At 34.7% G+C, this 72,089-nt stretch overlaps 3 protein-coding genes across 3 annotated transcripts; 2 read left to right on the top strand and 1 right to left on the bottom strand.

The window, feature by feature from the left end:
• Positions 1-3,187: 3,187 nt before the first annotated feature.
• On the top strand, positions 3,188-6,423 carry LOC120214105 (WD repeat-containing protein 44-like). The gene is made up of 7 exons (XM_039212084.1): positions 3,188-3,593; positions 3,662-4,764; positions 4,834-4,924; positions 5,003-5,160; positions 5,242-5,293; positions 5,380-5,550; positions 5,636-6,423. The coding sequence occupies exons 1-7, from the start codon at positions 3,188-3,190 to the stop codon at positions 6,367-6,369; spliced, it is 2,715 nt and encodes a 904-aa protein (XP_039068015.1). The 3' UTR covers positions 6,370-6,423.
• Positions 6,424-32,097: 25,674 nt separating this feature from the next.
• On the top strand, positions 32,098-34,701 carry LOC120214119. Its single transcript, XM_039212091.1, has 5 exons — positions 32,098-32,817; positions 32,915-32,972; positions 33,061-33,178; positions 33,273-33,390; positions 34,475-34,701. Exons 1-5 carry the CDS (start codon positions 32,251-32,253, stop codon positions 34,532-34,534), a joined length of 921 nt encoding a protein of 306 aa, XP_039068022.1. The 5' UTR covers positions 32,098-32,250; the 3' UTR covers positions 34,535-34,701.
• Positions 34,702-36,507: 1,806 nt separating this feature from the next.
• On the bottom strand, positions 36,508-37,000 carry LOC120214128 (protein AGENET DOMAIN (AGD)-CONTAINING P1-like). Its single transcript, XM_039212098.1, has one exon. It carries the CDS (start codon positions 36,975-36,977, stop codon positions 36,642-36,644), a length of 336 nt encoding a protein of 111 aa, XP_039068029.1. The 5' UTR covers positions 36,978-37,000; the 3' UTR covers positions 36,508-36,641.
• Positions 37,001-72,089: the final 35,089 nt, after the last annotated feature.

Raw genomic sequence — 72,089 nt, 5'->3', positions numbered from 1 at the left:
GTTTAACTGATCTAGAAGAGCTGGGTCGAGCTGTCGAACGATCCGGAGAGTCTCTTGTACTTTCAAACAATAATAATTTATCAGTCCCAAATCCTATTTAATTGTTCAAAGCTAAACTTCTTAAGTATATAAGCATTTTTCGGGTTTGACTATCAATTTGGGGTATTTTGAGTCTGAATTTGGCTAAACGGATTACGGAATTGGGATCCGGACGTCGAAAAACATAAAGTATGACTTTCCAAAAATTCAAATTCTTGGTCAAAGTCAAAGTCAACCACTTTGACCGTCGATTTGGAGGCCTTTGCGTTCGAATTTGACGAAACGGAATGGAAACGGATTCGGCACGTCGAAAACTATCAGGATAAGTATACTCGGAAAAGATTAACGATCGTTTAATACCCGGTCAAAGTTCTGGTCAAAGGAGGTCAACAAACTGTTGAATATTTTACACAAATAGCACCTTTTTTAAAATAATTACCAAAATAGCACCCATTTCCAATTAATTACCATAATAGCACCAAAACCGAATTATTTACCAGAATAGTACGGTCAACGGTCAACGATCGGGTCGGGTCAATGGGTCGGGTCGGGTCAACGGGTCGGGTCGTGACTGGTCAAACCCTTAAGAAAACCGGTTGAACCGGTCACTCACTCGCCCTACGGCGGCGCGTGTGGCGCGTGAGGTGTCCACCGGGGCTCTAAAAATTACGAAAAATTTCTAAAAATTATTTTGAGCGTTTTCGAGATACTTACAAAGCTCGGTTCAAATTTTTGAACGGTGGAGAGCTCGAATTCATCAAATCGGGAAGTTTGACCGGTTCACCTCCCCACGCGCCGCCGCTGGAGAAAAAGGAGAACACCGGTGGACTCGGAACGGTACAAGGAACACGATGGTGCGGGAGGTGTCGAAAACCGATCAACGATCGGAGATGAATTTAAGATTTTCTCGGCGGTAGTGCTAAATAAACGTCTAGACTTTGACTCGAAATTCACGTCGTTTGGCAGCGTTTCGCTATAATTGATTTACTGGGTTTTGTTCACGGGTCGAAGATGAACACGATGGTGGTTTCAATTTTACGATTGGAGGTCGAACGACTTCAGAATCGGACTTGGAAGTAAGGGTACGGGAGGAGAAAACTTAAGCAATTTAACATTTGTGGTTTCTGATTTGAAACCAAAAACATGCTTAAATCACCAAAGCTGTCGACACTTTTAGGATAAATTTAGGCTTGGTCCTGAATTTCTTTTAACTCTAAAACAAGCTCCAAGTTTTAAAATCTTTCAATTTAGTCCCCAAAAAATTACAATTTTCATAATTAACCTCTAATTTCAATTTAATATTATTCTAAATTTTTCCGGGTTGTTACAATTTAACCACGGAGATGTAAAAATAAGGGTAAAGTATACAAATGGTCACTGAACTTTTTAAATGTTAGCATTAGGACTCCTAACTTTTTAAACTTGCAATATAATCACCAAACATTTAGTTCGTTTGCAATATGGTCCCTGACGTAACGATCATTTCACTGCCGTTAGGGTAAGTTATATAAATGGTCACTGAACTTTTAAGGTTCTTGCATTTAGGTCCCTCAACTTTTAAAACTTACAACACAGTTATCAATTACATTCTAAACCCTAAATTCTAAAATGTTTCAATTATATTCTAAACCTCAAATTCCAAAATTCTTCAATTACATGGCCAACCCCAAATTCATAATCCATTCTCAAAACCTACCATAACAAATTAAACTTGAAGCGACAACCTTAAACCCTCAAAACATAACCCTAAATACTAAATTTCTCATCAATTAATCGATCATAATGAACAACATTTAGTTCATTTTGGGTGCATAACAATAAGTGATTATGTTGGGTTTAGGATTTAAAAGTTAGATTTAACCAACTATAAGTGAACATTACTCAATTCGATTAGAAAAAATTATTTTTCGACTTGAATTGATTCAAAATTTTGATACAAATTGACTTTGAGTTGTAATTTCATAAACTCAACTTAAAAAAATTTCAAGTTAAAATCAAGTTGTAGAATACAACTCGAATATCTCAAAATTTTAGTAATTAGTGGATTAATTTTTAAGTTTGAGTCAAGTCCCTTGACTGTGTATGATATATGTATACCACACATGGAAAAATATGAAGAAATATATGTATTGTATATGGTTAAAAAAACTATTTAAATTAGAATCAAATAATATTATAGTATTATAAATATTTATAATTAAATTTAAACAAAAACTCAAAAATTCAATTCAATTCGACTTGATTTAAATTTTATAAACTCAAATCGAAAAAATTTCAAGTCAACTATTTTATAAACTAAACTGAATTAGAATCAAATAATATTATAATATGATAAATATTTATAATTAAATTTAAACAGAAACTCGAAAATTCAATTCAATTCGACTTGATTTAAATTTTATAAACTCAAATCGAAAAAATTTAGAGTCAACTATTTTATAAACTGAATTTAGTATTTAGGTCCATATAACCCTAAAACATAAACTCAACATAATCACTTATTGTTCACTTATAGTTTGTTAATTTTTTTGAAATAAATATGTTTTGAGGGTTTAGGGTTGGTTCAAGTTTAGTTTGTTATGTCATATTTTGAGAATGGATTATGAATTTGGGGTTGGGTATATAATTGAATTATTTTGGAATTTGGGGTTTATATTGTAATTGATATATGTGTTGAAAGCACTTGAAAAGTTGGGGACCTAAATGCAAACACTTAAAAAGTTTAGTGACCATTTATATAATTTTTCTAACGAAAATGAAACGACCATTACGTCGGAGACCATATTGCAAATGAACTAAATGTTTAGTGCTATATTGCAAGTTTTAAAAGTTAAGAACCTAAATGCAAGCATTTGAAAAATTCAGTGACTATTTATATACTTTACCCTAACAATAATGGCCCCGATTTGACCGTTTCTCTTCCTTTTCCTTCACACGTTAAACAGTAATCCTCCCTTATTTTCCTCTCTTCCATCCTTCGTCTTCCTCTTTCCTTCGCAACCCCTCCCAAAGGATTTCAAAGCAAGCCAGACAGACCAAACCACAAACCTTTCTTTTTTTGTTTTCTTCTGTTCTGTTCTGTGTCGTGTTGGGTTGTGTTTAGTAAATTGTCAAAATGAATACTCGAAGAATGGATCGCAAAAAAACCATGACCATGAATTGGGACGGCTTACGAGATGATGACGATGAGTTCTTCGAACCTTCTCGTGACTTGATTTCCGAAAACTCCGATGACGGGAACGAAGAATTCGACGACAGTCACGTTTCATTCACTTCCACGGCACCGCCCGTTACGACGGAGCAACCAATCGTCGCCCCCAAGCCAACCCAGGCGGCTCCGGACTACAATATCTGGATGGCGTCTCCGGGTTCCATTAAGGCGCGGAGACAAAAGCTTTTTCAAGGCATGGGCTTAAATTCCAACAAACAACTTCTCAGTCTCAAACGCATCGTCTCCACCAAGCCCTCTATCAAATCAGTTCCGGTTCCAGCTCCGGCTCTGGCATCAGATCCTGCAGCTGTTAAGATTACTTCTCAGGCCCCTCCATCATCCGGTGCTCCGACGAGTGTTAAGACTACAGCTCAAGCGCCTGAAAAATCCAGACCCCCGGCGAGTGTTAAGACTACTACTCCACGTCGGAACCTGAAAAAACAAGCAATGAAGATTCTAATAAAACAACGAATGAAGATTCTTTGAAACAGGAGTTGCCTCACTCGCCGGTTTCTTTCCTGTTGGTACGATCCCGATCAGAAGGCGAGATCGAGTCACGTTCAGCCGAAAAGCAAAGGAAACATGAGATACTCGGCGCCGTATCGAAGCAACGTCTCACGAGAACATATTCATTAATATCAACCCCATCTGCAAAATCATACGTCCTGGGAAAACTCAAAGCTTCTTCCCCAAGAAAACCAGATAATAACCGTGGAGGACATAGACAAAGCGCTTCTTTAAACTCAATCGCCTCGAAACGTGCGTACGAATCGTTCTTCTTGATTAAGAATCTGGACACGGGGAAAGAGTTCATCGTCAACGAGTACGATCAGGACGGGATGTGGAACAAGCTGAGTGATCTTCAAACGGGGAAGAAGTTAACGATGGATGAATTTGATAAATGCGTGGGGTATTCACCTGTTGTAAAGGAGTTAATGCGTCGAGCAAATGATAATAAGCCGAATTATATCTCCAGGAGCTTGAAGACGAGCATGAGTAAAGGTGCTTCCATGTTGAAAAGCATAACCAATTCAATGGCATTGAGGGGCGACAAGGAAAGGGAAGTAGTGTTAGCCTTGGAACAAAGTCAAAAGAATAATAATGCTAAGATTGGAACTGGAACTGGAAACAATCAATGGGTGAAAGTTAGACAAGCAGGGAAATCATACAAGGAACTTAGCGCTTTACATTTATGTCAAGAGATTCAGGCTCACGATGGATCCATTTGGGCCATCAAGTTCAGCACCGATGCTCGGTATTTAGCCAGCGCCGGCGAGGACAGCGTAATCCATGTGTGGGAAGTTCAAGAATGTGAGGTGATGAACGAAGGCGGTCTAACACCAGGGAGTTCACCGATTCATCCATCGCAACCGAAACCGCCAGCAAATAAGAACAGTCAAATTCCTGATTATGTCCATAAGCCAGAAGTTGTGTTTTCACTCTCAGACAGACCAATCTGTTCTTTCTATGGTCATACCGAAGATGTTCTGGATTTGTCCTGGTCCAAATCTCAGGTTCGATTCTCAAGACCCTTGCCATTGATATTTCGATGAGATACAATCGTTGATTGATCGATTTTGCAGCAACTACTTTCATCTTCAATGGACAAAACTGTGAGGCTGTGGGACTTGGAAACCAAGAGTTGTATAAAGGTGTTTGCTCATAGTGACTATGGTAAGATTACCTTCATGTTGATCTATCAAACTATACAATCTTACTTATACCTTTCCGCTTCTGCATTTTCATTTGCAGTAACTTGCATACACTTCAACCCCGTCGACGACGATCATTTTATAAGCGGATCCCTCGATGCAAAAATTCGAATTTGGAATGTACCGGGTCGGAGAGTCGTCGATTGGACCGATGTCAATGAAATGGTCACTGCTGCCTGCTACACTCCTGATGGCCAGGTGTTGTGATTGATTGAAACCGTTCATTTATGTTAAGCGAATCCCCAACTCTTTTCTAAATTGTACTGATTGCTTTCATAGGGTGCTTTTATCGGTTCACATAAAGGCAATTGTCGACTGTACAGTACTGAAGGTACATATAGTTTACTCTTTTTGGTTCAAATTTTACTTACCATGAATTTTTATTTTGTAAAATTCTTGCTTTAATTGATGATCTAGAATGCAAATTAACTCAGAAAGAACTGATAAACGTTCAAACCAAGAAGGCAAATGCTAAAAAGATCACTGGTTTCCAGTTTTGTCCGACTAATCCAGGTCAAGTGCTTGTTACTTCAGCGGATTCTCGAATCCGAGTCCTGGAAGGTTCGGAAGTGATTTATCGGATCAGCGGTATGGCTCCGGAAAAGACTTAAATCTTCATATCCGTTTTCATTTTCGTTCGACACTTTCTGCATATATGTTCACGGTTTTGCAGGGTTCCGAAACACTAGTAGTCAAATTGCAGCTTCGTTTACTCCAGATGGGAAGTATGTGTTAACTGCAAGTGAAGATTCCCAGGTATTCTTTTGGAGATACGACGAGCCGAAGAGCACCGGCACCGGTAAAAGAACTGCGGTAAATGCTCGTGGAACTGAGCAGTTTCCGTGTAAAGCCGTTTCGGTAGCCATCCCGTGGACCGGTACTATAAAAGGCGAGCCTCCGTCGATGGGGGGATCACAGTCGAAGAGGAACTCAAGACGAACGCAGTCATGTGACATACCACCAATCAATGAAGATAGCATTCAACCAAACAAGAAAGGGTTGCCACCACTTCCCAACAAGAAGAACAATGATGGGGAGAAAACCAGTGCACCTTCGGAAGAAGAACCTGCCGAAGCATCTAATGCCGAACCGGGGATCAGCGAGGAGTCGTCTTCAAACTTAGGATCTTCGTCGATAAGAAAAGGCCATTCGCCATCGATGTCATGTTCATCGATACAAGCCGGCGATCCGGCTTCGAACTCGAGACCCGTCCCCGCGAAATTGGAGGAGTCAAATTCGCTGCCGGCTGTACCGTCTATTTGGTCTTGGTTCGACGTTGTAGGTGGCGGAGCCGCCGGTCCTACGGAAGCAACAGCATGGGGCGTAGTAATCGTTGCGGCCACACTTGATGGTGAAATCAAGGTGTACCAGAATCTCGGGTTGCCACGTAAAATTGCCTTGATCTAAACTGCAAATGCGGTTTTATTTCTTTTTCTTGCAAGACATTTTTTGTGTATTAATATCTATAGCTATCGAATCTAACAATTTTTTGTTGTTGTTGATAATTCATTCCATTGTATGATCCTAAGAAATCATCTTTGAAGAAGAAATTTCCAATCGCTTTTCAACATTTTCATTTTTTCTTTTTTAATAAATCAACAATTTTATGGAAATATTCGTTTAATAACTAATTATAAAAATTAACATTCAAATAACACTAAATATCCTCTCAACCGGAATTTTTTTATTCAACAAGATACAATGTGTCACTAAATTAAACAACGAATCGAGAAAATCGAAAAATTAATCTATATCAGACTATGCAATTTAGTTCGATTCAGGTTTTTTAATTTACCGTTCGATATAAAAAAATAAATATACATTTCGATCCGGTTTTCAATTTTTTCATATGCAAACAGTTGGAATCGAATCAAATCGAATTGAAAAAATAGAAGAAAATAAGTTTCCAAAACAAATTCATTTTGAATTTATTATAAAATAAATTTAAATAAATAAAAGTATTAAACTTAATAATATTTTTTATAAATTTAAATTTATATATTTGCACTCGATTTAAATTTTAAATTTGCTTTTATTGGAGGTTGAGTTTGAAAAAAATAGTGAACAATCAAAAATCAAAAACTGAATTGAATCAAACTGAAAACCATAATTTTTATTTCATTCGGTTGGTTTCGATTTTTAAAAACCTGAAAAGTACAATTCAGTTCTTATTTTAGTAAAAAACTAAACCGAACCGAATCGAATACATCCTTACACCCTTACGTATCAGACAAGGTATTTTTTATTGAGAAAATAACCTCAGTGACCAAAAATGCCTTATAATATACGATTTTAACCAACTTTTTTTGGATTTGCCAAAATGACCAACTAAATCGCAATGCGATCGATAATTCGCAACGCGATCTCCGGTATCGCAAATCAGTTTCCAGATTCGCAACGCGATTCTGACTATCGCATTGCGATTTCCCAAATTCGCGTTGCGATTTTCCTAAATCGCAATGCGAATTAGGAAATCGCAATGCGATTACGTATTCGCATTGCGATTTACGTAATCGCATTGCGATTTAGTAAATCGCAACGAGAATCTGACTATCGCAATACTGAATTTCAAATTCGCAACTCGATTTCTGAATTCGCAACAGGTTTTAATTTCGCAACACAAATGTTTTGGGTATATAACTACGCAGCAGCAACAACTCATAACCTAAATCCCTAAATCGCAACTCATTCCATCTCCATCTATCACTCTCTCTGGCGACATCCGTTCCTATATCCAACGACATCCTTCCCCATCCGGCAACAGGTTTTAGTTTCGCAGCTCATTTGTTTAGTAAATTAATTTACAATAATGAAATCATCTAATGTTGATCATGTTTGGATAGATTTGTGTTTTGGAGGGTCATGGGAGAATGTTCATGGTGTTTTACAATATATGCCTTTACTCATGAATCTTCAACTAAAACTGTCATTAAAAAAGTTAACTTATGAAACTCTAATGTTACGTGTTGCAAATAAATTGAATTTAGAGCCCCTAAGTGGATTTAGGCTATCTTATCAGAGAAATGGTAAAGTTTATTTGTTAACCGACAATGAAGATGTTGAACGATTCATTGCTTACATTAGTGTTTCAAGTGACGATGTTACATTGTATGTTGTTAAACCTAGAAGTAGTGAAGTTGGGTCAATAGCGGGTAGTAATCAACTAAGTTTTTCAACCCCAGTTTATGGTGCTCAAAATTTAATGGTTCCACCACAATTTCATCACCAAGCAAATATTGTTTCACCACATTTCCAATACCAAACACAATCTCAAAACCCACAACCTTTCCCTAATCCAAATCCCAATCAACTTTTAGCACCAAATTCTGGTTTTCGTATTGACCAGTTAGACGATGATGAGCCAACAAAAAAAATTGTGAGTACTAGTCAGTATTCGAAATTTGATCTTGGTCAATACCCGGACTTTGATCTTGGTCAATACTCGGATTTTGATGATTTTTCAGAAGAAGAAACAGACCTGCGTGTAATGATTTTGATATTGGTCAATACCCGAATTTTGATGATGAAACAGCCGTTGCCGAGGAAGATGTTGTTGATGATAATGAGGAGGAAGTTACGACTGTAAATGAACATGTTGAACATCCATTCTGTAATTCATATAACACTGAAGAAGAAAAATAAGAAGAAGAAATCCCCAAAGAAAAGTCCCCGAAGAAAATGCCACGGGAGTATAACTGAAATATGCCAGAATTACTTCAGATACCGGAAGAAGAGTTGATAAAGATAGCAGTTTATTGTTACACAAAAATTATTCGTATCAAGAAAGATGATTATTTTGATACAAAGGAAGACTTGAAGATAGCTTTGTATACGAAATGTGTGGAAGATGGCTATCAACTAAAAGTTAACAAATCAAGCAAAGATCGTTTCGAAACAAGGTGTATGATTGAAAAAACTGTATATGGCGTATGATTGCAAAGAGGATAAAAGATTGTGAAATGTTTCAAGTTAGGACTTTTATTGATAAACATACATGTTCAAGAACCCAAGTTTTTCCTCACCATAGACAGGCAAACAAAAAGGTGTTGGGTGGTTTTCTGGCTGAGTTAATGTTTTTGAATGGTAGGGTATATCGGGGACATGAAATTATGACTGACATGAATGCTTGGTTCAAGATTAGTATCTCATATTCTCAAGCTTGGAGAGCCAAATGTTATGCCTTGGAATTGTTGAGGGGGTCGCCAGAAGCATCGTTTGCCCAACTGCCGGCTTATTGTCACAATTTAAAGCTGAAAAATCCTGGGTCGGTAACTCATATCAAAACATATAGAGATGGACGCTTTGAGTTCTTATTTATCGCCATTGGTGTTGCGGTTAGTAAATCAATATAATTTTGTTGACTCATTTTTGTTAGTTACATGCATTTCACATTTAAATGATTATATTTCTTGTGTATATGATTTTGTAGATTCGTTCGTTTATTAATTGCATACGCCCAGTTATTATAGTTGACGGAGCACATTTAAAAGGTCGATACCTTAGAGTAAACTTATTAGCAGTAGCCATGGATGCTAACAATGGGATACTGCCAATAGCTTACGGGGTTGACAAATCTGAAACCTCTGATTCATGGACATGGTTTATGGGGCATCTTAGGGATTGCATAGGTCCTATTAGCAATCTGACAATCATATACGATAGGGCAAACTCAATTGACAACGCTGTTAGAAGGTGTTTCCCAGATGCTTTTCATGGACTTTGTGGTGTTCATTTGTATAGAAATCTAAAATCAATGTCTGCTGGTATAAAAAATCACAAATGGACATACTGGAAGGCTGTAAAAGCTTATCGGGAAGTGGATTTTAATAAGCATATAAACTGTTTAAGACGTGTTTTTCCTCAGTGTGCTCAAACACTAGAAGATGTCGGGTTTGAAAGATGGTCAAGAGTACATCAACTTGGAGCAAGATATGGTTTCATGACGTCTAATAGTGCAGAATCAATGAACGCTCTAAGTCGTCATTCCCGAAAATTACCCATTACTATGTTAATGGAGTTTTTTCGAGCCTTTATTCAACAGTGGTACTACAAGAAAAGAAACCATGCAGTATTATTTCTTTAAATTCGTAACTTATCATATATTTTACTAAGTATTATTTATTTAAATTTACAGGAACATTGGAACATCGTGTTACACCATGGATAGAAAAAAAGATAACGAAACGTGTTGTGAAGTCAACGTCATGGAGAGTTGAACCATGTTCAAACACTTTGTTTGAAGTACTGGATAATAACTTAAATGGGCTTGTCGATCTAAATGCAAAGACGTGTAGTTGTATGAAATGGCAAACATCTGGTTATCCGTGTGGCCATGTTATAAAAGTTTCTCTTCATCTAAACCAATATGATTCAAGCGCATACGCTATGGATTGCTACACTACAGAAGTATATCGACAGACTTATGGTGAGATTGTCTACCCTATTCCACATCTTTCTGAGTGGGACATACCAGATGACTTACAAACAGTTTTGCCACCAGCCATGGACAGAAGGCTACCTGGCCGACCAAAAAGTCACGATCGTATACCGTCTAAGGGTGAAGAGAAGAAAAGATCGACATGTAGTCGGTGCAAGGAAAGTGGTCATACAAGGTTGACATGTGGATCACCAGTGCCATCACAATCATCTTTTCCTCTACCAAAATATGGATCCTCATCAAAATCCAAAGCTCATATGGTGTCAAGCAAAAGGCAATCAAAATCGCAATCATCTTTAAAATCCCAATCACAACCGGCTTCACCTTTTGGGACTGTTAACTTAGGTGATTTTTAAATGCAAACGTTGTATTATATGGATTTTATGTGTGAACTTTTAACATTTTCAGTTAGGCATGTATTAGTAACTTGAGTTTGAAAATTACTATGATCTGTTCAGTTGTTATCACTTATTAGGCATTCATTTGACTATCGCAACACGGAAATGACGTTCGCAATCATCTTAATGTCTATCGCAACGCGGAAATGACTATCGCAATGCGAAATGAAAATCGCAATGAGATAATTGCAATGCGAAATGAAAATCGCAACGAGGGAATCGCAAAGCGAAATGAAAATCACAACGAGGGAATCGCAAAGCGAAATGAAAATCGCAACGTGAATTTAGTTTCGCGTTGCGATTTTTTCGTTGCGATTTTCATTTCGCATTGCGATTCTCTCGTTGCGATTTTCATTTCGCATTGCGATAGTCATTTTTGCCTTCAACATAATGCAGATTGAAATCAACAAAATCAACCATTACATTTCAATCAATTAAACAAGCACAAATAAGAATTATGTTCACATCAATTAAACAAATCAACTTTTACAAATCATCTTTTACAAATCAATTAAACAATCAAGTTTAGCTTGTCCATTGCCCAACGCAAATGATTCATCTCGTTGATTCTTCAAGTGAACGGCGTTAAAAGACATCGGCATAATTGTATATCGTGTATTTCTTTTATTTTCCTTAAGTTTCCTAATTATTAGAAGACGTGACACCCACGCATCGATATGATGTTTTACAAAAAAAGACATATATTAGTAAATTACATAAATTTAAAAAAAATAATCAAATTGAAATATAAGAAAAATATAAGACTTACCCCTCCATCGAAATAGCCATTATCTTCGACCCCTAATAATACGCCCCACCAAGACCGATCAAGCAACAAATAGATATCATCGTTGAGCTTGCATATGTCAGTGAAACACCCCTGGCTCCGCTCATGTAGATAAAAATCAACTGCGGTCTTAGCCCAAAGGGTGTTATCCAGAATTGTGTCCGGTAGTTGTCTCATCTCCACTTCAGATACCGGAATTGTACTGGCCGGTAACTCATACGAGAGCCAACTATCATCCATCATGTCCGGCACGTCAGAGGGTTTCTCAAGAATCTTACATATGACGCCATGTGAATCGGGCTCTTGAATGGTGGGAGGGACCTCTTCAACGATGACAGTGGCCTCTTGAACGGTGGGAAGGGACTCTCGAGGAATGATAGGGGCCTCTTCAACGATAGAGTGGACTCTTGAGGGATGACAGGAGAGTCGGGCTTCTTCTTGCGGTGTCTTCGCACTATTGGGGTGTACGGAGACTTAATAGCATGTGCACGCCGTCTGATGCGTGAACTCTGTCGTGCAAGAAAAACCCGACGTAAAGCATCCACCTTATCGGGCCACTAAATAATTAAATACAAAAATCAGTAAATAAACAAACATGATATTTAAACAGTGAAAACAAAGACAAATATGTTTCAAACTTGCATTGAATTCACCCAAGTCATTATTCTATCATAGTTCACAAAATACATCAGATAACAAAGACAAATATGTTTCAAACTTGCAACACTGTCAACTTAGTATTTGTCTTTGTCTATTGGTTGAAGTAATGCAATTCATTCAAGTTTCAATTTGCAGAAGAAGAATAGTTTCTGGAACTTAAAATCGCAACGTGAAAAATGACTATCGCAACGCGAAATGAAAATCGCAACGAGAGAATGACAATCGCAACGCGAAACAAAAATTGCAACGAGAGAATCGCAACGCAAAATGAAAATCGCAACGAGAGAATCGCAATGCGGAATGAAAATCGCAACGCGATTATAGTTTCGCGTTGCGATTTTTGGTTTCGCGTTGCGATTTTTGTTTCGCGTTGCGATTTTCGTTTCGCGTTGCGATTTTCATTCTCTCGTTGCGATTTTCATTTCAACCAAAAGACAAAACAGTGTTGCTAAAATATAGTTTCAAGAATAAACTATTTCTTCTTCTTCTGCAAATTAAACTTGAATGGATTGTATTACTTCAACCAAAAGACAAAACAAAGACAAATACTAACTTCAGAGTATTAAAGAATACATAGTTTAGCAGAATTGGCAGCAAACGAACAAATTTACTTTCAACCAAAGGACAAAACAAAGACAAATACTAACTTCACATTGTTAAAGAATACACAGTTTAGCAGAATTGGCAACAACCGAACAAATTTACTTTCAACCAAAAGACAAAACAAAGACAAATACTAACATCACAGTGTTAAGAATACACAGTTTAGCAAAATTGGCAGCAACCGAACAAATTTACTTTCAACAAAAAGACAAAACAAAGACAAATACTAACTTCACAGTGTTAAAGAATACACAGTTTAGCAGAATTGGCAGCAACCGAATAAATTTACTTCAACCAAAAGACAACAAAAGAAAATACTAACTTCACAGTGTTAATAAACAGTTTAGCAGTATTGGCAGCAACCGAATAAATTTACTAAGCAATCTAAGTGAAATGGTTAATCTAAGTGAAATTACGAGTAAATTTATCATCAAGTTAAATATGAAAAATCTTAAACTTACCTCGTTGCGTAGAGTATGAACCTCATTCTGCAACGATACTACCATCTCACGTAGAGCGACAACCTCACCACGTAAAGTAGTCACCTCCACACGCCATGCACCATCGTTATCGCGTAGAGTACCGATCTCCTCACGCAAGGCATTGACCTCATCACGTAACTCCCTTCACTCATCCCATGGAGGTGGAGGTGGGGAACAGGGAGATAGAAGTCGTGGCATCTTTGTCGGTCGCCTATCATGAGGTGATGGTGGAGAAGAGGCTCGATGATGTGACGGGATAGGTGATGGCTCTCGTTGTAGAGGTGTATAGTCGGGTCGATCAGGTGATGGCTCTGGGTGAGGTGATGGCTCTCGAAGTGGAGGAAGTGGAGACTGCTCATCATTCGTGCCATCAAGAAAACGCTGACTAGCTTGCCACCAATCAATGGCAAGCTCAGCCTCCTAGGGTGTCAGTCTCATTAATGGAGTGTTGGCCTCCTAAAAATATAAAAACTCAAACAAAGTTAAACGTCTACTATTAATAACTTGTTTATATATGATAGTATTTGTGTTAACTTACATTATTTATTGTCGCATATGGTATTAAGTCTTCCCAATCCAACAGACGTTTCCTCTTCCAGGAAATAGCCCTAGGAATATCATTTGAAGTTTTTAATGCATATGTCCGCATACTGGGGAAAGCCTCGAATATCCAAATCTACAAACAATATAATAACAAACATTAGTAATTGTTAAATAATTAATTATAATTTTGAAAACATTATATAGAAATTCTTACCTTAAAGGCCCAAACAAATCCTGACAAAGTGTATTTCGACCCATCACCACGCAAACTTTTGCGGTCATCAAAGGGAGACGACAACTTAGTCCAGGTAGCTTTCCATATATACGAACCCCACGAAATAGATTCCATGCATTTAGGTCCTCTACCAATAATATTAGCTCCTGAGGAATAGGTTGTCTGTCTCTCTGCCTAAAAAGCCGGCATACAAAAGTACTAGAAGGCATACTCGGACAACATCGACGTCATTCATCCGAGTAAAACCATCTTTCTTATTAAACAATTTCTTCAGGTCGTCGACGTGTAAGTTCGGCTTCTTTATTGACTCATCAGGAAAAACCCTGGATAACCATGATGGCGGGTGATATAACGAGTGTACCGACCTACATCATCGTGTCCGAATCGTAGACCAGTGATTAAGCAGAACTCCTTCCGCCCAAAACAGTATACGCCGGTGGAAAATGAAACCATATCTCTTCCTCACCACGTTGTATACTGTCGGGTAGATCGCTAGTCATGGTCTGAAGCCACAAATGGGTCAAATTAGCATCTCCACCCGGATGTTGTACTCTCAGCCATGGCCCGAAGCAGGTTTCCTCAAACAATTTTCTTTGTGCAGGTGAAAGCTTCGAAGCAATTGTAGTGGCTAGGCTAACTTTATTCCTTAATGTCAATGAAGCCGAAAAAAATTTCTACAAAAACAATAAACATACCAAGTTAGATATACCAAAAACTACACTGTGAAGATATACCAAAAACAATAAACATAAATAGTAGTTTATTCTTGAAATTAAATTTGCAACACTGTTTTGTCTTTTGGTTGAAATGAAAATCGTAAAGAGAGAATGAAAATCGCAACGCGGAAATGACTATCGCAACGAGAGAATCGCAACGCGAAATTAAAATCGCAACGAGAGAATCGCAACGCGAAATGAAAATCGCAATGCGATTTTGGTTTCGCGTTGCGATTATATCGTTGCGATTTTCATTTCTCTCGTTGCGATAGTCATTTTCGTGTTGCGATTTTCATTTTCATGTTGCGATTTTAAGTTTAGAAACTATTCTTCTTCTGCATTACTTCAACCAAAAGACAAAACAAAGACAAATACTAACTTCACAGGGTTAAAGACTAAACAGTTTAGCAGTATTAGCAGCAATCGAATGAATTTAATAAAAAATCTAAGTGAAATGGTTAATCTATTATTGAAATTACCAGTAAACTTATCATCAATTTCAATATAAAAAAACCTAAAATAATGCAAAAATTTCAAAAAAAATAAAAATAAAAAAACTAACCCTCGGAGGTTGATTTTCCATTTCTGAATGATTGTGAGGGATTTCTGACCGTGAATGGTTGTGAGGATTTTGCCGGAGATGGGGACGGAAATCTTTGGAGATGGGGACGGATTTCGCCGTAGAGAGTGAGAGATGGAGAAGTGACTGAGTTGTGATTTTAGGTTTTAGGTTATGAGTTGCGATTACGGGATATACTATGGACGGTTCAGTTTCCGATATATTAATATATTCGTGTTTGGAATTTGAAAAAAAAAATACACGTTAATACGAATGGCGCTATGTAAATCGCAATGCGATTACGTAAATCGCAATGCGAATACGTAATCGCAATGCGATTTACGTAATCGCATTGCGATTTCCTAATTCGCATTGCGATTTACGTAATCGCAATGCGATAGTCAAAATCGCGTTGCGAATCTGGAATCTGATTTGCGATGCCGGAGATCGCGTTGCGAATTATCGATCGCATTGCGATTTAGTTGGTCATTTTTGTAAATCCAAAAAAAGTTGGTTAAAATTGTATATTATAAAGCATTTTTGGTCACTGAGGTTATTTTTTTTTTATTGGACGATAGGGGGAGACAAATTACTATTTGCGACTCCATTGAAATATTTGAAATTTCATTATTTTATATTTTTTAATTAATGAAATTATTGAATAATTTACTTTTTTAATTCATAACCTTGATTCGTCTAAATACATTTTCTATATAATTCATGTTTTAAATAACTTATATATAAATAATTAATAATTAAATAATTGATAATAAATTAATTCGTTTTAATAAGTATTTAAACTTATAATTTGATAAATACATGAAACAATTATATTATTAAATAAAAATATAATTTTTATATTAAAATTATTGGGATTGATATTTACTATAAAAGTAAAAGATTTTTTTTCACGTATAATCTCTATGTGAATTAGTTTCACAATAAGGTATCGGTTATGCATTGGATTCTTTTGTATTAGAAGGTCTTTAATAAGATCATCATTATCATTCTTTTGTCCAACACTACCATGTATTAATGAGGTATATTGGTTCATTAACACGACTAATTCATATTGTGAAGGATGATAACTTATAAAGAATAATGATTGTGAAAACGAAATCAACAAAAATTTGAGGTTAACATTTGAAATGGACTATCCATGTGTGTACACAACATATGTCGAGTTTGATGGTATTAGTATATAAAACATTTGTATTGGACTAGACAAGGTTGAAACATATTATATCGATAGGTCCGACGATAAAAATCAAATAATAGATGTTACACTGATCGATTGAAATTTAATTAAAATTAAATACGATCTAAATCAAATTATAAGACATTAATTAAAATTGAATATGATGTAAACCAGAATATAAAACATTCAAACAAACTGAAATCTTCCATTCAATGATTAAATTATATAAACTCGCAATCTGTTAGGCTATAGCAAGGCTTACTGTGTACGTGCTTGCATTATAGTGTAACTAGCAATAGCTAGTTGTCATTGGGCGCCAAAACTTGTTAGTCTGTTAGCAGAGTTTGTTAGCTTAACAGATTAGCATTGTTTACTATAAAGGTGATGCACTAGTAAGTGTGAAATATGAATTCAATACATCATTTTTCAATATGGTATCTTTCGCCAAATGGTTTTGGGTTCCTTGACTAACAACTCTTGTTGCGCGATTCTTGCCTGATATCTCATGGAGTTGTCCATAAGTACGAGCTTCTCACACAAGAAAATCAGTGTTGTTCTTGACGAGATGAATTACCTTTTGTGGAAGCAGCAAATTCTGCTCACGGTAAGGAGTCACCGTCTTGAACGCCTATTGACAGGAGTTCTGCAATCACCGCCGGAGACGATTCTTGATGATACTGGTGCATTTCGTGTCAATGATGCGTTTGAGGACTTTGTCGCTCAAGATAGTGTGCTTGCTTCGTGGCTTATGTCAACCATTAGTCCTCATCTTCTTCCTCACTTTGTTGGTGCCGAATCAGCAGCTGCAATATGGAGTGTTGTGCAACAGCTCTTTGTGAGCAGATCCATGAAGGCTGCTATGAGTTTGCACTACAAGTTGCAGTCGTTTAGGAAGGGCAGTGATAGTATGCGAGTGTACCTCACTCATGTAAAAGAAGTATGTGACGCACTTTCCTCGTGTGGCAGTGCAGTATCACATGTTGGTCATATTGCCAGCATCTTGAAAGAACTGCCCAGGGAATATCAACCGTTTATGGCGGTTATCACTACGATGAAGGAAACACTATCATTGGATAGCTTTATACCGTTCTTCTAGATGCTGAACATAGTTAGCCGTGTTCAATGAACAGTTAAATTACGTTCCTATGGCAACCAATGTTACTGAGAGAGTAGAGGGTCATGATTCCTCTGTTAATGGACGACGTGATTCTAAATCTTTACGCTCGTCGTTTACAAAAAGGATTGGCGGCAGAGGTCGAGGGCGAACCCGGATTCAATGTCAACTCTATGGAAAACTCGGTCACTTGGTTGATCGATGCTGGCATCGTTATGATGAAGAATTTATGTATGTTACATCTGAGTCTCAAGCTCATAAAGGTCAGTCAAACAATGCACATTATTCTGCTACTGAGACTTCAAAACTGGTATGTGAGAGTTGCAAAGGCCATTCTCATGCAGCAGATAATTCACAAGCTAATACGGTTTCCAGATCTAGTGATCATTGGGTGGTGGATTATAGAGCTACGCACCATATTACTCCAGATGTTGCGAATGTTTCGAACCCTATTGAGTTTAGAGGTCCAGGTAAACTTATTATCGGCAATGGAGTTTCTGTTGATATTCATAACGTTGGTACTGCGATTGTTTCTTCTGCTTCTTCAAGAACTCTAATCTTGACTGAATTATTACATGTGCCTCACATAACCAAGAATTTACTTTCGGTCTAAGCTTGCTAGGATAATAAGGTTTACTTTGAAAATCATGCTGAGAAGTGCTTTGTTCGTGATGAATTCTCTAAGGCGATTCTTCTGCAAGGTGAAGAGAAAGGAGGACTTTATACATTTTCACTTAGTGATCTTAGTTTATAAGGTTGTGGTGCTGCAGTTCATCTTGTAACTATAGATGTGTCTCAGTCTGAGCTATGGAATTGACGTTTAGGACACCTAACTAGTTTTGCTTTAAGTAAAATTGCTGAAGAACTTGATGTAAAACTTGATATTGATGTTAATAAAACGTGCGTGGCTTGCTTTATGGGCAAAAGTCATAAGCTACCTTTTTCTTCATCCAATACTCAATACACTGCACCTTTTGAACTAGTGTTTTCAGACTTGTGGGGACTTCCTCACATTGCTTCCAATGGCTTTTGCTATTATGTAACTTTTATGGATGCTTTTACTCGATTTACTTGGATTTATCTACTAAAAGATAAAGCGCAAGCTGTTGATGCATTTTACTTGTTTCACAAACTGGTAGCAAACTAATTTGGCAGTTCAATCAAAGCTTTTCAGTCAGATTGGGATGGAGAGTATCGAGCGTTTTCTGCATTGCTTGCCAAGTCAGAGATAATACATCGGCTGACTTGCCCTCACACGTTTGTAGAACAGAGTTGTTGAGCGTAAGCATTGTTATGTTTTTGAATTAGGACTCGTTCTTCTGGCCCAAGCATCCATACCCATACAGTACTGGTTATATTCAATTGTGACTGTTGTTCATTTGATCAATCGTCTTCCTACGGTTGTGCTTGGAGGAATGACTCCATATGAGAAGCTGTTTTAGAAGAAACCTGAGTATGCCTTACTGAAGATCTTTGGATGTTAGTGTTTCCCCCACCTAATACCCTTTCAGAATCATAAATTGTGCTTTCGATCTCAGTCTTGTACATACCTTGGATTTAGTCCTCAGCACAAGGACTACCAGTGTCTGGCAAGTTATGGTAGAGTTTATATCTATAGACATGTTGTGTTTAATGAAAAGGTTTTTCCATTTGCAGATAAAGTTACAGCTTTCGCCCACATCATATACACTGCTCGTTCACGTGATATTCCAGTTGTTGCAGATGTGAGGAAGTGGATTAGTGATGCTGCTCCAACCGTTATTCAAGATAATGCGCATAATGAGGTAGGACATGAGAATGTGTCTAATGTGCATGACCATAGCCATGCTATTGTTGGGGTCGCACCTCTTGCCATGATACCTACTATCATGGACTGAACATTAGGTGTTACTTCAACGAGAAATTAAAGCAATGATAGTGTCGGGCCAGGTACAAATAATCAAAGCTATAATAATTGTAGGGCCATACCTTTTGTAGTAATGGATGCACGTGATAATGCTACAGGGGCCACACCGCATTCCATTTCACTGGGCTACCGTGATAATGCGCAAGGGTCCAATGCGCATAATGATAACTATGGGGCCACCCCATTTGGAGTAATACCCACCCGTAATAATGCGCATGGGGTCGTGCCTCTTGGCATGGTGCCCACCCATGTTGCTACTTCAACAGATGTGTATAGTCAAAGCATTTATAGAGTTGGGGCCACGCCGTTAGGAGTAATATCCATATTGCACTCCATTTCAACGGGTGACAATAATGCTAATATTGATGGGGCCGTACCGCTTGGCGTGATGGACGTTGCTAGGGCCTCACCACTTGACTCCATATTGCATCCATTGGAGAATAATGCTAGTCATAATGTTGTTGGGGCCGAACATCGTGGTGCAAATAATGCGAGTACTAATCAAGTGATTGAAGAATTGGAATTGTCCAATAATGCACCGATTACATCAACTACCCTACCAACTAGGGAGAATCATCACCTAATGATGAGACGTAAAAAATGTGGTATTTTCAAACCTAAAGAATACTCCACTCATTTCGACAATGACATACCTTGTTGAGTTAATCGATCGATGAAATTAGCCAAGAGGGGGTGAATTGGCAATAAAAATTTTGGTGGAAACTATGCAGAAAATTGAAAGTAATTGCGCAACGATTTAGAGTAGTTCGACTTTCTCAACCAAAGTCTACGTCCACTACCTTAGCTATCCACACTAAGGATTTTCCAACAAATTCACTAATTTGTTCCTTCTTTTGAGGACAAAGAGTAACCTTACAACTCCCTCAAGAATTATACCCCAATTCTTGAGCACACTCTTTTTCAAAGAGAAATACAAATTTGCAAACTTACAAGGAAATCCTCACAAGGTAGATTGTTTGCACAATTCTAGAGAAAAGAAAAGAACACTAAAAATGAATACAATTGAGTATAAGTAGTGTTCTTGAAAGCAAAATGAATATTGAATGAAAAATAGGCTTGAAAAGCTCAAACTTGAGGTTTGATGCTTTCTCTTTGATTCTCTCTTGATTCTTGTTGATTGTTGTTTCTTGTTGTTGATCAATGGCTTCTAAGCTTGTTTAAATACACCTTCAAAAGATTATGAACGTTGGGGATGATTACTGGAGTCAATATAGTCGTTTAAGTGTGAAAACAATTAATTAAAGCAGTTGGGAGCGTAAGTGCATCGATGCATACCCTAGGTGCTTCGGTGGATCGGTGCATCAGTGTAAAATTCAAATATTTTGATCGTTGGACTCTCAGTGCATCGATGCATAAAATGCATTCAATGTTTTGAAAAAGCCTGAGTGCATCGATGCATCAAATGCACTGAGTGCATCGATGCATGGTATGTGCATTGATGCATAAAATGCATTCGATGTTTGAAAAATTAATTGGTACATCGATGCATAGATTGGTGCATCGCTTTGAAAAATTGATTTTAGGCTTGATTTTGGTTCAAAATACTTTGTGAAAATTGTTTCAAAAATAGTTTAAGTATAAAACACAATTTTATACATTTAGTAAGGTTTGAATTTGAACTTGAAAGACTTTGAGTAATAATTTGATATTCGATTTAATTAAATCGAATATACTTAGAAAATCATTTGTAAAATCTTAAAATCCATTTAAACTTAATTTGTTATATCGAAACACAAAAATATTTTCAACAATCTCCCCATTTTTTATATAACAAAACATTTGTGTTATTTTAAGATTTTCTAAAAATTTGAAATCAATTTTGAAAAATTACTCCCCCTTACTATAACACCTTCTCCCTTTTAACACTTAATATTTCTCCCCCTTTTTCTTAAATCAAAAAGATTTAAAAACCGATTTAAACAAGGTTTTGAAAAACATAGCCAATTGAGTAAATATATATATATAGCTTAAGCTGCTAAGATCGCAATCAAAAGAGAGATTAGCCATTAGTTTCATAAACAATATTCATAATTAAATGTGAAATGGCATAATTGGTCAAAATGAACTAATATGATGCAAAAATTAATAATCATTAAGCTCACAATAATAAAGATAAAATCAAACCAAATATATATATCAAGTTTAAAAACCACAAAGCATCCAAATTATATCTTCAAACAAATTCAAACAATCCAAATAAAAACAATAATCCCCAAAGTATTCAAAATATTTTAACAATAAAAGTTCAAAGATGATCCAAAACAAAACAAGGTATACTCGTCCATAGAGGGATCGAGAGGCGGAGGAGGAAATCGGGCTTGCATCTCAAGAGAGAGAGCATCCATGCGTGCAAGCATCTCCCTTTAAAATTCCATCTGTCGAGCTTCCAAAGTGTCTAAGCGTTGATTTACTACTTCGTGAGTAGCAGTCAAGTGGGATTCGATGGAAGCATACCGTAGATCAAATGTCTCCAAAAACGAACAAAAATATGGAGGCATTTGATCCTCTTGTGGAGCTGGTTCCGGTGCAGGCTCATAGTCTGGAACGTGATCGTCGATATCTTGCATAAGTTGTTGAAACTCAGGATCATCGGCAGCAGTCGGTGCCGGAGGAGCACGAGAAGAGCTAGGAGCAGCTCGTGAAGAGCTAGCTCCCGGGGTTTGCTTACCGGGTCGAAATACCCAAAGATCGGTTTCCTCGTCTTGTTTCCAATCTGCTTTCTTCAAGGAAGTAAGATTGATTTGGTTTTGGAGTGGGATAGGATTGTCGAGAGAGACGTCTAGACCAAGTTTGATAAAGAGGTTACTAAGAAGACATCCATAAACTAATGTTTCGACATGTTTTGAAGGAACAATGTTTATGACATCAACTAGTTGACTGAAGATAATATGGGGTAGATTGATTTTGATTTTATTCTTGAGACAGTGCATCCACCACAAATCCCTAATACGAAGAGTGGAGTACCTACCTCCGAATGGTCTAAACCACCAAGAGATCATAAAATGAAGAAAATGATCGTAATGAGATCATAGAGTACTAACACTAGCGTTTGGAACATAGTGATAAAAGACAGTTTCATTCTCATTATATATCCCATCATCATCTAACCCAAAACGGAAAGCTATAGTCTCGGGGTCAATATTAATATATTGGCCTAAAAGATAAGATCTAATGGCTATAGTTCCACATTAAGTTTCGTTTTGAATACATACCGCATTTGAATAGAAAATGCGAACTAATTGTTGATAGACGATAGGTTTGAGCTGAAACAATTTATCAAACTTCCAAGCTTTAAGAATCGGAAGGTATTCAAAGTTAATATCTATCATAGCTTGAAGAGAAGGAATACGCTCTTCCCGGATTCTATAAGTTTCAAAAGAATTTATGTACCTAGAGTACAATTCGTCTCTACGACAGGCATGTTAAAACAAGATCCTAATAGAGATGAAGGTGAAGGAGGAACGGGATTAGGAGGTTGGTTTGAACGAGAATGACTCGACAAAGTCCTAGGGCGTTTGGGATTAGACATGGTTTAGGAATTGGAAAAATGAATAAAACCTGCAATTTGAAACACATGTATGCAATTTAATCAATCCCAAAACTCAATTGAGTCCTCAATAATTCAAGGTTCGCTAAATCAAATCCTAATGGGCAAGGTTTTGAAAACTATTTAAAAATAATCATAATATGTATAGTTTTCATGAAAACAACATAATTAAATAAAAAAATCATTTAAAAATTAAATTCAGATTTTCGATATAATAATTTTTTTTTTTTGAAAAATTTAAAAAAATCTTTGAAAATTTGTTAGTTTTTGATGAAATTAGTTGTAAAAACTAGTTTGTAATCATCAAACATTCAATGCCCGATATAATGTTCATCCTAGAACTAATTAAAACTAGTCCTAAGATCAAAAATCAATAAAATAGAAGTTTTTGAAATATTACCTTGAAAATTTCGGATTTGAGAGGAATGTGATGTTGTTTTGCACGATTTGATGATTAAAGAAGGATTAGAGTTGAAAATCTCGAAGATTCTGACAAAATTACGTTGATTTCGAGCAAAATGAGGATTTAGAGAGTGAGAGGGGCGTATGGCTGATGAGGATATAGTTTTAGGGTTTGAAACAAATGATAAAATAAGCCTTTTAAACCCAAAACCCAACGGATGCATCGATGCATGACCCCGTGCATCGATGCACATTCAAGGCGTGCATCGGTGCATCAACATGATGAATCGATGCACATTCAAAGGGATGCATCGATACACTGTTAAGTGTATCGATGCATGAAGCACAAAAATGTCAAATATCTGTTTCAAACACTTAAAATGCTAAATTAATTATCTCTAGTGGTATTGGCAACTCATATATTGAAAATTAATCATGTTCAATCAATCAAATTAATCCTTAAGCTTCATTTGAACATAAAATTAATTTTCTCTAAAGAACATAAACTCCCCCTAACTAATAGCAATGAATGCAATCAAAAATTATCATTATATGCATTTTTCATTTTATTTTTCTTTTTAAAAAATGCAAAAATCATTTTAAACACTTAAGTGAAGATAGGTCAGTTAAACCTAATTCTCTTATAAGTGTCCAAAATCTTTCTTTGTCTTAAGGTTTTGTAAAGATATCCGCTAATTGGTGCAAAGTATCAACAAATTCTAGAACTACATCTTCCTTAGCGACATGGTCTCTAATGAAGTGATGTCTAATTTCAATATGCTTAATTCTAGAGTGTTAGATAGGATTTTTAGTGAGACAAACAGCACTAGTATTGTCACACTTGATAGGAATGGTACCTACTTCAATTCCATAATCAAAAAGTTGTTGTTTCATCCATAAAACTTGTGCACAACAACTACCGACTGAAATATATTCCGCTTCAGTGGTAGATAATGTGACACAATTTTGTTTCTTTGAAAACCAAGAAATCAGCATATTTCCAAGGAATTGGCAAGTACCGGAGGTGCTTTTCCTATCTAATTTGCATCATCCATAATCTGCATCATAGAAGGCATGCAAGCTAAAGCTAGAGTCTCTAGGATACCAAAGTCCTAAATTATGAGTGTCCTTAAGGTATCTAAAGATCCTCTTAACAGCTAGTAAATGTGATTCCTTAGGGAATGATTGAAATCTAGCACATAAGCAAACACTAAACATAATGTCCGGTCTACTTACAGTTAGATAAAGAAAAGAACCAATCATTGACCTATATAATTTAACATCCACATATTTACCTCCTTCATATATGTCAAGCTTTGTCGATGAGCTCATTGGAGTGTTATGTGGCTTCCCATTTTCCAGTCCAAACTTCTTGAGCATATCTTTAACGTACTTAGCTTGATTGATGAAAATGTCATCTTTTCTTTGCTTGATTTGGAGTCCCAAGAAAAATGAGAGCTCCCTCATCATGCTCATCTCGAATTCAATTTGCATTAGCTTAGAAAATTCTTGGCAAAGAACATCATTAGTAGAACCAAATATTATATCATCAATATAAATTTGAACTACTAATAAATCTTTACCTTTATGCTTTAAAAATAATTTAGTGTCAACCTTGTTTTAAACCATAAAGTGCTTTTGTCAATTTAAGAACATGATTTTGTCAATTTAAGAACATAATTTGGAAATTTTAAATCTTCAAAACCTGGAGGTTGTTCCACATACACTTCTTCCTTTATAAAACCATTTAAAAATGCACTTTTAACATCCATTTGATATAATTTAAATTCATTAAAACATGCAAATGCTAATAACATTCTAATTGCTTCCATCCTAGCTACGGGAGCATATGTTTCATCATAATATATGCCCTCTTCTTGAGTATAGCCTTGAGAAACAAGTCTAGCCTTGTTTCTCACTATATTACCACTTTCATCAAGCTTATTCCTAAACACCCATCTAGTACCTACAGTAGATTTATTACTAGGCCTTTCAACTAATGTTCATACTTTACTTCTCTCAAATTGATTTAACTCTTCTTGCATAGCCATAATCCAATGTTCATCTTTTAATGCTTCTTTAATATTCTTAGGCTCTATGCATGAGATAAATGCAATATAATTACAAATATTTCTAAGAGAAGATCGAGTTGTTACCCCTTTTGATGGATCACCAATAATCTCACCATCCTTGACATAGTTGTACTCTCTTGGGTAAGATACTTCCCTTTCTTCAATGGTTGGATTCTCGAGAGGATCTTGAGTTTCCTCATCTTTCATTTCTTCCTTTGATGATGGTTCTCCAACGTCATGTTCACCGTCATTTATATTTATAATACTTACATCATCATTCAAACAAGAATCCTTCCTCGGAAGGGGATTATCATTGAAAACAACATGTATAGACTCTTCTACAACTAAAGTTCTTTTTATTAAATACTCGATAAGCTTTAGAATTTAAGGAATAACCCAGAAAAATTATTTCATCACTTTTAGCATCAAATTTGCCAAGATTGTCTTTACCGTTGTTTAAAACAAAACATTTACATCCAAAAGGATGAAAATAGCTAATGTTAGACTTTTTATTTTTGAAAATTTCATATGGAGTTTTCTTTAAGATTGGCATAATCATTACTCGATTTACAACAAAACAAGCGGTATTTGTTGCTTCCGCCCAAAAATATTTTGGCAAATTGTTTTCACAGAGCATGGTTCTAGCCATTTCTTCTAAAGTTCGATTTTTCCTCTCAACAACTCCATTTTGTTGAGGGGTTCTAGGTGCTGAAAAATTATGACTAATACCATTAGAATTACAAAAATCAGTAAATCCAAGATTTTCAAATTCAGTTCTATGATCACTCCTAACACTAGTTATAGAGTAACCTTTTTCGTTTTAGATTACTTTTGAAAACGTGATGAATTTTTCTAATGCTTCATCTTTAGTAATTAAGAATAGAACCCAAGTATATCTAGAATAGTCATCTACCAAGACAAATGCATATTGTTTTCCACCCAAGCTAGTAGTTCTAGTTGGCCCAAAAATATATATATGGATCAATTGTAATACTCTACTAGTTGATACATCATTAATGGATTTAAAAGAAATTCACTTTTGTTTTCCTTTAGCACAAGCATCACAGATTTTATCATTTTCAAATTTAAGCTTAGGCAACCCTCGAACTAAATTTCCTTGAATTAGCCGTTGCAAAACACTCATACTAGTATGTCCTAGTCTCCTATGCCATAACCAACTATCATGTTCATCCATAGCAACTAGGCATAAATTAGTCATATCAATAGAGTCTAAATGCACCATGTATATGTTTCCTATTCTATGACCAACAAGCATAATTCGATTAGATGCAATGTCAATAATTTTACAACCATTAGTTTCAAACATGACATTGAATCCTTTATCACATAATTGACTAATACTTAAGAGATTATGATTTAATCTATTCACATATAAAACATTTTTAATTTGTATGGAAGAGGTATTACCTATAGTACCTATACCTTCGATGTGACCTTTTGAATTATCACCAAAAGTCACTTCTCCTCCATTTTTGGCGTTAAGCTCTATGAACTGGCTTTTGTCCCCGGTCATGTGTCTTGAGTATCCACTATCAAGGTACCATGAATTTGAATTTGTTTCCCGTGCCTTGTAGCAATGCTCCTTTCCCTATAAACATAGATTAATTTCTAATTTTTGGTACCTAAATTCTTTTGGGTCCATATTCATTAGTTTCCAAAATCCTAGTCCCCTTAGGTATCCATTTGTGTAGGATATCCTTATCTTTAATAGTAATAAGCTCTTTAGGAACCCATATACTTCTAACGATTTTTCCATTAGAGGTTCTTCGGGGACCTCTTGATTGTAGTTTTTAAAACTTTTTCTAACAAAGTTGGATTTTGAATTTTCTCCATTTTCAAAACATTTTGTTCCCTCTTTATCAAAAGAAGTTTTAAGATCATCAATTTTCTTTTGATGATCATCATTGACTTTTGAAAGTAAATTTTTCAAATCCAAAATTTTCTTTTCAAACTCTTCTAGTTTGATTTGCAAATCTTTGATTTTACTTTCAAGATCGTTGTTGGTTTTGGAAATGAGTTTATTTTCATTTTTCAATTTTGAAACATCATTTTTATATTTTAAAAACAATTTCTCATAACCCGAAGCCAACCCATTATATTCTTATAATAGCTCATCATAAGATAAATCATCAAATTCAAATGAGTTAGAGGTTACCTTAAAATCTTCCCCGAATGCCATTAGGCACAAGTTTGCTACTTCTTGTTCCTCTTCATCGAAACCCTCTTCATCGCTCCATGTAGCCACATGAGCCTTGTGCTTATTTTTTGATTGACCATTTCTTTTCAATTATGGGCAATTATATTTGACATGCCCCGACTTTTTGCATTCATAGCAAATGATAGGGTCCTTCTCTTTTGGTTCATTTTTTAGGCCTTCATTTCGTTTGAATTTTCTTCCTCGGTAAGGTCTCATTATTTTTCTGAACCGTTTGGCAAACAATGCCATTTCCTCGTCATCGTCATCTTCATTCGAATCACTCTCATCTTTTATGGATTTGAGAGAAACTCTAATTTTTTCTTCTTCTCCTTCTCCTTTGGTGTCTCTTTAATCTTATCGAGGTTCACCTCATCTTCAAGCATCATTTCATGAGTGAGGAGGGAACTGATTAGCTCTTCAAGAGTTAAGGACTTTAGGTTCTTAGCCTCGATGATTGCAGTCTTCTTGGATTGCCATGATTTTGGAAGTGAGTAAACTAACTTCCTCACAAGTTTTTTGTTTGGAATGATCTCTCCATATGATTTGAGACCATTGACAATCGTTGAGAATCTATCCGTCATAGCTTTGATATCTTCATTTGGTTTCATCCTGAAATTTTCATAGCTATATGTTAGAAGACTAATTTTAGATTCTTTTACCTCGTCGGTGCCTTCATGAGTGACTTGTAGTTTATCCCATATTTCTTTGGCGGTTGTACAAGATGAAACTCTTCCATATTCATCTGGTCCAAGAGCACAAAATATGATATTGATTGCTTTGGAGTTGAGCTGGAACATTCTTGTCTCTCCTTCACTCCACAATCTTGGATGAGTGAGAGGCTTGATATATCCGTATTCTACAACATTCCATGCTCCCATGTCACTTGCTTGAATAAAATACATCATCTTATTCTTCTAATAGGCATAGTTAGCTCCATTGAAGAAGAGAGGCTTGTTGACGGGCATCGAATCGAGACCGGAGTCGACATTTGAAGTAGAGGCCATTGATGACTTAACAATCGATGTAACTCTTCCCGAATCGACTCAAGAGGCGATTAAACCTTCAAATGAGTGAGGCTTTGATACCAATTGTTGAGTTAATCGATCGATGAAATTAGCTAAGAGAGGTGAATTGGCAATTAAAAATTTCGGTGGAAGCTATGCAGAAAATTGAAAGTAATTGCGCAGCGATTTAGAGTGGTTCGACTTTCTCAACCAAAGTCTACGTCTACTACCTTAGCTATCCACACTAAAGATTTTCCAATAAATTCACTAATTTGTTCTTTCTTTTGAGGACAAAGAGTAACCTTACAACTCCCTCAAAAATTATACCCTAATTCTTGAGCACACTCTTTTTCAAAGAGAAATACAAATTTGCAAACTTACAAGGAAATCCTCACAAGGTAGATTGTTTGCACAATTATAGAGCAAAGAAAAGAACACTCAAAAATGAATACAATTGAGTACAAGTAGTGTTCTTGAAAGCAAAATGAATATTGAATGAAAAATAGGCTTGAAATGCTCAAACTTGAGGTTTGATGATTTCTCTTTGATTCTCTCTTGATTCTTGTTGATTGTTGTTTCTCGTTGTTGATCAATGGCTTCTAAGCTTGTTTAAATACACCTTCAAATGATTCTGAACGTTGGGGATGATTAGTGGAGACAATAGAGCCGTTTAAGTGTGAAAACAAATAATTAAAGCAGTTGGGAGCGTCAGTGCATCGATGCATACCCTAGGTGCATCGATGCATCAGTGTAAAATTCAAATATTTTGATCGTTGGACTCTCAGTGCATCGGTGCACTAAGAGTGCATCGATGCATAAAATGCATTCGATGTTTTGAAAAAGCATGAGTGCATCGATGCATGGTATGTGCATCGATGCATGGATTGGTGCATCGGTGCATCACTTTGAAAAATTGATTTCAGGCTTGATTTTGGTTCAAAATACTTTGTGAAAATTGTTTCAAAAATAGTTCAAGTATAAAACACAATTTTACACATTTAGTAAGGTTTGAATTTGAACTTGAAAGACTTTGAGTAATAATTTGATATTCGATTTAATTAAATCGAATATACTTAGAAAATCATTTGTAAAATCTTAAAATTCATTTAAACTTAATTTGTTATATCGAAACACAAAAATGTTTTCAACATACCTTCCACAGTTCAGGAGGCATTGCAATCGACTAATTGGAAGGAGGTAGTTCAAGCTGAGGTAGATGATCTTCAAAGAAACGACACGTGAAGGTTGGTGAAATTACCAGAAGGGCGTACTCCGATTGGGTGTAAGTGGTTGTTTAAACTGAAATGAAATCTAGATGGTTCCATACATCGTTATAAGGTGCGACTGGTTACAAAAGGCTACTCGCAAGTTCCAGGGTATGATTTCCTTGATACGTTCAACCCAGTTGTTAAGTTCTCTTCGATTAATGTTGTTTTGACACTAGCGGTATCAAATGACTGGTAGTTGAGGCATATTGACATTAATAATGCATTCTTCAATGGAGACCTCACTAAAGACGTGTTTATGCAACAGCCGCCAGGGTTTGTGCAAGTTGCTGAAGATGGATCTGTCCTCGTTTGCAAACTTAAAAAAACACTATATGAACTGCGCCAGACACCTAGGAACTGGCATGCTAAGCTCAGGGATAACCTTGTGCAGATTGGGTTTACAACATCTCGAGCAGATTCATCACTATTAGTCTGTAAACGAGGTGCTGGTGACATATATGTATTGGTCTATGTTGATGACATAGTCATCACTAGACACTCGTCTTGTGAGATTCAAGAAGTAGTGAGATTGCTTAGTGAAAGGTTTTCTCTCAAGGACCTTGGTGCACTACGTTTTTTTCTTAGGGATTGAAGTGCATTGCTCTCGTGGTTCTCTCTTTTTAAATCATAAAAAATTTGTGTTGGAATTGCTTGAGAAAACTAATATGACAGGTGCAGCTGCATGCTCCACACCAATGATACTGGCATCAAAATTGTCAAAAGATGTTGGGGAGCTGTTGTCAAACGCGAGTGAATATCACAGCATAGTTGGCTCCTTGCTCTATTTATGCCATACACGTCCTGATTTAGCATACAGTCTTGGAAAGGTGGCACAATTCATGCATGCACCACGAGAAACACATTGGCTTGCAATCAAGAGTATACTTCGATACTTAGTTAGAACTTTGAATTATGAGTTAATGTTTCGAGTGAATGAGGTAGAATTGTCTGTGTCAGCTTTTGCAGATGCAGATTGGGGAGCAAATATAGATGATTGACGGTCAATCTCTGGTTATGGTGTGTTCGTTGGAGAATGCCTTGTTGCGTGGAGTTCAAAGAAACGGAAAAGGGTGTCTCGATCCAAAATGGAGGTAGAATACAAGAGTCTTGCTGATGCAGGTGATGAAGTTACATGGACAAGTTCTTTGCTTGCGACCTAGGGATTCAACAACAGAGGGAGTCGGTGGTTTGGTCTGACAACACAAGAGCAGTGGCTATGAGTGCTAATCCCGTGTACCATGCACAGTCGAAGCATATAGATCTTGATATTCACTTCGTTCGAGAGAAGGTGGCTACTGGTCTGTTGAAAATTAACTACATACAAGCTATACATCAAATAGCATATGGTTTTACAAAGTCTCTCTCAAAATCTGCGTTTGAGGAGTTTCTTCACAGTATATGTGTGATGCCAGGGGTGTAGAGTTGCTTAAAAAAAGGGGAAAATGAGAAGAGTAGGGAGAATGTTAGGCTATAGCAAGGCTTACTGTGTACGTGCTTGCATTATAGTGTAACTAGCAATAGTTAGTTGTTATTGGGCGCCAAAACTTGTTTGTATGTTAGCAGAGTTTGTTAGCATAACAGATTAGCATTGTTTACTATAAAGGTGATGTACTAGTAAGTGTGAAATATGAATTCAATACATCCTTTTTCATACACAGTTTTTCAATACAATCCAAGCAAATTCAAAGAGAGAAAATTAAATTAATTGTGAATGAAGGTATTATATTATCGCTTATTTAACAATACCTATACAATGGTTAGAAACAGCTTATTTAACATTTAATAGAATAATAAAAAAATAAGTTAAAATTCGATGAACTTCAGGCTGAAGATTACACATTCTGATTCTAGGATATTTATTTATTTTATATTTTTTTGGTTTCTAAAAATTTAACCTTCAAAAACATTGTTGGCCGATACCCTAACCAAATCCAACCCATTTCTAGAACTACCGGTTCCTCACAAAGAAGCTGCTTCTCGGAGTTTTCAATACGGCACCGTTTAGTTTACTTTTGAGTCTTTAGATTTGAATTCAAAATCAGATCAAATTTCCCCCGCTGCTTAAGCCTGAAAGTTCAAGAACTGGGAATCCGGCTAGATCTTCTCTTTAAAGATAAGATGAACTCTATAACTTCCCCGGTAAGCTGTGCCATCGACGACAAAGATCTAGACGACGCCGCTTTATGGGCGGTAATCGACTCTGCCGCCGCCTCCCACTCCTCCTCCTCCAAGCACCGCAAACCCTTAACAATCAAATACCCCAATCATCAATCCCCGCCCACCCCCGTATCGGACCCTTCTCCTCACCGGAAACTCCCGCAAAAAACGACTCAGAGTCCTAGCAATCAAATTTGTTCCCCTCCTAACTCCAATCGCCGCCGCTTCGCTGACGCCGGGGAAGCCTATCACCGGCCTTACAAAATCAAGAGGTCTTGCGCTTCCGAAGTCAGCGAGACAAGCCCGATGGCTATAGTACAGAGGACACCTGTAACCTCATTGCGTGATCACCGGTCGTCGGAGATGTATTTGTCACCGGGTTTTGGAAGAGTTGACGTCGGTAATGGATCCGAGGTGTCGCCGAGGAGTTGTGGAAGGAGCGAGGAGAAGGAAGGGATGAGGCATAGCTTGTCCGGGGTGTTTCCTTCGGTTGAACTGTTTAAGGAGTATCAAAATGCAGCCATGGCGGTAATTAAATCTTCTTTTTATCAGAAACATAGCTTCGGCATTTTAAATACTTTTTAAAATTATACATAATAACAACAACGTCTCTTTACATGAACAGATTTTGGAGAAATCTGATTATACGATGATCTCTGGAAATCCTTTTATTAAAAAGTCAGGTAAATTAACTCTTGTTCTCTTCTTCACCTCTTTCATAATTGATATTTATGATGTGAAAAACTGTAGCCTGGCGTTCAAGTTTTGTAGGTTGGAGGAAAATATCGTTTTACTTCAATCTCTCATATGAAATCAAAGACAAGAACATTGAATTCGATGAAAATCGCAATGTTCAGCGAGCTGAATTCGTGGTTCGAGCTTATATGCAGTATGTTCCTTTAAACTCTTGAGAAATCGAAGTAATTCTTTAATGGTTACCGGTTACTGTGTTTGCTTACTAGTTAGTTTGATAATATTACCAGAGGTGGGAGATTCTCTGATGGATGGGGCTCGTGTGAGCGGAGGGAGAAGAGATTTATAAAACCAAACCATGATATCCCTAGTACAGCAGAGACGAGAGCTAAGAACAAAGCATGCCAGGTAGGTGTTTTTCTTCACAAATCTCACATTTGCAGTTTTGATTCTTAGATTTTAAGCTATGTAAGTGTCGCCCCAAAGTTGGAACAGTTGTTTGTTTGCCTGGAAATACTAGTTTTTTTCAAGATCATGCAAACTTCAAGTAATTAGGTAGTCTAAGTTTAACAATTTCAGGGTAATGATATCTGTTGATTGTTAATTGCAAACTTTTATATATTTTCATTTGTTATTATTCCGAATTAAAGAAGGGAAACAGTGGGGGGTTTTACATTTTAACGAATTGAAGAAGGGAAACAGTGGGGATTTTACATTTTAACCATAAGATAGTTTATTGCTCCAACAATCAATGATCAGGAAATATGGTGTCAATAAGGTTTCTAAGTAGGAGTAGAGTCAAGTTGTTCTGAAAGTTCAAGGTCAATTTAGAACTTGTTGTTTGGAGTTCGGTTGGAGCTCAACCAAATACAGTTTATCTAACCTTAAGCTTGCCTCCAAATAGAGTCAAACTATTGGAGGTTGCCTCCGTTAAACTTATTTACAAGGATTCATGTATGTAAACTCGAGTTTGAGTTTAAACTTGTTCCATATAATTTTTTAAGGTAAAATAATAATTTAATATAGAAACACGTTAGCTTCACGAGTTATTCAGATTAGGTATTAATATACTCAAATTTAGCTCATTCAATAACTAGAGTTGTTCTCAAACTCAGCTCAAGAATTACAACTTATTTTGAGATTTTTTTCCAGAGTTGAAGTGAACCTATAACTTATGAGTAGGAATGGCTCAAGGGAGACGAGTGGGAGCTATTTTCATTTTTGAAAATTTTAAATTTTCTTATAATTTAGATATTTTATTTAGATTTTCTTTTGATAATCTGTTTTCGTTAGTCCTTATGAGCATAGTTGACAACTGAATCTGCTGTTGCTATTTTTCAATCTCATGAAACCATAATCCACAAGTTTTGCTTTTCATTTCCTGCTGTCGATCAAAGATTCATTAGCGCAGCTACTCCCTTGTTATGATTGATTTGATCTTTCATTTTTCGCCTACTGTTTTCTACTTAAATTTGGTCGATACATTTTGCAGGATCTGCTAGGAATTGGGGAGTATCGTCCTGGTGCAAGCCAATGTCAGCGACAGATATAGCCATATTCAATGATCCCGTCATTCCATGGTCCAATTAAATTCTGGCAATCACAATTATCACATTTAGGGTTAAATGCTTACTATTTGAGGGTCAAGAACCACTGGCTGACCTATTGATAACTGTATAATTGCTGAAACGTCCATCAAAGTTTGTTGTTTAAAAGATAAGAACAGATTCTTGTTGATAACATAAATCTTAGGCAATTACTATTCAGTTACTTTGTATTTCCATAGAGATCTCATGTTATTTACAAATTTAGTTACGCATTGGAGAATCTGTGTCTGTCACGGTTGTTGGTTTGAAAGGGTTCCTTGGGTCTCACCCTCCCTCACCACGAAGGCCTTTTTCAGGACCCAATAAATATGCCTTTTTATCTAACTATACCAGAAAGATATTAAGTAAATAATGTCTAGGGTAAACTACAAAAATAATCATTGATGTTTGAATAAGTTTTTCTTCTCTCCACTAATGCTTCAAAAGTAATGATTTAATCACTGTTATTATCAATTTATAACAATTCGGTCACTCATTCTTAACAATTTTTACTGGGGAATACCGTGCCAATGTGGTGTTTGGTCAAGTAAAACAGTCATGTTCTGATCGTTCGACTTCTCTTTATTTTTAATTGGCATTTGTCGTGATTTCTTATAGAAAATCATTTAGGGGTTGTCTAGTTCACCAAATTGCTCGAAAAATCCATGCACTTGAGTTTGACCAATCCTGAGAGGGTTATCGGATGAGTCGAAAACCATTGCCGATGACTGATTCGAGCTTAATGTATCCATCGTTGATCCTATATCCACCATGGGTATGCAAGTGAGTTGGGATCGATCTCACTCAATGGTTTTTTTTTTAGGAATTGCGACTAAGTGTAGGCTGTTGTTGATTTTCATTTCATCCTTTGACATTGTTAATGTTTGAATTAGTCTTTGTAGGGGACTGAGAGCGAAGTGAAGTAGTGGTCCTTGCATTACACACGTAGTTGTAGCTTCTTTACCCGGGCCTTTCTTTTCTCTGGTCAAATATTCAATCTCTTTTCTCCCTCGGATATACATTCGAATAGACTATTATAAATGTAAACATTTGTCCTCATTTAAATGAAGATGCATGACGACGAGAACGAAAAACAAATTCTTTATAAAAATATTGACATGAAAAAACAAGTGATCTGAACTGAATGATGAACCACATTGGGTGGACACCATAAGTTTTCAGGATTAGAGAAGGAAAATGTCAATCATATGGAAAACTACATCTGTTCCGGCAGAATTTAACCAATGACTCTTCACCAAAATGTGGTAAAACATTAACAAAACAATAAAAGCACAGTAAAAAGAAAGCATTATAAATGCAACAGAACATTATTATATAATCTACACACTTCCAAAGGCATGGGAAAAAGAAAAATAATAGTTATCACTTACTAAATACATGACCATCATGCAATGAGCATGACAGGTATGGGTTGCGTTGCAAACTAATAATGAGCATGGCTCGACATTCCCTTCTACACCATTCGGGGGATGCAGGAGCATTAAATTAAATTTAATTATTTCAACCTTCTCTTTTCACGTTCTTTTATTTAAGCCTAATGTGTTGTATTTTTATATTTACTATTTGTGTTACGTGATTATCATAACATTCTTAGTAAGAACTTGAATAGCAAACCGACCTTAGCTCAGTTGGTAAAGCTGACTGTAGTGAGAAACTCAAAAGATACAGATGCAGTACATGGTTATTCGTTCCATAATAAAATAATAACATAGAATAAATAAGAAAATCATTAAACCTCATTAATCAATAAAAAAAATGATGTTTAAATCGAGAAAAATATATTGTTACCCTTTGCAGACAATGCTCTTTAATTTGAAAAGTTAAAGAGCTCAATATCAAAATATTAATAGCAATGAACATCGGAAAATTACATCACTGTTTCATGAAAATGTTGATACAAATAAGAGATCCTAAAACAAAAACCCCAACTCCACGAAGAACCACAAACCCTAAATCTAAAACCTTTGCTCGAAAGAAACCCAATGATCATCACGCCATTCAACATGATGCCTCAACCGAGAAGCATCATAAGCAAGCTCATCCCCAGTAGTTTCAAAATAAAACCCAGTACTTCAATCCTTGTCTCCCGGTAATAGTCCCAGCCCACCAACCATCGTTGTCGAAAGCATCCACCCTTTCAAGATAATTAAAAACCCGAGAGGCTCGATTTACGATTAAAGGTGGTGGCATCGGTCGGACCTCGTCGTCTCGAACCACCTCGATCAACGGTTGAGTTTGATCTTCTTCTTCAACCAAATTCTTGTACCGAACTTCGTAACGAGTGTTGTTGTTGAATGAAGACATCACCTTAGCTTCATAGTATGAACCCAAGAACCCTTCTTCTTTGCTGCATACTTCAACTTTGTCTCCTTTAGAATACACCGCCATTGTTGAACTAACACCAAACAGAAATTATTTGAGATAAGAGTTTTTTTTTTGCGGGAGAAAGGTGCAAATAAGAAAATTTGTGGTATTTGTTTTTATAGATGATGAAGGCGGTTTATGTTTTTTCTAATCGTAAATAATTCCATTCATCCTTTATTTGACAAGAAAGTTATATATTTGAAATACGTGCGTATCAAGTTGTCATAAATTAAACTTTAAAATAGATTTTGTTCAATGAGAATAATAATTCAAATTAAAGTAAAAGTTTAATAATTTTTTTAAGATTGATGATGGACCGATGACATTAACTCACTGATATAATCAATTTTTTTATCATGAACATGTGTAATTTTATTAAAAGAAAATTTGTTCTTGGAAAGTGCCCGTTTTGTCAAATCTATTTTTTTTTTGATATTATTGCTATGTATTTAAGTTTTGGGTTTGAATGTTAAGAATATTAAAATTGTACATATTTATTATCAAATGATTAAGAATTATCTTTAATCAGAAACTGATTTGTACATACCTAAATTAATAAAAAAATTAAAAAAGATATTCAGTTTTTACTTCAGGGTTTATTTGTTTGGGATAAGGAATACCTTTTTCTTGAAAAGAACTTTATACCTTACAAATTATATTAATTTAAACGTAGAAAAAGAATCAAATTTTATCATGTATTAAATGAGAATGATAATCCAAATTATTGTAAAATTTTAAAATCAATTATTATTATTATTAGATTGATTTTTTTGAAAGTATCATAAAAATATATTGTATAAAGATGTATGTTAATTCAATGTTTTTGGCGTTGTTATAGAAAATGAATGGGTTTCAACCTGATTCTATATCTTAGGAATCTTAGCAATTTGAAAGAAAAAATAACTAAAGCGATATTAACATAAAATAAGATATATAAAGGAGACAATATTTAACATAGTTCGGATATGTCTATTTCCACTAGCGAGATGAACAACAATCCACTATAAACATAGAGAACACAAGGAGTACAAATACATGATATCACATGTATCCAAAAACTCTATATAGAAATCAAAACTTGATATATCCTAAAACAATCTTCCAACATCCTTACAAAATTATCTCAGTAACATAAGTCTCAAAAGTTACAGAGTTAATTATTATTATTATTATTTTTATTAGATCGATGTTTTTTTTTGAAAGAATCGTAAAAATATATTGTATAAAGATGTATGTTAATTCAATGTTTTTTGGTGTTGTTATAGAAAATGAATGGGTTTCAACAAGATTCTATATCTTAGGAATCTTAGCAATTTGAAAGAAAAAAATAATTAAAGTGGTATTAACCTAAAATAAGACATATAAAGGAGACAATATTTAACATGGTTCGGACTTGTTTATTTCCACTAGCAAATGAACAACAATCCACTATAAACATAGAGAACACAAAGTGTTCAAATACATGATATCACATGTATCCAAAAACTCTGTATAGATATCAAAACTTGATATCTCCCAAGACACTTTCCCAACATCCCTACAAAATTATCTCAGTAACATAAGCCCCAAAAGTTACAGAGATCCCAAAAGGATTACATCTCTATAAAATTATTCTCTCTCACATTGCCCTAAAGGCTAAAACTTAATCTCTATTAATACAACCAAATACTTGATCACCAACAATTCTTATTCCATAAAAATTCTTGCCTAAACAAATATTTACTTTATTAAATAAAATAAATTACCAAGTAATATTCAACCATTAGAACTACAATAAAATCTATCTTAATTATCAATTATAATTAGGTCAAAGTATAACAAATCTTCCCCTTGACCTAACTTTCATTAAAAATTAGTCTTCAAGTCTTTAACAACTTCAATCATTATGTAAGCCAAATATCCATTGAAGCATTATTATCAAGTCTTCAACAAGTTCAATTCTTACGCAATATCCATTGAAGTATCACATGATAAATTGCAGTAAATTCCTCTTGCATATCACTAAAATCGCTAACAAAATCCGCATCAATAAATTCCTTTAAAACTCCACAACCCGACCATAGCAAAATACCACTTGTTTAGAATTTGAGAGCAGAAAAATAACCAAAACGATATCAACATAAAATAAGACATGTAAAGGCTTTTGAAATTGCGGACAGAAGCTTCACCAATTATTTCAGTCGATCCTGTGCAAACAAGGGACATATAGGACCTGATCCGATTCAAAGAACAGAAAGTAACTTGGCACAAATTAATTTGGTTCCCATTACACATTCCAAAGTTAAGTTTGATTGTCTGGATGATAATACTCAACCGGTTGCCAACTAGAGACCAACTCAATACAATGGGAATTTACACTGATCTCCACTGTGTAAACTGCGACACTAATATGGAGTCAAGGGACCACCTCTTCAGCAATGCCCACTGGCAGCAGCTCTCTGGAATGCTATTCTGAAGCTTAATGGGATGAATTCATCTTCCATGACATGGGTTGAAATGGTCTCAAAGGCTTCTTCTACATGGAAAGGAAGGTCACTCCTTACCACCATTTTGAAAATTTCTTGGACTGCATTTCTTTACTTCATCTGGCAGGAAAGAAATCAAAGAATCTTTTTGGGACGTCATAGAACGGTGAAATGCTTGCTCAAGGAAGTTAAAGACGTTGTTGGGATCCATCTTAGGGGAACTAATATTAATAGAGTCGATAGTACTAATCTTAAGCTTTGTGATGTTTGGGGTATAGTCTAACCAATCTTTTTTGTATAGGTTGATTTCTTTTGATTTTTTGACTGTTGATTGGTTGCACTTTAACTTTACTTTGGGTAATAAAATTATGACTTATCCAAAAAAAAAAGATGTAACATGATTCGATTTTGCCTACCTCTATAGGCGATATAAACAACGATCTACTGTAAACGTAGAGAACTCGAAGAGTACGAATACATGATATAACATGTATCCCAAAACCTGATATATCCCAAAATACTCTTCCAACATCTATACAAATTATCTCTGCAACATAAGCCCCAAAAGTTATAGAGATCCCAAAAGGATTACATCTCTAAAAAAATCTCTCTCATGTTACTATAAAGGCTAAAACATAATATCTATTTATATAGTCAAATACTTAGTCACCAAGAATTCGTATTCCATAAGTATAAACATTAGAATGATAATAAAATCTAACTTAATTACTAATTATAATTTAGGTCAAAGTATAAACATTATATGAGCTTTTTTTTAATTTCAGGACGAGACATGTTATACAATAGATAGGTTTGGGGTGGGGCAGGTGTAATGCGAAAAATCACCAACCTAAACTGATATAAATTATTAGTTTACCCTTTTATACATGGATGGACCGGGGAGTAGATGGGCAGTCGTCCCCCTACAAATTCGAAATTACAGTATATTTTAGCTTTTTTTCTCTGTATTTTTTTTTTAAATTTGTTTTCGCCCCCTGGAATTTTATAAGTTTAATTTCACCTCCCATATGTTCAAGTTCGTCCCCTAACATAAAATTTTGCGTTTGTCCCTACTTTTATATATATATAATAATTTTAAGGTTTTAGAGATCTTTTTATTTTTATAATTTTAAAATATATTCTTTAATTTTTAAAAATATAATAAAATATATTATTTTAACCATTTGAAATTTAATAAATTATTATGAATATATTATTTTAACTATTTAAAAATATTAATATATTTTAAATCGAATCGGGTCGGAATCAAAGTCGTGGTTTCAATTTAGAAATTGGGACAAGAGAAAAGCTACCATCATGTCGAAACAGTCTTTTCTCGGAGGGAGAGAAATTGAGGTCCCGTTTCGAAAATATTTCTTTGGTACGACCGGTTAGTGATAAAACTTGGTTCGATGAGTTACAACCAATCTTTGATTAGGGTGTGATTGGGCACCCAAAAATATATTTGTCATTTTAATAAAATATTAATTTTAATTAAAATGACAAACATGGGGTATGCGTTACCAAAATTTGAGTTCGGGAGTCGGTTACGTGTGGGGAAGGATTAGCACCCCAAAACGCCCTAAATCGGTACCTAGTTAATTAATTAATTATCTTTGCAGTAAAATTTACAAGTTCAAGTCTAATTTTAATTTAAGATCCCCTGAGTAATATTCTTTGAATTTTCGGATGAAACATGATAATATTTAATTATTTCCTATCGAGAAGAATCGATCTCTCATACCTTGAAGCAATCGATTCTTACTCCAATCGAAATAAAGAAATATTAGAATTCCATTCTAAAGTTCATTATTAATTCAAAATAATAACACCCAAAATAATTTTAAGAGTGAAAACGATAATATCTAATTATTTCCAATCGAGAATAAATGATCTTTTGTGCATTAAAACAATCATTTATTTCCCCAGTTGAAATAAAGGGATATCACTATTTCGCCTTAAAATTACAAAGCGATTCGAATGAAAACGATAATATCTAATGATTTCCAATCGTGAATAAATGACCTCTCGTACCTTAAAGCATTCATTTATTACTCGGACCGAAACGAAAGGATATTACTATCCTTAATGTCGATTCGAATGTTATTGATTTGAAAATCTACTGGAAAACGCATGCAAAAATAAAACAAATAAAAAGCATACATCAAACAAACACAATTAATTAATTATTTTACCGATATTTAATGAGAATAAGAATGTTCAATTATTTAAATATCTCGAGACAAGACCTTAGATTCGTTTTAACAATTTTTTTCGATGAATTTAATTAAAAGAACATGGTCTTTTTCTCAATTCCCGAATTTTAAAAATGAAATTGATTCAACTCGTGTCACTAAATGGGATAGACTTTCATTTTAAAATTATCGAAAGTAACTTTCTAATATGTTAAGATAGTCACTTTACGACAATATTAAAATGATCGAATATTACCCTTAGTCAATTTATTTCGATTCGAGTCAAGCAATGCTTATGAGGATATCATGCGAGATTAATTAGGACTAAAATGAATTAAAATACAAACAACATGCAAAAATTAAAAATAAACATAAAACAGAACTAAATCATTAATAATCAAACTAACATGCCACAATTAAAATAAAACAAACAAAAAAGTGACTAAAACAAACATTTTCAATATTAAGTGCTAAAATGAAAATAAATAAAACATGAGACTAAATCGAACTAAATTAAAATTACAGGGCCGAAGTAAAATAAATAAAAACATATATTCAGGTTCAAAATATAAACATGCAAAAATAAAGGGGGCTACATAGAAAACATCCCTAAAAATAAATACCATGCATAAAAGGGTAAATTACAGAAAGAATCCCTACAAGGACTAACATGTAAAAACGCGCTAAAATTACAAAAGCTCTAGTTTCTCTAGGATTCCGGCCGGTCGCTGGCTGCTTACCTCCATCGGCCGCCACTTCGACACCACCGGGTCGCCGCCTCCTCCAGTGTCTGATGGCCACCAAATTTCACCAGGAGATCCTTCTCGGTCTCTCCATCTCCGATCTGGGGTCCGTTTTGTGAGAAGAGGTTCCGTTTTTAGCGAAATAACCGAAGACCGTTCAACTTTCCTCTCTCTGATCTGTCGCCTTCCGTCGTCCAATCATCGCCATTTTGGAGTATGTTGATCACCAGCCGCTCCTCCATATCTTCACTTCTATTGTAAAATATTTTTTCATATAAAATCAAAATAAAATAATATTTTGACCTCTATTCGAAATCCGGTTTCAGGCATCAACTAGACAGATCTATTCTTTTTCATAAATAAAACTATCTAAAAACATATAATTTAAATTCCAATTACTTAATATTTAATACTACCCATAATTATAATTTGCAGACATTTCTTGTATACATGCCAGCTAGAAACTTTATAACACGATAAGATGTCATTGTTGTTACCTGAAAATATTCCTCGGTGATTGATGCCAAATTCAACTCCTTACTCCTCTCTCATTCTTTTACCTACGCGTGAAAATCATCACACGCTAATTATACACTTAGTGAGGCAATCATAGAAATATTCAAAGCAATGCAACACATAAATGAAATGAGTAACAATATTCCATGCATTATGATCACTTTATCAACATTCCAACCATGTTACCATATATCAACATGATATAAACTAGATATAAAATTTCTTACCAATATACGTGACATTTATTTCATAAGCTCATAAGCTTATTTACCTTTTATCATTTATTAACTAATAAACCATAGCCCAAAATATAAACCTATGAGAATGTTAGAGTATGCCTAAAGACCAATCATATGATGATTTTAATATCCTTCAATTTTCTCAAAATTTCTATTCAATCTGATTTACCGAATTTTATCGGACTTTAACACTTTCTAGTTTTTAACATAAATTCCGGATCAAAAAATTTGATTCCCACCAAAACGTTATTTTTAGGCGTGAACTATTCCTTAATGAGGTAAAAACACCTAACTTTTGGAAATTGAACACCAAACTTTTGAAATTACCCTTTTGATCTTGACATTTTTCAAACTTTATACTTTGACCACTAAACTTTCAAAATTTACATTTTGGTCACTAACTAAAATTTTGGGGTGTTTTAGTGAGGCCCTTAGTAGAGAATAAGGGAAGCGTGAGACTTACACGAAATAGGTAGAACTGTAAAGCCTTAAGTAGGTAACACTTGATTATCATGCTTGTACCTATTGCTTATTAACATGTCTTATAGCATGCTTATAATTTTATGATTCATATGCTATTCTAGATTAGCGATTATACTACTGGGCTTTGTAAGCTCAATCTTTGGATGTTTCCGTTCGCAAGTTAGTATATCGAGTCGTTAAAGGAGCACTGTCATAGCAGGACTTCCAACATTCTTCACATAGTTTAGTTACTTGTAGTTGGCATATGTATTCATAGGACCCTTACTTATGTATTTGAGATTATAAACTTGATTTGTATTATTTTATTTAAATTATGTGTCATGGAGCTCCGAGTTTACAAAAAGTATTTTATTATTGTATTTGAACTATTGATTTTAAATGATGGTTATGGTTATTGATTTCAAAAAAATGGTTAGCCACTTCGGTGCTTCCGTGTGATATTCGAATCCTCTGGAATTTAGGTCGAATCATATTCAGGTTTTACAATCTAGCCCTCCAAAGAGGATCCCAAAAAAAAATAGGACAAGGATATAACCTCATGCAAAAATAGGAATAAATATATTCTCATGCAGAATCAAGATGAGGATATAATCTCATGCAAAATCAAGACGCATCAATATACATATTAAATTTGATGCAACATTATTCAAGAAATAAACACACACATACACACACACACATATATATTCAATTTGCGAGCATGCTTACAGATAACAATACACAATATAATATCATAACTTATAAAATGTATAGAATAACCCAAGGGAATACACCTATAGTAGATATTCAACACTGACTAAGCCTTACGCTTCCCATAGACGGTCGCACTAAGTCTTGCGGAGTGGGGAATTAAAAATAATACCCCACTATGAATACAAATTCCAAACAATTAAATAGAAATAAACTACAAAGTCACTAAACATAACTTATGTGTATCTCGAGTTGAGCGAGTGGAATCGAACTGAGCGGAACAGGAGTGATTAGGATCTACTAGAGAGCAGACTGGAGACACGAGAGTACCAAAGAAAACACCAAAAAGTGAGTCCAAAATCTCACATTTTACTTAGTATAAATTAGAATTTAAGCAATAAATAATATAAACATGGCTTTCTAGTTAGAATTTTTCAAAACAGACTGCGGAAACAAACTCAAGACGTCGAAAAACATAAAAATAGGGGTCTTAGAAAAAAGTTAATGGGTTAAAGTCAACGCCCAAAGTCAAAGTCAAATATCAATGGTCAACGACTCGGGTTGGGTCAAATTCAACAAGTCGGGTAAGATTAATGGGTTTAATTCAACTGGTCTAGTCAATTTGATCAAAAAAAACCAATTCACTTGGTTATGGAATTAAAAATTGCCTAGAGTTGTCTGGTACGCTCACGACAACGTGTGGGGGTAAGTGGGGACCCTTCGATAGTCGTTTTCAACGAAAATTTTTAGAATGATGTTTTGATGCATGGGGAACAACTCGCCAAGGTTGGTTTGCAATGAAGAACGATGAAATTGGGTTTTCTTGCAAACTCAAAACTTCTCCCCCTTTGAAAACACTAACGCCAGCGACGATGGAAAAATTGAGACCACCGTGTGAATGGGAACCACATGAAAAAAAATGAGGTACCGAATGTGGAATACATGGCCAAAAGAATGAAAACCAAAAGAAATTAAAAAAAAGTAATGTTAATGGATATAGTTAAGAGAAAATTAAAGAAAGGAAAATTTGACTGGTAGAGGGTTACACGAACAGGGAAAATGAGGGTAATGAAAAAAAGATAGGGGAAAATTACACTATAAGACCTTCAACTTTTGATAATTTCCAACATGAAAATAATTTTCAAAACACACTAATTTAGTCCCCTAAATTTGGAATGTGACAAATCTCCCTCCCTTACGAAAATTTCAACCTCAAAATTTTACCTGACAGAAAAAGATGAGGAAGTCTCTGCTTCAATGTCCTTTGAGTTACCTATGAGGCCTTTAAAAGACTATGATTACTCCACAGAACATTAACCATCAGTGTATGTCAACTTCTTAAAGCACAATCCTCAAAGGCGATGATATGAATAGCTCTTCCTCAAAACTAAAATCAGGTCTCAATTCGATATCCTCAATAGAAATAATGTGAGATGGATCAGATTGGTAACGCCTCAACGTAGAGACATGGAAGACATCATGAATGCGCTCAAGTTCAGATGGTAACTCAAGATGATAAGCAACTGGATCAACTCGACGTAGAATCTAATAAGGTCTAATAAACATCGAACTCAACTTGCCTTTACGACCAAACTTGAGAACTTTCTTCCATAGATATATTTTCAAAAAGACTCGATTTCCCATACAGAACTCAATATCCCGCCTCTTCATATCAACATAAGACTTTATTCTATCAAAATCAGCCTTAAGTCTGTCTCAAATCAGCCTAACTGTACTCTCAACCTCCTGAATAAGATCAGATCCTACAACTCTCCTCTCGGATAACTCAGTCCAATATAACAGAGTACGACACCTATGATCATACAAAGCCTCATACAGTGCCATATGAATACTAGTCTGATAATTGTTTTTGTGGGCAAACTCAGCCAATGGAAAGTAAACCTCCCAACTACCCAGAAATATATAACACATCCTCTTAGTATATCCTCTAGAATCTAAATAAGTGTGGGTGATAAGTTGTACTGAAATTCAATCAGGTACCCAGAGGCCCATGAAGAACCTTCCAGAATCACGAAGTAAACCTTGGATCTCAATCAGAAATAATATATAAGAGAACCCCATAAAGACGAATAATCTCAGAGATATACAACCGAGCCAATTTTTCCAGAGTATAATTAGTCAAACGGAATAAAATGAGCAGACTTGGTGAAACGATCAATAATAACCCATAGTGAATCCTTCTTGGATTACGTCAACGGTAATCCACTGACAAAATCCATATTTACTCACTTTCATTTCCACTCAGGAATATGAATGCACTGAAGTAAACTACACGAAAATTGATGCTCAACGTTTACTTGATGACAAGTCAGACACTTAACCACATATTCAGTGACATCTCTTTTCAAACCAGGCCAATAGTATGTTTCTCTTATATTACGATACATCTTAACACCACTCGAATATATAGAATAGGGACTATTGTGAGCCTCCTGCAAAATAATATTCCTAACTCAGGATCATTCAAAACACAGTAACGCCCTCAAAAGCACAATACACCATCCTCATTGAATGTGTTATCAAAATCAAAACCATGGTTAGCTTGTTTTACAAACAATAATAAGGATGCATCGATAGATTGCTTTGACTTAATCTCAGCCACCAAGGTAGGCTTAACTCGAAGTTCAACTAACAATGTACCATCATCGTATAAGCTCATACTAGGGAACATCGCTCTGAAATCAATAGTCACTCTATGAATCAAAACATCAGTAACTAAATTGGCTTTTCCAAGGTGAAACTCAATCTCGAAATCATAATCTTTCAAGAACTCTAACTAGCGATGTTGTTTAAAATTAAGACTCTTTTGAGTCAACAGATATTTCAACCTTTTATGATCGGTATAGATTTAGCACTTTTCACCATACAGGTAACGCCTCCAGATTTTCAATGCAGAGGCCACTGCAGCTAACTCCAGATCATGCGTATGGTAGTTACATTCATGTGCTTCAACTAATGAGACGCATAAGCTACAACTCTCCCATTCTGTATCTGAAAGGGAACCCAAATTAGTGTGTGAAGCATCATTGTAAACTGATAATCCTTCTCAATCTCTAATTGGATCAAAATCAAAAGATTGAGTCAGAACTGACTTCAATTGCTCAAAAATCGACTGTTGAGCCTCACCCCAAAAAAAGGTACATTCTTTCTCAAAGGTTTCGTCAAATGAGCTGCAACTATAAAAAAAAAAACCTCTACAAACCTCTTGTATAACATGCCAAGCCTAGAAAACTATTAACCTCGACCATATTCTTAGGTTGTTTATAGTTCAGAATAGTCTTAATCTTCTTCGGATCAATAGAAATACCTTTAGTAGAAATAATATGACCCAAGAACATTACCTCTCCAAGCCATAATTCACACTTACTAAACTTCGTATAGAGTTGTTTTTTCTTTCAAAGTCTACAAAACAACTCTCAAATGCTCGTCGTGCTCATCCTCAAACTTTGAGTAAATTAGGATATCGTTGATAAAAACAATAACAAACTGATCCAGATATAGTTGGAATACCCGATTCATTATATCCATGAAAGTAATATGGGCATTATTCAACCCAAATGACACCACTAAAAATTTATAATGACCATAATGAGTCTAGAAAGTTGTTTTAGGAACATCAGAATCTTTCACCTTAAGCTGATAATAACAAGACCCAAGATCAATCTTAGAGAAAATAGTTACACTACAAAACTGATAAAACAAATAGGTATTAGGCTGAATAAACCCTCAATCGAATAACTCTTGTAACTAAACCTTGAGCTCCATTAACTCCTTAGGTGTCATGCGATAAGGGGTTATGTACACTAGTTTAGTACCCCGGATATAATTCAATTTTGAACTCTACTTCTCTCTTAGGTGGTACACTCGGTAACTCTTTCAGATTTACCTCTAGAAAGTCTCTCATAGTACGAAACTATTTAATTCCAAAAGTATACTTCCCCGAATCCATAATATAAGTAAGGTACGCTACAACACCCTTCCAAACCATTTTCTCAACTACCAAGACTGAAATAACATTAGATAAATAACTTCATCACTCACCGATCAAAATAATAACCCTATCATAAGAACTCTTTAGAACTGCTCTCTTACATGTTAAAGTATGCCCAAAGACCAATCATATGATGATTGTATTGACACGTTTTATTTACCGTATTTATCAATAAAGGCATTACCATTATTTTGTTTTATTTTATTTTGTGCATAAGATAAGCTAAAAGATAATAATGTCCATATAATAATGTGATTATTATTAAAGGATCATTAGTTAAGTATTATTATTGGCATGGACAGTAATAATACGCTTAAGACTAACATGTTATTGATTGATGACAAAGAGTTGTCATTGACACAGAGATGTCAAAATTAATATATGAATATATTGTCAGATAACAATATATTGGATTGACCCGCTATGAGAATATGTCTTGGATTATTATGTAATGATCACGATATTGCTCATAGTGACAACTATATGTATAATCCTTAGATTTGAGATCATTGCACTCTCAATATACATTGTTGTATGTTTTGATAAAGTTAAACATGCTCCATAATCGGTTGCACTATAAAGACTGACATTGAACATATCATGATATATGTAGCAGGGTGTGAATGATCGAGATAAGATTTGTCCTTCTTACATAATAGGAAACGTATCACAGGCCACTTGATTGAGTGAGACTAGAAATGCATGGTCGTGCTCGAATAAGTTAATATGAGAGATCACAAATTATTCATTTATTATAGTCTACTCTAGATATCAAGGAATAATAGATGGGCTACACAAGTGTGACTATTCCAAGACTTGTGCCTATTATAGATATAAAGAACAAAAGGATATAATACATTGAAAGAGTTAGACATTGACATATTGCTGATGTCAATCATTGTTTGTAATATTAGAATAGTTCTAATTATTACTACTAACGTTACAGGAACCTACAGGGTCGCACCCAATGGTTGAAAAAAAGTGCAACTCATAAATATGTCACATATGTATAATTTGATTATACATGAATAAAATGTGTATTTAATATATGTATGTGTGTGTGTAATTTTAATTACATGTGAATATCGAATTTAATAATGTAATTAAAGTAATTATATTCCTAATTAAATTTGAAGTTTTTAAAAGCCCTAATAGCTAGGGAGACACATATATAAAGGGTATATTGGTTGGAAAAATCCCGAAATTCTTATAAAGGTTTTGCACTTAATTGATATTCAACTAGGTGAACTAAGAAAAGACCAAGAAAAAATTTCGTGGAGGCTAGGTGTCAACACACCTTTTCGTCCTACTAGGATTCAAACTCCTAAAAATAGGATAGAATTTTGCTATGATTCGAACTCCTAAAAATATGATAGAGTTCTACTATTATTTAAACTCCTAAAGATATGATCCACAAGCATTATAAATAGTCATTGTAACTCACTATTGTAACACATTCGGAGGAGGATATACGAAATACCAAGCAAAAAATTACAAGCAACTCATAGCCATTTTTCGAAGCATTTATATTTTGAAAGGTAAAGTTCATACCTTCGCATGTTATTTTTCCTTACCCTTGCTGTGTTTTGATTTCGAAAGAAAACTGAGAGAAGTGTTTTTGGCCGATGAACGGGGGCGTTTTCGAGATCTATTTTTGTAGATATCGTCCTCGAGGCTTGTGTTTTTGAAAAACTATTCGGATTTTTATAAACGGGTCGTATGGATCTGCGTGTTTTTTCGTTTTTTTCTTCGATTGGCTTTTAATTTTTGACCCCTAATTCATTTGTTATTTTAATTTAACCCTTATATTTATATGTATATATTTAATTATATTTTATTTATTTATTTATTATAATTTTTTTCATTTTTCTTTGCGTTATATTATATTATTTTCCTATTATTATTATTATTATTATTATATATATATATATATATATATATTCTTACTTTATTTTATTTTATATTTCTATGATTACTATTTTTTTAGTTAATATTATATGTATATTTATTTTTCATTTATTTATTATTATTATTACTATTTAGTATTTTATTATATTATACATACATTTTATATTTTATATATATTTTTTATTATTTTATTTATACTATTTATTTATTTTTCATTATATTTTTAATTTCTTTGCTCTTATTATTATTTTTCTTTTTAAAAAAAAACACTTTACCTTTTTTATTCTTTTTGTATATATATTTTTTCTTCATTTATTTTATTTTATTCAATTTCATTTTTTTCATCCAATTGTTTTATGTTTATTATTATTGGTTTCATTTATTTCCTTGGTTTACTCTTTAGTTTTGTTACTTTCTTTTATTATTATTATTTTCTTTTAAAATCTTATTTTTAAGGGTATTTCCGTAAACTCATTAAGGGTAAGTAATTGGGATCAAATTTTACCTTTTAATTTAACTTACAATTTTCTTAATCAAAGACAATTGGAAATTACGTAGTACCGAAAGAACGGTTCAAGGGTGCTAATCCTTCATTGATCGTAACCGACTCCCGAACCCGACACATCTTTAGAAAGACGCAGATCAGGTAAGAAATAGGGTATCCGATCAACCCATTTGTTTAAAATAAATAATCGGTGACGACTCCAATCCATATTTTTCAAGTCGAAGCCTAATTCCAGGGCCCAACCGAAAGACGGTTGCGACAGCTTGGTGACTCCGCTGGGGACAGCTAAGTGAGTCAGGCTAAGGTAATTTCAGTTGTCTTTTTAATGAAAAGGGTAAGTTTAAATTTCAAGGTAACATTTCGATCCTTTTTTATTTACTTTTGATTATATTTTCGGGTAAATAATTGTACTAATCGTTTTCTCGTGATTTCAGCCTTCAAATCTTTTTCATTTAAGGCTCTATACCTGAGCTCTAAACCCTATCTTAAGTGGGGGTAAAAGCGACGCTTTCGTGTGAATTTATTCACCGTGCGGGCCTAGCAAGTAGCCTTCGGGATTCATATACCTTATGTCTTCGTGTGAATTTATTCATCGTGCGGGTATAAGGGAATGTGTCCTCTCGAGTTTAACTTAGTCCACACAAGCCTGTGATGGGTTTAGGACTAAGGGTCTGGCAAGCCCAAGGGGCACCAGCAAGGAGAACTCGGGTACCATTTTTAGAACCTAAACCAGAAAACCATGGAGAATTAGTGCCTACCCCGAAACCACATTCCAAAACCTAAGATATTTTTACCCTAACCATTTTATTTTTTGTGTTTTTTTCTTTCGTCATTTTATTTTTATTTTACTAATCCTTTTGCCTTTGTGTTTGTTTTCTAGCATTTTCATTATAACAAGAGGTTATTGATCCTTAAAAAACGTTTGTTAAACACAAAATAAATCTGAAATAATGGACAAAGGTGTTGTAATACAAGAGATTAAAAACGCTGAGGCATGACTATGGTCCGAGAAGACTCAGAAAGAGAAGGGAGACAGTCTTCAGGGAAATTATGTGTCAAAGCTTGTTAGTTATGCATATGTCAGCCTGAAACAAAATGATGTCCAAGAACTGCGAAATATTTGGGACAGTTGGGGGAATGATAGAAAGCAAAAGTTCAGCCAACGATATGGTGATATTTCCCTCTTACTCCATGTCAAGACTAATGAGCCCCTGCTCCAAGCATTAATTCAATTCTGAAACCCGGGATATAGTTGTTTCACCTTTAACCGGGAGGACATGGTGCCCATAATTGAAGAGTATACTACCCTACTGCACTGCGAAAACATCATACTAGAGAGGGCATATATCAAACACATCAAGAGTCAGCCTTTCAAGAACGGACTAGCTAAGATTGCAGGGGTTGATGAAAAATGGGTGACTGATCGACTTCGACACAAAGGTAACGGGGAAGGAATCGAGTGGATCCATATAAAGCAACTAATGAAGAACCACCCTGATGAATAGAAGACTATAGATCTTTTTGCACTGGGTCTGTACGGTTTGATTATCTTTCCGAAGACCTTGGGGTGCATCGACGCAGCCGTAGTAGAACTATTTGAACAACTTCCAAGGCGAGTCAACCCAGCGCCAACCATCTTAGTCGAGACCTTTCGGTCTCTTAATCATTGCAGAAGAGCTGGTGGAGGAAAGTTCATTGGATGTGTTCAACTCCTTCAAGTCTGTATTCACAGCCACTTCTGGAAGACTAACGGGGTTGCCTACCGCCGATTCAGCACTACCTATTCACCATTGGGAGAGTTCATCACTATGAAATGGCATGAAGGCGCTTCGAAGGAAGAATGGATGAAGGTCTTCACTCATCTTCAGGACCGGGAAATTACTTGGAGAGCCCCCTGGTTGTTCCTCAATGACCTTCTTTTCTTATTTGGGGATTCTGACACTATGACCTTACTTGGACTTTGGGGTGCAGTTGGGTATGCTCCTTTGTTGGCACTTAGAAAGTATGGGGCACGTCAGTTTATCCCAGCAACATACGGATTATCTACATCAGAGTTTTTGTATCACGGTGACAGTATAAGAAGATGATCAAAGAGGCAGCCGAGTCATGGAAGAAAGTATCCCGGATGGATGTCGTGGCTGCCAGAGATATGCTTACTCCGGATTATATGGAGTGGCGAAGATTGAGAAAGAATGATAGCATCCTGATGCCAGACTGTGAAGACACCCGGACCATGGAGGAACATCTCAGGCCTGTCCCTTCTGAACTTGAGATAGTCAAGGAAGAGTTTGAAGCTGTGAATAATGAGCTGAAACAGAGAGTTAAGGAACTTGAAGTTGAACGTTATCAATGGAAACTAGATGCCGATTATCAGAAAGATAGAGCAGACAAACTATAAAGGGAGCAGAAAAGAGTCTATTTTGAGCTTGAAGACTTGAGAAAGGGATACCAAGATAAAGTCAAGGATAACTCCTGAGAATCCAACGCCTGAGAATCCAAATGGCTGATCTGGAGAAACAACATGAGAAAAATGGTAAAACAATAGCTTCAAAAAGCAAGCGAGCTTCAGATAGTGACCTTCGACGGGGGTTTGCATTGGCGTTTCCGTTAGGAGCAAACACAACAAAGGGTGAAAGCCAGAGATGCAGTCATCCGAGATTTCCTGGGTCAAGTACATAAGGCAGCTCGCCATCTACATGGCCTGGCAAGGGAAGCTGGAGTGGTCCAACAAGGTATACAACCAGTGACAGATGAAAACAAAAGACTTGTCAACCTGCTAGAAGTTGTTCGGGGTCTAGAGGATTTAGTCTGAATGTACCTTTGATTTTTTTATGTCTCTTACAAGATAAAACATTTTTTTCGAAATAAGGATTATTTATAATAATGGGCACTTTTCTGGATCAATGCCTCGAACATTTCATGCAGTTTTTTCATTTTGCATTGTGCATCTACATTTCATTTTTAAGCATTTTCATACATATGAAATTTCTTCATAAAGGATTCGATGAAGTGGTTTTAACCACATGACACCACATGGAAGCAATATTGTAACATCAAAAGAAAAAAACTGAAAACAATACAGTGGGAGCCTGATCAGCTGATTGTAGGACAAAGCCTACCAGGATGATCTAAGAAAAGAATCCCCATATCCCAAGGGCTACGATATTGAAGCTGTTAGCTGTTACCACATAAGAAGCCCCAAACATTCCTCTGAAAACTATAAGGTACTTGCCGAAGAAGGGGGCATGGCATATACCATTTGCACTTAGAGGATTATTTTTTTTGAACACGTCTTTGATCTTTCATGTTTGCTTAATCTTTTAAATGATTGAATTTATGCTGCTTTCTAATGTGGAGCAATTGAACAAATTTTAATCTTTAGTTCTTCAAATATTAAATGAATTAATGATTCTTTTAATTCTTCAAGAATTATAGATTTTTGACATATGGAAATATTAGACATTTCTTACCCTGTCTCAAACCCCAGAATAAAATACCTTGATTCTTTGCCCAAAACAACTTGTGGTCATTACCAAAAGATGAATTTTTTACATTACCTCCTTTTGAAATTCTTGAACATTGCCTTTATCTTTTTGATACACTCATACTTTTCTTTGAGTCAATAAGATCACACCACTGTCTTTTTTAGACTCAAAAATAACCTTTCTTACCATTAAAACCCAAGGCATTGAGTTGTTAATTTTAACGTGAGCATTCTTCTAAAGAACCAACTTGGGGCATCTCGCGGGGAGCCTGAACATTGAGACATCTGGGAAAAAAGAAGAAGAATTCATTCGAAATAATTCTATCATACATTAATTACATTGTTTTCATGTGAATAGAATTAATCTTGAAAATCTATCCCCCTGGGGATACATCTTCTGTGAAGATTTACATGTATGAAATGATGAACAGCTTTCTTTTTTTATCCCTTCACAACAGGAGAAAAAATATATCCCTTGTGTCCCCTTTTGAGCCTGTAGTATTTTTCTTCTGATTCAACCCTAACCAAGGATCACCCTCCACACTAGGGGGCAAGGTGGAAGAAATATGCTCACATGAGCGAAGACATTGATTCAGATGAGATACCAAAAGGTGAACCAAATGTCAAGTGCGAAGATTCAATCAGAACAAAAAGGGCAAACATAAAAAAGAAAAGAAACAAAAAAGAACAAAATAAAAAAAAGAACAAAAATCAAAAAGAAAAAGGGACAAAAAAGCACATGTAAAAATTCCCTAAAGACAAATGGTACATCAAGCTTCAAACTATGAGATTGATCAAGCACAATCATTCCCGAATCACTGAATCACTTCACTCGAAGATCATAGAGCATCAAGAGAGAGAAACATTTTGAGCAAGATTGAAGGCATCAGAATGAATTGATCATTGGTTCAACACCCTGAAACACTTGTTTGGGCCTATTTATCCTTTTCTTTCATAACCATGAACCCTGGCCTACATTACGTGCCTTAAAAGTCCATTCTAATCATACATGGATTTCTAAACAGAAGAGAATATCTTCAGATTTCATCTCACCCATTAGGATTAATCTTTGTTTGCAAAAAACAATGTAATTAATGCATGATAGAGAAAAATAACAAAGGGGGGTTCAAGACGTAAATCCTGAATAACATCTTGAAACCAAAGGAGGATTCGAGTTGAAAACTGAAAAGTCGGCTCGAATATAAAAATTGTGCAACTGAGGCGATCACACAAATTCCTTGATAAGGCATCGCACAATCCAAATGTGACTATGAAAGCTGGGAGTCGGAGAACACTTCCAGTAGAGGAGCATGCAATCACCCCATCAAACCTTTGAGCAAATGCCAAACCTTTGACCAAACACAATAACCTGAGACCTTTTTATCTTTTCCTTACTTAACCATTTCCCAAAGATAGCTTTGATCTTGGCACGTGTCAAATAGCTATAATTTATTGAAGGGTTAACATTGAATTAAACATTTGATATCCAATGAACTCTAATTTTATGATTTGTCTCAATTGTAAAACCGTGAAAAAGACAATATTTTCAAAACTTTTGATTAAACATTTTTCGAAACTCTTTATTGATAATTTCAGAACTTTGAAAATAAAAGAGAAAGAAAAATATTTTTTTCAAACAAGACAGTCTCTCTAGAGTGGATCTTGGTAAATGACATGTGACTCTTAGACACAAAACTCATGCTCAGAATCAATGCTGAAGCAAGAAATGAGGAATATTTGGGGCATCTTTGGAGATTCAACATTAAATATTGGGGTATTTTTGGATATTGGGGCATCATTTGGGATTCAACATCCTAATGCAAATTATCAGATCTTTTTAAGGAGATAAAATATAACCAATTCATGTTACATGCATCTTATGCATACATTTTAGAGCATCATATTTATCATTTTCCACATACATAATTTTTTGCAGCTTTTAGAGTCAAGTTTCAACTTCAAGACGAAGGATACTCGATTCAAAAGCACTTTTAAAGATTCATGTTGGTTTCTTAACTCAGCAGCAAGAAGCTACACTTCGACCAACTTGACAGATTGAAAGTTTCTTTCGAACTCACAATTTGCTCGAGAGTAGATTTCAACTTCACAACGAAGGATATCTAGCTCGAAGCCAAACATCCACGATTTCAAATCCACGACAGAGGATATCGTGCCACTCAAGACAACACAAGTTTAACTTCACAACGAAGGGACAGATGGTTGTCAACAAACAACTTCTCAATTTCAGAGCCAATTTCAACTTCACAACGAAGGATATTGGACTCCAGACAACACAAGTTCAACTTCACGATGAAGGGACCGCTGGTTATCAATAAACAATTTCTCAATTTCAGAGCCAATTTCAACTTCACAACGAAGGATATTGGACTCCAGACAACGCAAGTTCAACTTCACAACGAAGGGACCGCTGGTTGTCAACAAACAACTTCTCAATTTCAGAGCCAATTTCAACTTCACAACGAAGGATATTGGACTCTAGACAACGCAAGTTCAACTTCACAACGAAGGGACCGCTGGTTGTCAATAAATAATTTCCCAATTTCAGAGCCAATTTCAACTTCACAACGAAGGATATTGGACTCAAGACAACGCAAGTTCAACTTCATGACGAAGGGACCGCTGGTTGCCAATAAACAACTTCCCAATTTCAGAGCCAATTTCAACTTCACAGTGAAGGATATTGGACTCCAGACAACGCAAGTTCAACTTCACGACGAAGGGACCGCTGGTTGTCAACAAACAACTTCTCAATTTCAGAGCCAATTTCAACTTCACAACGAAGGATATTGGACTCCAGACAACGCAAGTTCAACTTCACGACGAAGGGACCGCTGGTTGTCAACAAACAACTTCCCAATTTCAGAGCCAATTTCAACTTCACAGCGAAGGATATTGGACTCGAGACAACGCAAGTTCAACTTCACGACGAAGGGACCGCTGGTTTTCAACAAACAACTTCCTAATTTCAGAGCCAATTTCAACTTCACAGCGAAGGATATTGGACTCCAGACAACGCAAGTTCAACTTCACGACGAAAGGACCGCTGGCTGTCAACAAACAACTTCTCAATTTCAGAGCCAATTTCAACTTCACAATGAAGGATATTGGACTCCAGACAACGCAAGTTCAACTTCACGACGAAGGGACCGCTGGTTGTCAACAAACAACTTCCCAATTTCAGAGCCAATTTCAATTTCACAGCGAAGGATATTGGACTCGAGACAACGCAAGTTCAACTTCACGACGAAGGGACCGCTGGTTGTCAACAAACAATTTCCCAATTTCGGAGCCAATTTCAACTCCGCAGCGAAAGATATTGGACTCCAGACAACGCAAGTTCAACTTCACGACGAAGGGACCGCTGGTTGTCAACAAACAATTTCCCAATTTCAGAGCCAATTTCAACTTCACAGCGAAGGATATTGGACTCAAGACAATGCAAGTTCAACTTCACGACAAAGGGACCTCTGGTTGTCAACAAACAACTTCTCAATTTCAGAGCCAATTTCAACTTCACAATGAAGGATATTGGACTCCAGACAACGCAAGTTCAACTTCACGACGAAGGGACCGCTGGTTGTCAACAAACAATTTCCCAATTTCGGAGCCAATTTCAACTTCACGACAAAGGATATTGGACTCGAGACAACACAAGTTCAACTTCACAACGAAGGGACGACTGGTTGTCAACAAACAATTTCCCGATTCCAGAGCTAATTTCAACTTCACGACGGAGGATATTGGACTCGGAACAATGCTACTTACTTGGATTTCAACTTCACGACGAAGGATATCCAATTCCAAGCTCAACTTCACGACGAAGGGGCCATCCGCGGTTTCAACTTCACGACGAAGGGAATCGTGCACACAAGCATCATCCATCTTTATATTGGATTTCAACTTCACGACGAGGGATATCCAACTCAAAGAAGGATTATCTGTCAACAAAATTGTCGAGTTTGATTCCATTCAGCTCGATGACACATTAATCGCACTACTTTCCGGTTGCAGTCGAGGTTTTCAAGTCGAGAAGAGGACCTGGGTTAGCCGTGCCTGAGTGACAAGCAACCATTTTCAAGCAGCATAGCTTAAGTCAAGAAAAAGCTATCTGTCAATGAAGATTTTTGAGTTCGATTCCGATCCAAGGTCTTTAAACCGATAAGAAGACCAAAGGGCAACGGGAAGCCACGTACTGATTCAAATTCCGAAATACGGTTTCAATTTCATATCATTTCAAGATGAACTCGACTTTACGATGGAGGAGTCTTCCGTAACTCAATTCGACAGGGAGTTATTGAAACATCAGAGTCAATTTTCAACTCCACTGAACGAAAAGTGTGTCTTTTAATCTTTGCCCTATCCCTGTTACACGACTATGGGCAAAGAGGGGCAGCTGTCAACCACATTTTCGTCCTACTAGGATTCAAACTCCTAAAAATAGGATAGAATTTTGCTAGGATTCAAACTCCTAAAAATAGGATAGAGTTCTACTATTATTTAAACTCCTAAAGATATGATCCACAAGCATTATAAATAGTCATTGTAACTCACTATTGTAACATATTCGGAGGAGGATATAAGAAATACCAAGCAAAAAATTACAAGCAACTCGTAGCCATTTTTCGAAGCATTTATATTTTGAAAGGTAAAGTTCATACATTCGCATGTTATTTTTCCTTACCCTTGCTGTGTTTTGATTTCGAAAGAAAACTGAGAGAAGTGTTTTTGGCCGATGAACGAGGGCGTTTTCGAGATCTATTTTTGTAGATCTAGTCCCCGAGGCTTGTGTTTTTGAAAAACTATTCGGATTTTTATAAACGGGTCGTGTGGATCCACATGTTTTGTCGTTTTTTTCTTCGATTGTTTTTTAATTTTTGACCCCTAATTCATTTTTATTTTAATTTAACCCTTATATTTATATGCATATATGTATATATTTAATTATATTTTTTTTATTTATTTATTATAATTGTTTTTCATTTTTCTTTGTGTTATATTATATTTTCCTATTATTATATATATATTATTATTATTATTTTATCTATGTTTACTTATTTACTATGTTTTTTTACTATATTTTCCTAATGTTATATATATATATATATATATATATATATATATATATATATATATATATATATATATATATTCTTACTTTATTTTATTTTATATTTCTATGATTACTATTTTTTTAGTTAATATTATATGTATATTTATTTTTTATTATTATTACTATTTAGTATTTTATTATATTATACATACATTTTTATATTTTTATATATATTTTTTTAATATTTTATTTATACTATTTATTTATTTTCATTATATTTTTAGTTTCTTTGCTCTTATTATTGTTTTTCTTTTTAAAAAAACACTTTACCTTTTTTATTCTTTTTGTATATATATTTTATCTTCATTTATTTTATTTTATTCAATTTCATTTTTTTCCATCCAATTGTTTTATGTTTATTATTATTGGTTTCATTTATTTCCTTGGTTTACTCTTTAGTTTTATTACTTTCTTTTATTATTATTATTTTCTTTTAAAATCTTATTTTTTAAGGGTATTTTCGTAAACTCATTAAGTGTAAGTAATTCGGATCAAATTTTACCTTTTAATTTAACTTACAATTTTCTTAATCAAAGACAATTGGAAATTACGTAGTACCGAAAGGACGGTTCAATGGTGCTAATCCTTCCTTGATCGTAACCGACTCCTGAACCCGACACATCTTTAGAAAGACGCAGATCAGGTAAGAAATAGGGTATCCGATCAACCCATTTGTTTAAAATAAATGATCGGTGGTGACTCCAATCTACATTTTTCAAGTCGAAGCCCAATTCCGGAGCCCAACCGAAAGACGGTTGCGACACTAGGATTCAAACTATTTGTGACTTCCATTAGCTGTTGTTGTATTTGCTGATTTTTAAGGAACCCAATGTAAGTAATCACATCTCTTCCTCTTGGTTTCGGATTTAACGTTCTTGGATCACTGGTGAGACCATCACGTTTTGTTTACGCTGCCTCATGGGTACGCTGATGGTCCCAACATTACATTCATAATTCTGGTTAACTCAATGTTCCTTCAACCAGTCGATACCTAGAATAAGATCGAACTCATCCAACGAGAGTTCTATAAGATTTTCCAAAAAGGTCTATCCACAAAACTGAAGAGAACAATTTTGATAGTTTTTTCAACCATAACAGACTGACCAACAAGAGATTGAATAGTAACAGGACAGGCACTGGGCTCAACTAGAATGTCAATATTATAGGCCATGGAACTCGCAACATACGAATGGGTAGACCCTACATCAAGAAAAGCAAAACAATGAACAAAATAAATTGTAAAAGTACCTATAATGACATCTGGCTCATCTTGATCCTTATGATGTCTCGTAGCATAAATATGAGCAGGCTGCCTAGACTCAAACCTCACAGAACCTCTACCCTGGGTAGATCACTCCTATTCGAAGAACCTATTTCATAACCAGATGATGTGGGTTGGCTCTGATTACGAACCCTTGAAGTTTGAGATGATCCATGAGAATGAGTATAAGTTTGATAAGTCATAGCAGGTTGTGGGAAATCTCTAAGAAAATGCTCGGTGGAACCACACTTATACCATGTTCCCAACTTCTTACGACACTCACCATCATGTTTCCTACTACACAAAGTACATGTAGGAACAACTCGTTGTGTAGAAGAAAAATCCCTACTTTCAAACCGACCAGAAGATACAACATGTCTAGACCTAGAATCAAACCCCGAAGTATTATATTTCAAGTATTTCTCTAGACGAGCAGAAGAACCAGAATGACCCTTGGAACTTGATTGCTTTATTTTTTGATTGTGTTATTCCCTGCTAAGATCTTCCATCTCCTCAACATTGTTAACTCGATCCACGAGCTTAACAAAGACCCTCTTATGATGAGTAGTAATCCTACTACGGATCCCAATAAACATACCTTTCTTAAACAGTAGACACTTGTCTCCCTCGATGGTGATAAGTCTAGCAGTATACTTACTAAAACGTAAAAACTCAAGTTCATAATCCTAAACTGGCATATCACCCTACTTCATATCAATAAATTCTTATTTTCACTATTTTAGATATCAACTACCCATAAATCGACTCCAAAAAGTACTCCAAAAAAACTCATAAGTCAACTGATCCCTTAGATTAGTCATCTTCACTAAATTCCACAAACACAAGGCATTATCCTTCAGTAATGAGGCAATAGCATGAAGTCTTCGATCAACCGATAATCCATCTCATCTAGAAGATATTAAATATCCTCAATCAAGTACTCCCTAGCAAATAAAGATGCATGAGTAAGCCCTCTGAAATACTCTACTCCGTTATGCAACATAGTTAATGAAACAATAATAATAGTGTCCTCTCGTTGACCCAAGCAAATCTCTGAAGTAAACACAATACTACTCGACAAACAGTAGCATCCTCTAAATCATTCATAGATCTGTCTTTAGTGGTAGATGTATACTCAATATGCTTAGTCAGATCAGAAGAATCAGATGCTCAAGTATGTCCCTCAGACGACTCCACCTTAGGAACATATAGATTTCTATAAGAATCAGTCACTTGGCCTCCACGGCCTTGAATGCTACCAAATCTACGGGATAGTACAGAAGGATGTTGACTTCTACAAGGTGACATGCTATCTACTGAGTCTAAAATAAAATAGTACACATAAACTAAAGTCAGATCCGATACTGGAGTCTCAAAACAGAACATTCATGTTTGAAAACAGATAAGCTTATAATCATTTAGCAAAAATTTTACAGTCAATAGAAATTTCAAAAAATATTTCTCATACCCAAAATTTTTTATGCATGAAACAATTATTTTATGGAACAATAAAATTTGATGGGTAACACAGTCAGAGAACTAAACCTAGACTCTAATACCACTAAATTTAACCCCTAGACTAGGTCTAGACGTTATGATTGAATCTTGAATACAACATTAATGTTTCAGATTCATAGAAACCATGAAAATTACATATTAAAACATGTGTTGTCAGAAATTTAGTATAAATCTGATTAAAAAAGTATTAGTTCATATTAAAAGCAAATATACGAGTTTGAATGTCGAAAACACGTAAAACATAGAATCCCAAAACCTCATATAAGTGTATATAAAATCAACGGAAAATGAATAACATAATGTCTGAAAACATCCATACAATGAGTGAAATGAAAATGTGTTACTAAACGATCCACCACGTTTAGGTCGTAATCCTAAAAGTTAAAAGGATCTGAAAAGGCAGAAACTAAAAGAGTGAGCTAAAAAGTCCAGTGTATCATCTATAGAAGAACATATATCAATATATATATATATATATAACAACACAAATAATGCTTAAACGGTAACATCAAAAATTTATTCATTAGAGTGTAACATCATTAATATACAATTGTATTTTTCATTGCGGATAAAAAGATGGATATATAACCCTCCGAAGAGGTACCCAAGTTAGAATACAAGAATCAGGATGGGGATCTAGCCCTCCGAAGAGTATCCCAAATAGAAACAGGACGGGATATAATCTTATGCAGAAACAGGACAGGGATATAATCCCATACAGAATCAAAACGGAGATATAATCTCCTGCAAAATCAGGATGGGGATACAATCCCATGTAGAATCAGGACGGTGGTATAATCTCATACAGAATCAGGACACATCAGTATACATATTAAATATGATGCAACATTATTCAGGAAACACACACACATATTTAATTTGCGAGCATGCTTATAGCTAACAATACACAACATAATAGCATAACATATAAAATATATCAAACAGGTCAACGGGATACACCGTTAGTAGTTATTCAACACAGACTAAGCCTTATGCTTCCTACGATCGATCGCACTAGGTCCTACGAAGCGAGGACCTAAAAATAATACCCCCTATATTAAAACGGATGTCAAACAACTAAAAATAAATAAACTATAAAGTCACTAAATAAAACTTATACGTATCTCGAGATGAACGAATGGAATGAGAGTGATGAGGATTTACTGGAGAGCAGTCTGGAGACACACGAATACCTTCAGAAAATAACACCTAAGAGTGAGTCTAAAATATCACATTTTACTTACCATAATTAAGACTTTAAGCGATAAATAGCGTAAAACATGGCTTTCATGTTAGAATTTGGCAAAACGAACTGCGGAAACGGTCTTAGGACGTCAAAAAACATAAAGATATGGGTCTTCAGAGAAAGTCAAAGGGTCAAAGTCATAGGTCAGAGTCAAAGGTTAACGGGTCATGTCAGGTCAAAGTCAATGAGTTCGTCAGGTCAATGGGTTCGGGTCAATCGGTCTATTGGTTTGGTCCAAAAACAAACAGGTTCAGTTAGTTATGGATTTAAAAACTGTTGGAACAATCTCAAACGCGCTCGGTGACATGTAGGGGCACTTGGGGACCTTTATGTTGGTCGATTTTTTATTGAAAATTTTAAAATTACTTTTTGATGCACGAGAAACTACTTACCGGGGTTGGTTTGCGACAAAGAATAATGAAATTGGATTTTCTTGCAAAACCGAAACTTCTCCCCTCTAAAAACACTAACATCGATGACGATAAAAAAACCAAGACCACCAAGCGAACGAAAATGACATGACGAACAACGAGGTACCGGCGATGCAATTCACGGACAAAGGAACGGCAACCAAAAGCTAAACAAAGTAACGTTAATGGAGAAAGTTGGGAGAAAAATAAAGAAAGAAAAAATCGGCTGGTTTTGGGGGAAGGAGAGATAGGGTTTTTAAACGATCCATGGGTAATTTACACTATAAGACCTTCAACTTTTTATAATTTTTAGCACGTACAAAATTTTCAAAACACACTGATTTAGTCCCTAAAATTCTGAATATGCCATCCTTAGAGACAAGGGTAAATGAAAAACAAAACACATTATGATTTGTTCTCACTTCTACTAGGACTAACAAAGGCTCTTGAAAATCTGTCTCAACTCCAATGTGACAATAACAAAGCCTTCAAGTCATCAAGTGTGTACCAAAGCATCATAAAGCACTCATAGTTGCGCTAACAATGCTAGACAACCACCTAAACTTCAAGAAAAAGCAAAGAGCCACTCCCTTTATCATCACGTATATAATTTTAGTGAATCTAATATTCAGGGCCGTCTTGTAAATTTTGGTGGCCCTATGCCATAATAGTAATAGTAAAATAGGCCTTTTAAAACTAAAATATTATATATAAAAAGAAGTTCACTAATATTTTAAAATTTATTATAACTATAAGAAAACGTTAAATAGTGATAAAAAAACATCTTCATGTAATAATGTGGGCCTTGGACTTGAAAATTATTGGGTCAAACATCTTAAATATACATATATATATATATATATATACAAAAGATTTAAAAAAATTTGGAGGCCTTTACAAAAATTGGGCCCTGTGTGGTTGGGCAGCCCGCACAGGCCCAAAACCGGCCCTGCTAATATTTATATTTAAGCCCTCCTTCCAAATTTCAAACCAACCTTTGTGTACACTAAACCCTCAAGCTATGGGGGGCATCTGATAGCGTATTCTTCGCCGCACCCTCCACAAATTGATAAGAGACTTTGCGCTAATTGCTTACTCAATTACTAATTCTTCTTAATCAGTTGTTGTTTAATCAAATTAATTAAGCATTAATTATATTAACTTAATTTGCTTCGTTGACTACTGGTAATGATGGGTCAAACAAAATATTGTGCTCCCCCACCAATGTATGTGGGCTCTAATTTTTTTGTTACAATGTGGGCTCTGTTTGTACCTGTATAAGAATAAAAGAAAGGGTTCAAATACTAAAAAGCATGTCATTAAATTATTTATTATTATTGTTTCTTGTACATAGTCAAGTTACAAATTAAGACAATTATCATTGAGATGTGAATAAACTGCCTTAATCACTGCTCTTTTATGTGATGATATATTGTTATTTCATTATATGTTATTGTATGTAATATAAGTATTAAATATGTTGATTGAGTTTAGTTTAATTTGTATTGTTATCAATACAACCTATATAAGGATATGAGATTGAATTGATTTAAGGGTGTGATGGAGTTTAGATAATTTATTCATTGTATTAATTTATATATTGATTTGTACACATAAATATTTAAAACCCACTTATTTTAAATCCAATAATTAAGGATATACTTAGTTAAAAATTAGAAATTCTTTTCCATGCAAAAATCACATGCTTCTATATCAATTTGTTTATGCAAACTTCTCTATCAAATTAAGCTTGATTAAAGGTACACGTAGTGCAATCATAAGAACAATGCAGCAAAGTTGGTAAGACATTCCACATTCACTAATTTTCTTTGTACGATCAATTTAATAACACGGAAAGATAATGTTAATATTCATGCACGTGCATTTGTGAGTCATAAATTGGCATCCAATAAAAAAGTCGATGTCAATACGCGATGCCTTAATAATTAAGCCCTAATAATTTATATTAAAAAAAACTATAATGTTTTGGACCCAGATTGAAATGTAATCATATAGAAAATAAATATATCTATGCACGGAATGCCCACCTAGATTTGGCATATGCACCAAAGACAAACAACAAAAACTAATGATGCACATTGGCGTAGGCGGAGCTACTCGGTTGTATTTATACATTTTATTTAAAAATATTAAAAAATTAATATTATTTTAAAATTGATTTCGTTCTTAAAATATATACATCATTCATTTTTATCTATTTTAAATTATCACATCATGTTTGAAATTTTTTGACTTTATCGATACATGATGGGTTTTTTTAATATTTTGAGTTATTACAAGGTAATATATATTTAAAAAATTAGAAATTAACAATGCACATTTTACTGACACAACTGTTCAAATTTAAAATATTTTAAAAAATAACATTTATTTAACTTATAAAATCGTTTAATGATTCTACAATGGTGTTTTAATAGTGCCAACCAGAAAGGGGATATTACTTGGTCATCTTTATTCATATTTTTCTTAGGACAGCTAAAAAGGTGACATCTTAGGATGCTACTCGCCTAAAAGAAGACATCTATCAGTGGGGGGCCAAGAAAACTCCAAAACCAGCCACAACAATGGAGGGATAGAGATCAAAATGAAGATACCCAAAGATTCTTCTAGGCAAAGGCAATGGGAAACTCCCCCCTAGGTTTTCCCTTAACAACATTGTTTTGAAATTTGATTGCAAAAGATTTGTTCTTTTACCTTGTTAAGGAAAAGGAAATACTTATGGCTTATGAAAGCAAGAGATGACACTACTATTTTCACTTAATAACTTTTATGAATTTGGGGTATTTTTAAATTTTATTTGAATATGATTTCAACCATAATTTAAAAATATGGGGCTTTTAGGTGGGGTCGAGAGAGAGATCTAGCAAACCATTGGGAATTAAGTTTAAAGTTGATTCGATTCGAAAAGTTTAAAGTTAGAATCGAATCGAATCAAATCGAAAGCTAACAAATTTAAAATTATCAAATTCGATTCGAATCAAGAGTTAACTGAGTTGAATTCGAATAACTAACTATTTATTTCGTCTCCTTTCTAGATGTAAGTGAATGAGTGGGAGCGCACTGGGAATCTAAAACTTCATGGGCATGCATGCATGGGTATGATTGAGAGGACATGTGGGATAACGTGATGGACTCATCACGAAGAATAACAAGTTGGAATCTCAGTCTCTCCTTGTAGAATAGTAGTTTTTCAACAACAAATGACTGATCAAATCAGATGGACACTACATGTTTTTGCGTACGTTGCAAAAGTGAAAGCTGCACACAACTCCTTGTGCCTCCATCAAGAGAATGGAATTTCATTCACTACACACAGTTTTAGACTTGGTTTTCTCCCTTGGATTTCCGAGCCAATTATCTTCTACTGCTTTTCTCTGTACGGTCTTTTCCGTCCTCATTCTTCCACCGGTTCCTTTAAATGTTAATTTCAACGATTTAGGGATCATTCTGAAACAACTTATATATAACACATTTTTTCAAATGGACTAACCAATACTATAACTTGTTATTTGTCTTGACTGAGAGAAGATAGAGAGAGAGCGGGAGAGAGAAAAGGCTTTACCTTTGACTGTCTTGAATGTGCTTTATTCGTTCTTGGTAAGCAGCCTCGGTTCTTGCAAAAGCAAACCCCTCAAACATTATCTCCTATTCCTTTCCTTCAACATCACCCAATTCCAGATTCCCTAACTTCTAATATTATAGTGGTAGCTTAATTCGATATAGATAAGGATGGATCGAAGTGATTTACGGAACCGTTGTATTTTGAATTTTAAATTTTTATATAATTTAAATTTTTTATTATTATTAAATTCCTAAAATTTTATAAATTTACTACTAGAAATTTATAAGATTAATTCTGCATGTATCCTTCATACGACTGAATTAAGAGTTATTTAATCGTCATCTGATTACTTGTATAATGCATATCATTGATGTTTGTGGTTTATGTGCAATTGGACCAACAGCCATGATTTCTAATCATGAGTTTGATTCAATTTTCCAATTTTATTTTGGCGAATGCACCTTTTATGTTGTTTACTTAATTGTACATTTAGACCCATATGGCTGAATATTTTTGTTCTGCTTTCTGCTAACACCAACCCACATTTACCGGAAATTTAAACATTTTAGAAAGGGCAGTAGAATGGCTACGATTTTATATAAGTATTTATCATTTTACATTTGAAAGATTAATTCATTATTTTCTAAAGATGAAACCGTTTTCTTTTTTAAATCAAAATTTAACTGTATTAAGACCCTAGATATACACAAAAGTACTGCAAATTTAGTGCAATTATGTACATTAATTTCAATGCAACTTTACACTATTTTTTTGAAAAGCCATTTTTATTTTTATATTAAATTAAAATAATTATTTGTATTTATAATATTTAATTGTTATAGTTTTATTATAATTTTTGTGACCCGAATTCTATTGGCATTAAACTTCTGCTATTAGTTGTTGACAATGGTGGATCTAGAAATCATTTTTTAGGGTGGTCACATATATATTAACAATAAAAAAAATTCATATAGGGTGAGTACAAATAAAATTTCCGGATGTACACCAATAATAAAATGGACAACTAATATAAGAAAAATTCAAATTCCATAATAGACACCCTTACATGTGTGACTGGTTGTTGATTAAAAGTACGAAACCTAGTTTAAATAGATCTTTATTAAGCAAGTTTCTTTGATAATCAAGTAATTATCTTTAACTTAAGATATTTTTACGGAAAATATTGGTGTCTTTATTACAATAATGGTGATATTAAAGTATGATATTATGTTGTTGATTTGCAACGTTAGATTTGTGCTATGATAGGTAAAGATAGAGACAGTTCTTCTGTAGATAGATTTAAACAGTATTCTGCTCGGTTAGATAAAATGTCTTTGACACTAACGATAAGAAAGAATGACAACAAAGATCGTAAGATGTTATCACAATTACCTTTTTTTTTTTGTTCAATGAATTTCTATAGGTTGTGTTGGAGGACAAGATCGTCATTGAGTTATGTATGTCAAAAACTTAACTTTTAAATTTCATCTAAAACAGCATATTTATTCTTATTATATTTTGATCCAAATTATAATTGGTAAATAAGTTGGATTTTATTGTAATTCTAGGGGTTAAAGATTATTTGGTATATATGTTTATTTAATAAAGTAAATTTTTATTTTTGGCAATAATTCTTTTAGAAAAAGAATTCTTGGTGACCAAGTATTTGACTCTATAAATAGAGATTATGTCTTAACCTTAAGGAAAAATATGAGAAATAATTATTTTGGAGAGATGTAATATTTTTTAGGATCTTTGCAACTTTAGGGGTTTATGTTGCAGAGATAATTTTGTAGGGTTGTTGGAAGAGTGTTTTGGGATATACCATGTTTTGGGATCTTTACCGAGTTTTGGGATACATTTAATATCATGTATTATTATTCTTCGTGTTTACTACGTTTATAGTGGATTGTTGTCCATCTCATCTGTGGAGTTAGGCAATATTGAACCACGTTAAATCTCGTCTTTTTGCATGTATTATTTTATGTTAATATCCCTTTTATTATTTTCCCGCTCTCAAGTTTCTAACAAGTGGTATCAGAACTATGGTTCAGGCTGTGGAGTTTTCAAGGAATTTGTTGCTACAAATTTTGTTAGCGATTTTGGAGAGTTGCAAGATAAATTTGTTACAATGATTTTTCGGTTGTAGGAAAATAATTCTCAATTGATTCAGTGATACTTCAGTGTATATTGGGTAAGAATTGAAGTTGTTGAAGATTTGAAATCGGTGTTTCAACGGATATGTGACTTACATAAAGATTGAAGTTGTTGAAAACATGATGAAATTTAGGTCAATTGAAAGATTTATTATATTTTGACACAAATTATAATTGACAATTAAGTTAGATTTTATTGTAATTCTAGATATTAAAGATTATTTGGTAGTTAGATTTATTTAATAAAATAAATATTTATTTTAAGAAAAAAATCTTATAGAAAAAAGAATTATGTGAGATTTTTAATGTACATATTCATTTGGAACAACACTCATTATTTTTAAAGGAGTTGGTCTGAGATTTGGAGGCCATAAAAGTTAAGTATGATGAAGAGAGTTTATGGTTAATTTTACTTTGTTTGTTACCTTAATTTTACTCAATTTTTCTAGATACAATTTTGTAAATCCTGACCCGACACGATTATTATTAATCTTGCTTTGATTGATATTCAACCTAATCGCATTACCTTATTGACAGAGTACTTGAATATGTTAAGAATACTAATTGAGAACTTATTGCCAAGATCTTGACAATCCAACACATCTTTATTGCTACCTCAACTACCTATTTTCAAAATTAGTAAAAATTTTGTTTTTCTAATGTGTTATTAGATTACACATTTAACCGTTTATCTACGGTTTTAAAACTTCTCTCTTATTTAATAGTTGTACATTTAATGTTCAGTCTAAACACTTAAAATAAATCAAATGATAGTATATTATAAAAAAATACACTCGGTTCCATTTTCAATGATATCTCGTTGTGTGAGTCATTTATAATTTTATGCAATCAGTTGGTCTAGTGGGATGAAACATTATGACCCTTAAGTAACGTCAGGGGTTTGAATCCTGACGTTTGGGAATAGAGCAAACTAGGTTTGGAGAGTCGTCATCGCCTCTGCAATACCCGATCTGGATTAGTCGGTCAATAGATCGGATACTATTGATTAATTCAAAAAAAAATTATAATTTCAAATTTTGAACTTGTGATTTGGTGAGGTGGGGAGTAACGTGATGGGTGAAAACACAATATTCTATAGCTTTCTGTCTCGACATACCACTTTTAACAAAGTAGCGATCAGAGAAACGAAGAGGCGATCAACATTTTAATAAAATTCGATTCTTGAGGTTGAAGCAAAGAGTAAACGGTAAAAATGAGGAAGTCAAGGTCAAGCCATGTGGTTGATGCCAAAGCAGTGGAACTGGAGCCGTGAAAGAGTGAGTCAGTAATATTAACGAATGGAAAGACTGGGATAACATGACAAAGCATGAATAGTAGTAATAGATTTTTCTTCTACTATTTAAAAAAGAAAAGAAAAACTGGAGCCATGAAGCGCGTGCTATGTAAGATCCAATCACGGAGACCAAGACACAACTGTCAGGTCAACATTCTGACAAAAACAGTACTTTGTCTCATACTGAGACATGCATATACCAACACACTTTCCTCACCCACCTCAATCTTAGGAGTTGCCTCACATTCTCTTCTCTTGTCCGAATACAACAACAACAAAACTCTATTCCCATATATAATGGGTAAGGGAGAAATAGGATAGTAGGTTGTCCCTCAATGTCAGGTTGAGAACAGTTTCCGTAGAAGACCTCCGACAGTCAAAAAAATTAAAAATAAAGATAAAATGCAATGCATATTTAAATAAATAAATAAAATACATAGTTGAACAATCTTCGTATGCAGTCTTCATATGCTCGTCTGTAATGGGAAGTAATCCCTGCAAATAAATCCCTGCGTAAAAATATCTGCATATAGACAGAAACGTAAGACCCGGCCAAATTTTAAAAGAGGAAACATGAAGAGCAGTATACACAGAATTCAACGATAGTAGGCTACGAGAAAGAATAAAGTCAAATATGTTAAAACCTAAACTAAGGCAACACTACTCCGCTTCCTTAGTTCTCTTGTCCGAATGTCACTCTTATTATGAATCAATATTCTATCGACTCCAATTTAGTTAAACGTTTATTAGTTTTATTTCTTATTTTATAAATATCAAGTGGAGTTTATAAAATTTAAATCAAATCAAGTTTTTGTTTAAATTTAGTTATAAATATTTATAATGTCATGGTATTAATCGATTCTAATTTAAACGTCTTTTTATAACCATATATGATATACATATATATATATTGTGATATTTTTACATATGTGATATATATATATATATATATATATATATATATATTATATAGAGTTGAGAGATTTGACTCGAACCTAAATACAAATCCATTAGTTAGTAAAATTTTTGAGTTATTTAACTTCTATTTTATAGACTTGAATATAGAAAAAAAATTAATCAAATGTAGTATTTTAATGTTAAATTAAGTAAAAATTAATTAATTTTTAAAGCCAATTTTATTCACTCCTAGTCATTACTATTCTTCTCTGTCTTCTTTTTAATATATATATATTTAAGAAAACTAGGTTGATTTTTTGGTTATATAGTTTGAGGAGATTTTGGAGTCTTTTGAGAGTGTTGTCATTTACATATAATTAATATGTTAAGACCTAAAATG

This window comes from Hibiscus syriacus, unplaced genomic scaffold (genome assembly GCF_006381635.1).
Source record: "Hibiscus syriacus cultivar Baekdansim isolate YM2019G1 unplaced genomic scaffold, ASM638163v2 tig00110053_pilon, whole genome shotgun sequence".
NCBI lineage: Eukaryota > Viridiplantae > Streptophyta > Magnoliopsida > Malvales > Malvaceae > Hibiscus > Hibiscus syriacus.
Note: the sequence above shows the minus strand (reverse complement) of the source record. Positions and strands in the feature narration are given on the sequence as shown.

Bases quoted from the DNA above. Each gene is read 5' to 3' on its own strand.
- LOC120214128 (XM_039212098.1), bottom strand. From the start codon at position 36,977: ATGGCGGTGTATTCTAAAGGAGACAAAGTTGAAGTATGCAGCAAAGAA.
- LOC120214119 (XM_039212091.1), top strand. From the start codon at position 32,251: ATGAACTCTATAACTTCCCCGGTAAGCTGTGCCATCGACGACAAAGAT. The intron at 32,973-33,060 runs GTAAATTAACTC...CAAGTTTTGTAG, and splicing joins TCCTTTTATTAAAAAGTCAG to GTTGGAGGAAAATATCGTTT. The intron at 33,179-33,272 runs GTATGTTCCTTT...TAATATTACCAG, and splicing joins GTGGTTCGAGCTTATATGCA to AGGTGGGAGATTCTCTGATG.
- LOC120214105 (XM_039212084.1), top strand. From the start codon at position 3,188: ATGACCATGAATTGGGACGGCTTACGAGATGATGACGATGAGTTCTTC. The intron at 5,161-5,241 runs GTGTTGTGATTG...TTGCTTTCATAG, and splicing joins GCTACACTCCTGATGGCCAG to GGTGCTTTTATCGGTTCACA. The intron at 5,551-5,635 runs GTATGGCTCCGG...ACGGTTTTGCAG, and splicing joins AGTGATTTATCGGATCAGCG to GGTTCCGAAACACTAGTAGT.